General features: G+C 46.8%; 2 protein-coding genes across 3 annotated transcripts; one reads left to right on the forward strand and one right to left on the reverse strand.

The window, feature by feature from the left end:
* Nucleotides 1–387: 387 nt before the first annotated feature.
* On the reverse strand, nt 388–18,735 carry LOC133353407 (syntaxin-12-like). Of its 2 annotated transcripts, XM_061569660.1 has the most exons (11): nt 18,612–18,735; nt 16,515–16,666; nt 13,519–13,682; nt 12,599–12,668; nt 12,214–12,313; nt 11,595–11,732; nt 11,341–11,393; nt 10,671–10,770; nt 10,036–10,108; nt 4,186–4,268; nt 388–3,881 (listed from the first exon to the last, which is right to left on the reverse strand). In XM_061569660.1, exons 3-11 carry the CDS (start codon nt 13,655–13,657, stop codon nt 3,789–3,791), a joined length of 849 nt encoding a protein of 282 aa, XP_061425644.1. In that variant the 5' UTR covers nt 13,658–13,682; nt 16,515–16,666; nt 18,612–18,735; the 3' UTR covers nt 388–3,788. The 2 variants fall into 2 exon arrangements, with proteins under 2 accessions (XP_061425644.1, XP_061425647.1); XM_061569663.1 differs by lacking the exon at nt 16,515–16,666 and having other exon boundaries at nt 18,612–18,734.
* Nucleotides 18,736–22,568: 3,833 nt separating this feature from the next.
* LOC133353256 (transcription factor E2F3-like) lies at nt 22,569–48,130 on the forward strand. Its single transcript, XM_061569356.1, has 7 exons — nt 22,569–23,159; nt 33,485–33,593; nt 35,784–36,003; nt 36,520–36,669; nt 37,185–37,299; nt 39,205–39,397; nt 40,710–48,130. The coding sequence occupies exons 1-7, from the start codon at nt 23,025–23,027 to the stop codon at nt 41,048–41,050; spliced, it is 1,263 nt and encodes a 420-aa protein (XP_061425340.1). The 5' UTR covers nt 22,569–23,024; the 3' UTR covers nt 41,051–48,130.
* The last annotated feature ends 4,018 nt before the right edge of the window (nt 48,131–52,148 follow it).

The following is a 52,148-nucleotide window of genomic DNA, read 5'->3' on the forward strand; positions in this document are numbered from 1 at the left end:
GGAAACAAGAAAAGGATAAACCAATTGATGAAACTATATTTCTTTCACAAGCTATGCATTTTATGGTCTGTGCGAGAATAACGGTGAATGCAAATGACGTACAGTATATGCAAATGTGACACTAATTTTAACTTGTAAGGTCACGGGAGTGAAAAAGCGGTACGAATGTGACAAAATATGAGGAACGGGAGGCAACGGCAAAATAAAAACACCTTACTGAACTGAATCACATCCATGAGACGTGAATATTCAACACGTTGCTGGGTGTGTGGATTGGTCGGTGCCGACAGGTCTGATCCCGTCTGTCAAGTACTCGTGGAAACCAGCACTTTATCAGGGCACTCTGCTCAAACGCACAAGCAAAAACCACAAGGCACCAACCCCCACTTCTACAGCATTCACATTTTATTTTTAAAGGTTAGTGTTGATGAACATGTCCTTCGTACACTCAAGCATTAATGCATAATAACTTAACGGGGTAACGCAGTGTTAAAATCTAACTGTAACGTTACACTAACACAAGCGTACACAACTTAAATGTGCAGTTAAATGTCTTACAGCGTTTGCGTAGTGCTACGGCATTATAGTGTCAGCAAAAAAAAATCAAAACACATTACACACGAATGTGCCCTTACGAGCCCTTTTTCCACTGGCACATCCGAGCCAAGCCAGCACAGGGCCATCACAGCACGGCTAGTTTTCCACTGGATATTTTCTGAGCAAAGCCAGAACCAAACAGTGAAACTCTGGTCTCTAAATTTTTTTTAAATCTGGCCCGGAGCCAAGCAGGGTTCAATGGACGGGTTATTAATATTTTATGAGTGTGGTTGGCTACGTACAGGGTGCGGAAGAAGTTCAGCATACATGACATGTACATTTTTTTCGCGGTAAAAAAAAATACTAATGCATCATGTGTGACAGGAGTGGCACGACTCAGATTCTGCAGAGGAAAATCAACCTGGTGTTTCCTAAACTATGACGGGACAGGCTTAGCATGGCTCCAGCATGGCTTGGTTATGCAGTGGAAAAAGAGATAGTTTAGACATTCACAACTCCATCTCCACTGCTAGTTGAAAACCGTAATTTCTTTCTGTAATAAGAGCTTCCCAAATAACGGACCACACACACATCACCAACGCGGAATCCAGCTCTCACCTGCGATCGCGTTCACCTGTCGCACGCTATGAGGTAAGCTGGCTAAGTTAATGCGCAAACACAGGACAGAGCTGCTGACGTGCATTATGGTAATCTCAGGTCTAAGTTCAGGACCAAGTAGGGTCGCAACCTCTTAGCTACAATAAAACTGGGACACACTTATGGGGAGAATATCTCACAATACCAGAACAGAGAACTACATGTCAATGCGTTGTCTTGAGAGAGTGGTGACAAAAAACCAGCACAATTAATTCCCAGGAAGACTTTCAGATTTCCCAGGACAGCTACACAAACAAGAGAGGATGAACATAGAAAAACCAGGAGAGGTGACAACGCTAGCTCCACATCTTTGGCTACCTCCATCTCATGACCGTTCAGGCTGACTGGACAATGTGAATATGGCCCAGGCATCATCAAGTCCTGCAAAGAGGAAGCCTTCGAGCAGTACTGCATGTCCTTTGGATTAAAAGGCCCCTGCCATAGAAATATGGAATTTCTACTTCTGGCTCAGAGGCGCCAATTGAGATGAGCACCACCCAATGTTACTTGAGCAGGGACAAGGTTTTGATTTGTTTCAACCATACAAAAACAGAACAAAGAAACCACTGACAAACCTAAAGTAACAAAACATCATACATGGCCTTGATGTTGCAATTAGTGTAATGCCTCCTGTGCCGAGGTCACTCTTGCAGTACAAAGACAAAGGTCTCCCTATAAATTCACAGACTGCTGCGGCAATTGCTGTTAGCGAGCAATTATCAAGGCCGCCGCAATGTGCAATGGGGTGGGGGGTGGGCAAGCGCCACGCCTGGCCGTCTTTGTCTTCCCCAGTGCTGATGTTTATACATCGGTTCCGGTTCGAATATCACTCGTCACCGATACCAGCCGTGGCCGAGAATCCAAGTCCGGTCTACCGAGTTCCCTTCACTGCGTCTCTTGCAGGACACAAGCACACAAACAGGTGCACAGGCAAACCGACTCAAGGACACGTTCAGGGGAACGGGACCACGGAGTGTTTAGGAACCGCTCAAAGAAGCAACTGAAAAATAAAAAAACGGCTATCTCGTAGCTACGAGGTTTGCCGCGTTGTCTTTTTTCACGATAAGATATTTATTTTCATGATACGATGATTATCGCGATACCAGTTTTTCCACAGCTTTGTAACTGCATTTCACAATTGTATTGTTTTGTGTGTTGTGCTTTACTGTGCCACCAGTACCAATAGGTATTTACTTTGAACGTTCAACTGCAGTCCACTCAACCGTAATCCTACCATAGCCCTTCTCTTGTCATTGCATCGTTAGAATCTGCAACCCTTATAATGCACACGCTGTCGGTAACACGGCAAATAAATACCTGGAGTGCGAACGTGACATCGTATAACCGACATGCTGTCAGTTACTCCGAAAAAACGTGTTGCTATATATTTAGCAATAGCTATTTATTTAGACAACCAGTGACAGTACGTGGATATTTTGCAGAAAGGGGCGACGATGCGACTATCGTGGGCCTTGTACCGACCGGTCTATCGTGGCATTGCCAGGTCGCGACAACCCCAGCAGCCACACAGCTGCGCCGTGCGTCCCGGGCTGTCCTACGCGGTCCTGCGCGATTTAAAAAACATGTGTATCATGAGAAAAAAGGACTTTTAAGAGACTTTCGGGCACACACAAACCTTATTCGACTTACCGCTTTGTTTGGCTTTCTCATGGAACATCCCATACCGTAAAACACCATGGTACAGAACTGAACATTCTGCCGTGTTCCAGGACTGATGGCGACGTTCACAATCGGGAGGAGACTCGCTTGCAAACATAAAGGATGGTTACTCGGCGAAGTTAGCAGGGAACCTGAACGGATTTGAATGTCATTCAGCAGACATCAAAGCTAAGCGAGAACGTACGTATGTACGCATGTTGAACTTCTTTCACACCATACGTAGCCAACCGTGCTCAGTCGAAGGTGCGAGAAGTCAACAGTGAGCGGTGTAAAGTCGACACAATCGCATCCACGCACTCCCTTACGGAGCACATTAGCACTGCCTCACCGAAGTGAGTTGCAAATCTCAGTTTCTAAGCATCGTCGCTTGTAACCATTGCTGGGTATGCGCGCACTTGCGCACGCACAGTACCGAGAGTATGCACGTGTCAGCAAACCGGGTCACGTGGATCTTCGACGTGTTGTCAGGTTTTAGCGCGCGTTGTTCGGCACGAGGTCGGACGTTCCGCCCCACGTGCCAGGAGCTTGTTCAGGAACTGAAGTCAGAAGCTACCAGCGCATAGAGCGACGCACGAAAATTAAAACGTCGGAGGGGCTGTCCGGCATGACCGAAACTGAATTCACTTCCCGAAGACGCTCCCAGCATGTGGAGTGAAACGTTGGACGTTATGCCGAACAAGAACTAGCGATACAAGTCGAAAACAAGACCGAAAAAAAAACCCACATCGTCGTTAACCAAGTCATGTATGTACAGTGAACCAGTTTGCTCAAATCAGTTCTTAAATAATTCGGCTCTGTGCAGCCAACGCCTGCGTACGACCCACGAATAATTGAGCACGGGTACTGGAAGGGGGATCTGGGTCCCACTCTCTCCGCCTCGGCGCGAGTGGCGTTGGCGCGCGAATGCCGGCGTTTCACTTGGTCGACTGCCAGATGATGATGGCGATGATGGTGGCGATGACGACCAGGATCACCAGCAGGATGCACATCTTCTTGCGGGAGGCTCTCTGCGTCGTGGCAATCGGGCAACGGGGGGGAAAATGCGACCCAAAATAAGTTGGGAAAAAAATCACGAACAGGCATGGATCACGCAAACGTTTGCAAAACACGCATTTGCCCTCGGAAGAATTACATTAGCGGCACCGGAAATCGACGGGCAGCTGTCAGGGCAAAACATAAAATACCGGTTCATATTTGCAAAAAGTCCTTCCTGGCTCAGGATGGCCTCTGGATTGGAACCGCGAGCCGATGCAACAAGCGGCTTCGGCTGGGCCGCGACGCTGCCCTGACGATGGCCGTGCGTGTCCTCACCTGGTACTGGGCGGCACGACGCAGCTGCTGCTCCGCGTGGTCCACGTGTACCTCCGCACTTTCCACGTTCGCCTCGATGCTGTCTAATTGGGCAGACGGGGGGGGGGGTGTTGTATACTAACCCTTCTTCCAAAATTGAGATTAATAATATTTGATGATATTTTTATATATTATCTTTTTACTTGTTTTTTTAATGAATGAAACACACCAAAGCGCAGCAAACTGCAAAACACCAGAGGTTGTTAAGTAATGAACTGGAGGAGGGCTAGGATGGCAGAATTTGCAACCTTGCTTCAAGGAAAGATAAGGCCTGATGAACGGGCACATGTCACCCGTGCAGGCGGCAGAGACAGTGGGAGTGTCAGCCAGACATAGTTAAGGCAAAAAGCCCAACCATCCTGCATGGTTTTAAAGTAACGTCAAAATTCGAAATTCAACAACAGAGTAGGCTAAATTATCGATCCTCGCGCTCGCTCAAATTGGAGACCAGGCTGCGAGCTACATCAATGAACCATTGCCCATTTGCTAATCCAATACTGAATGTTAATATTACTGAAGTCAAAACGAATTCTATGACCTCAGCACATGGGCAAATAATAGGGCAGTGTCGACTCAAAGGCAATGGAAGAAATCAGAGGCGCCTTTGTCTAAATCACAACCACAGAAAGCCAGGAATCATCACTGATTGTGTGTTTAGGGATTCCGAGCTAGTTGGAACACGTGCACACAGGGGGGAGGTAGAAGTACGCCTTGTCCTCCTGCAGCTGAGGGAGCAAAGATAAACCCAAAAAGGCCAAGGAATTAAATTATTAAATCCAGGGTGAGTGGTCAAATGAAGTGGGTCAGCTCAAGGCTGTGTCCACAGGGGAGGGAGCTGATTTAAACAACCCTGCACGTCTGAACGTGAGGGGGCCTTTGACCTGAAATTAGGAATAACACTCCCAGAGCAGAAGGTTGGATGGCCACAGTGAGACGAGAATAAGAGTGTTGTATATCTCTCAAGGATGCAGACCCAGCTGAACAACAAGGCTGCGGGGGTCACCAGAAGTTCGCGTTCGCCTAGTTAAGACAAAAAGCTCAATTATTCTGTATTGCTGTTAAAGTAACGTTAAAGTCGGAATTTAACAACAGGGTAGGCTAAAGTTATTGATATTCACACCCACTCCAATTAAACCAGGCCACAAGTTACGCCTACTGAACCATCACCATCATTAAGTCAATATGAAATGTTATTTCCATACTTTAATACTTTCTATACAACTCGACCCGAAGCATATGACAATCAGAACCTTCCTAAGTCAAAATTGAATCGCACCCAGACAGGAGCGAATAGTCGATATAAGGTTGAAGAGGGAAGGAAATTAAGAGCACGGCGAACTGCAAACGTAAGCAAAAAGCCGGGAACGACACCAGCCCAGCAACAGCGAGTCGGGCTTCGACAGGCCATAAAAGTAGAAATAATAACTCCCGGGGTCAGGGGACACAAGAAGAAGCAGGCAGACAAAAACCAGAACTGACTCCAAGGTTCAACCGCCCTCACCTACAAGGAGTGACGGAAATTAATGAGGCCTTGAGTTAACGGCGTCAGCTGGACAGCAACAACAACGGCGAGCAGAGATAGGGTGGGGCAAAGACTGCGGGGCTATGGAATGCAACCTCGTGTCAGTAAAGCCCTGACAAACAAGTTAAGTTAAAGACATCACAATACATAATATCGTACATAACATCAATGTTAACGCTATTCACCGTAAACTATATTCCGCTTATATAACCATGCAGACACCAAGGAATACGAATTCCTAGGATCAAGAAACTTACCCCTTAACCTAAGATATCGGAAATAAATTAATAATAATAAGCATATGCATGAAAAGACAAAAGTAAAACTTATGGAAAAGCCAGGATAACGGGATGAATCACCACCAGGTCGAATATAAATACATAATAAAAAAAAACGATGTTAAACCCAGGGTCGGAGAGAAAGGGAGATCCCGGCCGTCTTTGTATCCCCGCAGCGCGGGATAGGAGTGTGTATACGCTCGGGGAAACACCTCCACTTGAGTCAAGCACCACGATGGGAAACGACAGACCTTAGGTTACATACAGAATCATAACTGTGAAATAGTAAGGGACAAATGTTAACTTAAAACTTTTTAACCATTTCTTTGTGCGCCGGGTCGGAGAGAGTGTTGCCCCTCCCTCCAGGTTGTGCAACACGAACAAAGACGCCTATGAGACGATTTGTAACGTCTGTGTTTTGGGTTCATGAAGAAGGCCAGACAAGAGATAATATTGCACCCAGACAGAGAGACGACTTCGAGGCAATTTGTAACATCTGATTGTTTGCTCGTGGGTTTTATGGAGGGAGTGTGACAACGGAATATACCGTGGGTGATGCACACAAGGACATACGGACGTACGGACACACACATGGACACACCTGCCTACGGACAGATCCTGACACAGCAAAAATCGAAAGAAGCCCCGCCTTGTGGGCGGGATCCAGGGGGATTTTTCGGCATAAAGGAAAGGATCCTGAGCATTGGAAACTAGTGCGACCAGCGGGTCGACTCAGGAGCGAGCTCGACCGGGAGGGTCGGCTCAGGAGCGAGCTGCGACCAGCGGGTCGGCTCGACTCATCTTCAGCTCGTCTGGGACTCAGCCGAGTTCGATCGGCTTACCAAAGCCGGCTCTCGGGGCTCGACTCAAGCGGCTCCCCATCTCCTCTGCAGGCGGGCAAGACCCGCTTGACAGCTCAACTCGGCCTGCGTGGGTCAACCTCTGCCGAGTCGGAGGTCTCTGCTGCCGCCGGAGTGGTGAGGGTCGCGGTTTGGCGACGAGGCTCCGTGCACACCCTGGTCGACGACCCAACACTGCACGCTGCGAGCGAGTTGTGGGCGCCACCTACCGACCGGGTTCCGAACTGCGACAGCGTATCAACGGGCATCCGAACCAGTTCACCACGGTGACAGGGGAGCGACTGATACGTATGACACGCACCGCCCCCTCACCACACGACCACCAGGCGTCTGTTTGACATAAAGAATCGACTCCGAACACTGACTATTCAAGACAACTCTTACCACTCAAACACACTCGAACCCATAAGCCATCCGTGGCTGGGAAGGCATCACAACGAGACCGAGTGATGGCCATCCGTCGTTTATAAGAGTATTCGTAATTTTTATCTTTAATATTTAGTGGGCTGTACTCTTAATCGCATAAATTCCCAACAGATCCATCAATACGAACTGATTCTTGGCACCTCCTTCCGCCGAGCCACGCTCACGTGGGGAGTGGTGGCCCACCGGATCCTTATCAGGTGATCTGGTCCCCAATTAGTAAACTTGGTATAAGATAACGATCTTCGGAAAAGGAGCACCGTCGCAGGCCCTTACTCCGAGCCGTTCTGTTGTCAGATAACCTGCCGATGTATCTGTTGAGATTGATGCCTTTAAGAATAATAACTGTTTTTGATTGTGTTTTTTTTATCGCCGTATAATCTTTCAAGTATCTTTCAGTCATAATCGCCGCACGTACTCGCATCCTCTACAGAATATTCAACTGTCCCGTGACCCAAGGTGCTAACAACGTGATAAGGGTTGCGTATGATCAATAAGGAGTGCGGTACTGCGTGAACAATATTGAGTATAATCATTCATTAACGTTAAGGTTTTCTTAGCATAGTATTTGCATATTTTAACGACTCTCTCTCTCACTAACAACCATCGCGTTATGCGGGATCCATGTGCCGTTGTCAAAGTGAAATCAGACAATCGTTGATGATACTGTATTGATGCCGTGTTGACGTTCCGGGATTGAGAGTTCGCATACTATATCATAGTTAAGGTTGAATTAGTAATAAATTGATCAATACAGAAGTGGTTGTGTGATTCTTTCCTGAAATCTATGCATAAGATCTGCTTCTGCGTTGAGATCTGAACTTGGTGACCTTAATAAACACACTAACACATACTCAGTAAATGTTAAAGCGATAACGGGGTGAACCGGGGACCTAAAATATAACCACGAATACACACTCTGGGAATGTTAAAGCGAGAATGAGACGAACCTAGACAACGATGCCGAGTTAATCTAAGTTAATCTTGCATACTTACACCACACCTGCATAACTGCATACGATTAATTGCCTTATTCCGATCGATAACCCACCCTCGTCACCGAGGCGGGGTCTGGTTATCATAACGACTTGCATTATCATAATTACACCCACTCGCATAATTAATACGATTACCTCTCGAATTGGCATAATTAAAATGTGCATAATTACATAAATTAACATATTTCCGGATAATTACACATTTGGCCAAATTTCATTTAATTATTATTATTTTCACTGAATATTCATAACCCACATATACAACATAATAATTTCACCCACGCACGTATACAACATAACAAATTTTGATAACCAACATATACAACAGGGGGGGCAGCTGTCAGTCTATAGTTTTATTTGTATTGTTTGTGATTTGTTTAACTTTCCTATACTTTGCACTGCCATCGCGTTTTTTGTATCGTTCGTCATTGTAATGTCCTGACCTGACCCTACTGTAATCATCAGATTCCTCCAGTGTAAATATTCTGATTTCGATTCTGTGGCAGCTTTGTGCAATGGAGCCTGTTAATTCAGAACGTTTGTGAAATACTCTTCGCTTACAACTAGGGCTGCATTCATCGATTTGCTCGATGCAAATGTGAAGGGGATGTGGTCATAAGCATGCCCGCATGCCTTTCTGTCTTGAGTACTGTAGGTTACCGGGTGTTAAACTAAAGCCGAGTTGCCTTTGAAGCCCAAGATAAGGCAAATAAGGCGCAAAAATAGAGAGCAAACCTTGACTCACTCAAAAGGGCCACGTACACTCATGAGCCACACACTCGAAACAACTCGCGTAACAATTCATGCTTACCTACACACCCTTCCGTAAACGTCGCTAAACCGCTATGAAAACTCATCATATTCGTACACATTTCACATTCATGCAACAGCTCAGTCAACAGGACAGTCCATACATACTCAACACTGAGCCCGAGCTATTCATGAACAGACAAGGTCACACTCACGTACATATTAAACCACAAATACTCACACAACAACAACAGCTGCCATTTGTCGTTAAGTGGTGGTAAATAAGCAGGCGTGGCTATGTAAAAGTGGGTGAGGCCTATGGGAGGAGGGAGGGGCTGCCAACTCGGCATGTGTCCAGGTTGAGCCTCCTGGAAACCAGGTGGCTACACACAAGCCCAACTCACTCACAGATGCCCCACCAACACCAAAGAGCATTGGACTCGGGGCAAAAAAAACAACTCACATGCTTCTCACTCATTCTCATGTGATGCCCCAAACACCTGGAATTCCATCGCCTCAACAATGCCCTTGGCTCCTCTCCCATCTACATCACAATTTAATGCCGAGCTGTCGATTATTTATGAGAACGTCAATTGCAATCGTATTTGACTCAAATTCTTGTTTGTATGTATGCTGAACTTCTTTCGCACTATGCGTAGCCAATCGTGCTAACCCGATGTGCAATAAATATCAACCTAAATCTACTTTAATGTTTCTATAACTTAACCTTTCGATGCAGTTTCGATTTTCTTCTGTAACGTGGTTATTTCTGCTCCGATTTCTATTCGCATCACCGTTGCACTGGCTTTCACGCGATTGCTTTTGTCATTTTGGTGACCCAAAGTCACTCTTGCACATGTGACTCATCCTGGTCTCTCGAGTTCTCACCTAGTTAAACCAATAAACGTAGAACTTTAAATTAGAACTGGCCCATCAGCTCGCACTCCAGGGCGTGCATATGCCACCGCCGCTGCACTCACCGACCATATCTCCCTGCTCGTGGATCATGGTGCCCAGGTCCTTGAAGATCTGGTTGACGTCCATGATGTCGGCCTATTGTCATCATCAATCATCGGACAAACGAAGGTGGTTTGAGAATTAGACAACAGAGCAGACGCTAGGGCCACTGTTAAAGCCGTAACTATGTGCACTCATGTGCACATCTACAGGACTCTTTGCCAATCCCCTACTGGATATTTCTTCCCCACACTCTGATATTCTACCATACTTCACCACGTCAGTCAGTGCAGGTTGGTGGAGGCGGGGAGTTTAGACTTGAGGGCATAGAGCCAAAGAAGTATAGTACAACAGCATTGTGAATTTTGCTCTACTGCCCTCTGCTGCCCACCACATAGCCCCAGAGTCTGGAGGAACTAGTTCATCATGTAAGATGATTGCCCATGCAAGCATTGTCCAGGATTCATGCTGCCTAGCTTCCGAGATCTACCTCTGACCAAATCAGTATCCATGTATATTGTAACCGAGTACTTCTACAACACGTGGTGAACGCGCTACCACTGGGCCCCGTCACAGCCCAATGCTACATTAATTAGCAGACAACGAGATTCTCCCTCCCAAGACCCCGGGCGTTGTGCGTTGTGCGCCGTCAGTGCACCTCGAGCTGGCGAATCGCCGTCTCCCTCTCCTTGATGTCCTCCAGGTCCTCCTCCGTGATGGCGGGCTCCTCCGACTGCAGCTGCCTCTCATCCTCCTCCCTGCAGCCAGCAGGTGCCGCAGTGGCGAGATGTTAACTACCTCGCCTAGTACGCAGGAGGTCGTGTGTTCGATCCTGACCCTGACGCCTGCTGTATATTTTGACTTTGCATGTTCTCCCTGTGGTCGAGTGGATTTTTCTCCAGGTCCTCCGGTATTTTCTCTTCACATTCCACATTTAGAATTAACATCATGCTCTGATAATATATGCATTGTCTTTGAAACTGTTTCATAGACAATGCTGTTTCAAAGACAATGCATATATTATCAGAGTATGCTTTTCTTTGCATTTTGACCACAAGTATTGTGGTTAATGCAGACATGATTCCTTGTAAAAGATTTCAGTTTGGTGTATTAACAACTTAACACCTGTTTTGTTGCCAGATAAAAGGGGAAAAACCTATTCTCATGAAGGCTTTATGTTAACCATAGCCGGAAATTGAACTTGGGATGTCAGGTTCACTGTGTCCCTGCTTTTCTGTAACCGCCATGAAGGTTCGTCGTTAAATAACTAAATCCTGCACAACTCAAGGGGATGCGCTGCTCGTGTCTCAAACGACGACGCCACGTACCCGTCAAGATTCACCAACGTGCCTTCCCTCGGCCCCTCGTCAAAGAAATTCTCCTGCAGAAATATCACACACACAATGCGGTCACGTTAATAGTTTTCATCATCACCATCCTATCCTTATCATCGCCAGCCATTGTCTACCCACTGCTCTAGGCCTCCCCACACTGTTACCATCCCAGACCAAATCGGCCAATCATCGGTAGACGCATTTCAGTGCGACGGCAGAAACCACGGTTTGCGAGCGGACGGCCTCACTGTGACGCGCGACTGTGCCCGGGCCCGCGCCACGTTCTCCCGCTCCTTGTCGGCGGCGCGCCGCTGCGTGGCCTGGAAGTTGTTGAGGGCAGCTGAGAACTCGTTCATCAGCCGCTCGCGCTGCATCTTCCGCTGCCGCTGCACACGCGAGAGTTTTCAGAACAGCGTTATCAAATGTACGTACGTATGTTAAACATCTTCCGCACCGTACATCGCCAACCGTGCTAATCAGATGCACGAGGGAAGAACAACAAACTAAACACAAAAAGCAGTTCTAAACAAATTACATTTTCAATTTAGATGTAAAAGTGCATATCTCCCAGTGGCTTCCGAACATCGGAAGGAACAGCATTTCAAACGGCTGCAGCACATTTGAAAGCGCGGGATGATGTGACCGTCTTTGTTTGATGATTAGCCAAAAACAAGCTCGTCTTTGGTTTATTAAATCACAGTTGCTGTGACCAACACAAAAGGCCACAACGACCACAAAAGCCAAGTCAAGTGGTCAGCAACAAACAGCACGACTGATGGCGTAATAGAATTGAGTAAGTTTGGAACAGCTTTGTAGAAGAGACTATGGGACGGAGTTCCAAAGTTGAGCAGTGCATGAGAAGATCACCTGCTCAGCCTGGCTGGACATGGGTGGCAAGGAACCCAGCTCCTTCAGCTGCTGGTTGGTCTCCTTGGCCAGCTGGTTTGTGTAGTGCTGCAGATTCTGCCTGCGGGAGCACGGCAACACGGGAGAGTTCTCGAGGCGTACAGGATTAACACGCGAAACACAAATCACACTTGTGTACAGTCTTTTTGACAACCACTGTAGGGATGAGGGCCTCTCTTTTGTCGTGGGGGGATACATGACCGTACTTGACCACGCTGGTCAGTGCGGGGTCCTTGAGGGCAGGGGGCACAGATGTGGAAGTACAGAAGAACCACAGTTGGAATGTAATTGTTGGGGGGGGGAATAAAGCGAGAGGCAGCATTCGCGTGAGGTGCAATCGGCTTACAGGCGCTCCAGCATCTCGGTCGTGTCCTCCACCGTACCCAGCTGTGCCACCATCCTCTGGATCTGTGATGCTGCGGGACAAGGCAGAGCGTTAGGGGGAAAACACTGTGCACGCAAAACCAAAGGCAGTAAAGACTTCTCGAGCAAAAAATATCGCGTGACAATCAAGGAATGATAAGCCAATCGCCAGGCATGTGCCCGATATTGGCACATTTCGGAAGCTCAGCGGGTTTTAGACGGGATGCTGGTTGGATGGGTGATAATCGTGCATTAATACGTTGCTATTGCCTGCGGGGCTACGTGGTGGGCAGCAGAGGGCAGTTCAGCAAAAGCCAAATGTCCTGTACGTCTATGCCCCTATGTCTATGCACCCTGCCATCAAAACCCGCCCCCTACCGATCAGCGAGGTGAAGTATGGTCTCAGTCGGCAACAAACGAATGCTTTACATAGGCATGGTACAATTCATTACTGCTTCCACGATTCGAAGAATTGTCGTGATTCTCGGTCACAATCCGATTTAATAATAGATTTTTCTTGTCTCATTTGTACCATCTCATTTCTGGTGTCTATCGCATTGATAGCATTTGTCTCATTTGGAGCCGACACGGGCATCAACCCAGGATCTCATTGGTGCTGGCTCAGTGAGCAAGTACATAGATTTGGTATTCGCACTATTCCTATCGCAAAGGCGATGTTTTCATGCTCGAATCACTGAACTTCCTGGCCAGCCAGCCACTTCCACATGCCTAGTTGTTAAAACGCAAGTAAAACGCCAGACAGTGCACGCGTGTGTATGTGTACGGGCATTCGACACTTCACGTGGACCTAAAGTGCACGTAGCCTGACACAAGCCCCATGGTGACGTCACCGCCACTTAGTGGCGAATGACGTTTATTATTGTTGTTGTACGGGATGCTCACTATTCTGCGAGATCTTCTGGATGTTGGTGCCGACGGTGTGCGCGAGCCGACCGAACTCTGCTGCGGATCCGCTCTCCCGTGGCACCTGGCGGTACGCGCCGTAGCTCCCATCGGAGCCGGAGGGTCGCCCGTACGACATCGCTGCTCCTGTGTCTCCGCTGGGTCTGCCGGGGAAAAGAAAACACGCGGCGGCACTCTGGAATGCCGCGTCCCTCTCCTCGGCAAAGAGTAAAAGGCGGGCGGCCATTTGAGGACAGAGAATTTTAAAATAGATTCGCGCAACGTGGTCGCGCAAATAGGAAAGCAAACGTTCAGAATAATGCGGAACCGTTTCATCGACATTATCATTGTCAGCCACGCTCAATCCATTGCTGGATTAAGGTTCCTGAAACTGTCAATCTCTCACAGCCCTGCCATGTAGCAATGAAGTTCAACTCTTGCAAAAGATGCAATGTTTCTCAGGTGCCCTATGGGTTTATGTAATCTCCTGGTAAAACAAAGGATAATGCCTGACATAGCATGTGCACACGAGCCGATTTCACAGCTCCATCTCTGCACGTTCCCTCTTCCCTTCCAGCGATGTTAACTACCCCAAACCACTTATCTTTCTTTCGAGTAAATATTATGTTTATAAAGCACAAAATTAAGCTGTCTAGAATATGACTTATAGTATATACATATTCAACGGTGGAATAACCTTTTTTTTTATCCAGCTTGTTCACGTAGTTAGCTGGCCTCTACATTGTCCATTATTATTCTCCTTGTGATCTATGTGAACAATTTATACGAGTGGATTGGAGGCTAATGTGTCTGTCGTTCTTCAAAATCGGTTTTCCCTAACCCTTTCAAGACGATGATTGTGGCTTAAACCACGGTCGAGGCGTTTCGATTACGTATAAAAATATATCTCCTCGTTGTGTTACAACATCAGGTCCTGTTTCGTTAATGATGTCTGCAGTTATTTCATCGTATTCGAAAGCAATCCTTGTTTTCATTTTGCAAAGGCCACTGGTTACTTCTTCAACTGTGACATCGGGAATTTACTCATCTTCCTTTGAAAAAGTATTACTGTAATTCCCTGGGATATGATAGTTTTGCAATGTGATATGTTGTGAACGTAGTGGACCTCTTGGTTGCAGGGGTGACGTGAACTATTTATATACATGTAACGTGTTTCATACTATAGGCCACTTCGTTGAGCTATCATTTGTGGCCAGGTTGCTCCTGAAAAAGAAGCTAATAGCTTATTGGGCTTTACCTGGTAAGATAAAAACAAAGTTAAGTTGTATTTGTATACTTTTTAAGTGATTTCTTTAACGTTCCTATACGTTGTACTCCTATCGTGTTCTCAAATTGTTTGTTGTTGTAACGTTCTGACCCTATACGAACTGAAAACCAGTGATTCTTACATAAACGATTCAATGGATGTATCATGAGCTTAAGACTGTTATCCATAAGAGGTTTTTTGGGTTAGATCGCGTAAATGTGTCGTTAAAACCCGCCACCACCCTACACAGCCAACTAGTAAGGGTTGTCACGTAAACAGAACGTGACCAATTCGTCACAAGTGCAGCACACCGGTGTGTTGGAGAGCCAAGCCACAACATTTACAATCTGAGTACGACGTTTTGCCAGTAACTGCAACTAGCTTCATCAGGCGACAGCCAGATTTGTGGAGAAGTCCACCTGTTTCGTTCCTTATATCTATATAAGGAACCAAATAAATTCTATTATGGATGATATTGGTCGCGAAAGCCTCCGTGTTAAACTTAAGACTGTTAATTGATAAATCAATGCATCATTCTACTCCTAATACTTTTACTTTGAGATCCAATCAATCAATCGCATTTGTAGGCCTTTGTAAATCCACTGCTGGATGATGGCCTCCCCATACCACGTGGGTCATGGGGGTTTTTTGACCATACTTCACCCCATGTTGTACAGTGATTGTAGGAGACCCGTATCACTTGTCACTGATGTCAGCCATGGCAGAGGCCACGGGGTCGTAGCCCAGTGCTCACGTCACCGAGCCAGCGCACCACTCCCACCTTACAGATATGCTTCTCAAATGTGCTAGTCATTAAGTTATCAGTCATTGACAAATACAAATAAAAAACACCACTGTTAATAAGCAATTAAATGTGTTTTGTTGCAACAGATTTTTGTTTATTATGATTCAGTAAGTGCCAAGAATCAGTGACCGACAGTCACAATATAAGACATTAAGTGTGTTTATATAACGGTTCAGGAATCATCCAGATTCATGCTAAAGGTCACAAGTGTCTCTATATAGGCTGGGCCACTGTGCAGCTCGAAGGCATGCGCTCCTCATTTGGTGAGCAAATGCGCCAAAAAACAACCAACAGCTGTAATTATCGCGTCCGGGGCACATGATTCGTGCCAAGGAGCATGTGACTTGATTTTCAGACTGAGTCCCTGGTGAGTAGCAAGACATTAGCTGCATCTGCGCAGAGTTGAACATTTACACAGGGCAGTATAGCAGTAATCATTTCCGTTCCAGCTTCTCCAAGGGCATACATAAGCATTTTAAAGAAAAAGGCAGCAATGTAAACATCAGGGTCTTCATTTATGTTACAAGCATCAAGTCAGCCGGTGACCAAAATAACCCAGAATGCACTCGATCTTGCCAGATCTCAGGAGCTAAGCAGAGAGTGCTGGGATGGGCAAGAACCTTGCATGGCAGGTGTTAAAGGCTGCTCAGTAACAACGAGAGTGCATGGGTGTAATGGCTCGGTCTTGGAGAGCAAAGGAAATTTCAGTTAACTCCCCATATCTAAGCTCCCTACCATCGTGTTGAAGTCTGGTCAAATCAAACCCATGACTAGTACAGCATGGTATAAGGCCTTCATACAGCAGTAATTTGACAAGAAGGGTTACACATGTACACGTAAACAAGTGAAAATATGGTGACATTCACCCACCCTGTCGATTCGTAGCAACCACTCCGACCATTAGGGGCAATTAAAAAGCATTACCTGCTCTGTGCGAGAAAAGTACTCTCCACAGACTCGGATGAGATCACGTGCGTTATTCACGCGATTGCTCAACGCGGGAGTTTGTCGCTGGGCTTGCTTCAGCCAATTTCAGCATAGAGAATTGAGTAATCTTTTACTCGTTCAATTCGAATCTGTTGAAAGACGGACAGCAAGCATACTACCAGCTGTTTTGTTTAACACATTACAACTAAGGTTGAAAGTGATCATAAATTAGCGCTGTCCACCATCTGTGTCTCCGTCTAAATATCTGTAATGGGGGGGGGGGGGGCACTATAAATGTCGTAAAGATGGTCCAATAAGATCCGACATAGCGTAAAGTTGTGTTTATATTAGGGAATTGCCGTGGAGAAAACCGGCTAAATTGATGAAAGGGTTGCCTAAAACTTGGGAGAAAACACTCAATAAAAATTACGACAGCATTTTCAAATGCATAAACACATTTTGCTCCGATGTATAGTTAACCGTCGCCTTCTGTACAAATAAAGACTTCTGTAGTCAAATGCATGTATGTTGGATAGCGTTACATAGGCCACGCGTAACGACTGGTTTTAAGATGTATTTCCTAGGAACAAGTTCGGCCATAATATAGGTTTTTTGGGTTATATCACGTAAATATAAATGTTGTTGTTGTTGTTAAACCCGCCACCACCCGACACAGCCAATTAGTAGTGTTTTGTCACGCAAACAGCACATGCCAAATCCTCACTAGTTCAGCACACCGGTGCGTTGGAGAGCAAATCCACAACATTTACAAACCGAGTACGACGTCTCGCCAGTAATTACAACTAGCATCATCAGGCGGGCAGCCAGATTTGTGGAGAAATCCTCCTGTTTCATTCCTTAAATAGACGGATAGATGTGATGACGCCGACGTGTTCATCTATATTAAGTTCGGCTATTTAGAACTCAATAAAAAACGTGGTTTCACGTGCCTCCCGCGTGACGTGCCATCGATCACCAGCGGCAAAGACGTGCAAAACTGGCTTTCAGGGGACGGTCAATTCTTCTTACAGGCCAATGGGGAAATCTTGGGGTAAGTGATTTCAACGAGTGCAGGAGGAATGGCTTTAAAAGCAATGCTCATGTTTGTGCAAATCAGAAGTCCCTCAGAAATGTGCATATATACTCTATATATAAAACTGTGTGAACAATTTTAAACAGTGATGGATAAAAAAAAACAAGGCTGCTGAAATATCATAGGAGTTAATATGTTCGACAATTAACGATCCTGCAGAGGTAATGGTTTCAGGTATTTCCAAAGCAAACTCTGTGCTGCAAAATATATCTCAAAGACGCTGTGATATGAAAATTCACAAAGAGTTTACAATTGCATATCAGTGTCACTGTTCAAATTCTAGTATGAATTTACCACATCAACTATTGCCAATAAGGTCGGCTTACAAGAGCGTAGCTTCCACAACAAACAGAACGTATTTACTATCTGCACACATTACAGTCCTCAAGTCACGGCAAGGTTAATGTTAAATTTCACGCTGCTGTTCCATGTAAACAAAGCCACAGATATAACGAGAACACATCCTCTTGCCACACCTCAATACAGCTTTAAAGCAATAAGCGTCAAAAATTGTGAAACACCGTGACTGAAAGGACGTATAGGTGGGTGTTGTGGTAATAATACAAATTCTGTATTTGAAACTACTAAGAGGGAACACAGACACAAAGAGACACGGACCCATAGAATAGATCCCAAGACACAGATACATAGACACTGTGACACAGACAGAAATAAAGACAGGACATTGACATACATAAATACACAGGTAGAGACACGGAAACTCTGACATGTATACCGTCAGTCATTTCAAATTTCGCTGTTCAATTCGCTGAGATCATCTTCCTCGGGCCTACCCGGTCACCCCCCCCCTACCCCGGCTCGACTTGCTCGCCCCGCCGGGCTCAGCGCGCCCTACTCAGGGAAGACTATCCGAGCGCCGGTGACTCGGTTAGGCCCAGGCGAGCTCCGCCAACGAGAGCGAACAACATCAACCCTACAGCTCAATAAACTCTCAAGGCGAGCGCGACTTGACGAGCGCGGGCCGATGAAAGCAAACGTACCTTTAATCGGAAGGAAGATTTGTTTAATTCTGTAATAGTTTAATTATCTCAACGTTTCCAATGGCTCTGAACAAGAAGCGCTGTCAGCTGACGGCGGTGACGTCACGTCCCCAGCCAAGCCCCGCCCCTCGCAACGTTACGCCCCCCGTTTGGGCCACGCCCTCTCAGCTTAGGCCACGCCTTCTCCTACGTCACTAATTTCCCATTGGACACGAGTTCGGGCTGTTGTTGTTCCTGGTTGGGCTCCATTGGCTGCGGGTGCGGTGACGTCGACATTGGTGGGCGGGATTAAAGTCGTATTTACGGAAGTCGCGCGGCTCTGAGTGGAACCACGTGCAGCCCATGTGCCAGAGGAGGTCATTGGTGCCACCTCTAAATAACAAAAATCCTTAGCAAGTACAGATTTTTTTGTACAGACAAAAAAAGTACAGATTTATTTACAACGCTAATAAGAGTCAATTATTAGATAGCCCGGCTAATTTATAATTGTTACCGCGTAATTCACTGATTTTTTTTGGCCCAAAAGATATTGGAATCAATAATGTCATGCCACCTCATGTGGCACCGATGTGAAATTTTCGGTCTGGCCTCGTGGCATGTTTTGCAACAGTTGAGAGTTGCAGAGCTGTGTGTGCGTTTCTCGCGGTGACATCCTCACGCATCTCATGTGCACGACTGTCGTAATATAGTAATGCTGTTTCGTGTTGCATATTTATTTGTTAACGCACCTCACACGCGTGATATATATGTTTTGTAATACTATTTAGCATTCAAAATAACACGTTTGAGTTGTATTGCAGGAATGTACAGTTATGAATAGTTCTTGTAATTATTCCGAATTAGCAATGGCAACCAAAGCTCAAAGGAAATGTAATAATGAATGGCAGCCAAAGGGGGCATTTATATGCCATTACAAATTCTGCAAAATAACAGGATACTTGGAGACAATGAGACTCATGGAACTGGTATGTCGATGTTCATAACTTGGGCATTTCTATAATACACAGATTAATAAATGTTAAACATAAAAAATATCCAGCCCAAGATGAGTTGGTTAGGCTTATTTGTGGGATTCATTTCTCAGGTAAGCTCTCAATTTCCGAGTCGCTGGTAGCCTGGAGTCGGCACGTGACCAGTAGCCGCGGGCCCAGTGAGAGGCCGAATGGATGTGTGCCAGGTGCGAATCGATTGTCCGGTTCACTTATCGAGATGACCCTCGTCGGGCAAGTATTTGGTAGCTAGTTTGGGTCGTACTATGGTGTTTGTTTTCCATTTGGCTAGTTTTGGGCCACTTTTTGTTTCTGCTGCTTGCAGCACAAACTCGGAAACTAAATTGTCGCTCTAATTATAACCTTAACTCGTCGACAAGACACCAGTAACGTACCAGCCGTCTGATTGAATTCTAACAATTGCCCCGAACACATCCTATGCCATTTTGTTCCCGTTTGTTTTGGTGTTTACAAAACATTTAAAATTTGAAAAGCGAATATGTTAAAATGGCTCTTGTTGAATCAGATGGTTATGGGTTAGAATAATAACTTTTCTCTTTTCATTTTTAATAGTTTTCTCAGTACAGTACTTCATACATTTATTATCATGTGTAGCTGGTCAGTCCTCTGTCCTGCCGTGATCGTAATGAGAGAATATGCCGGCTAACAAAAATGCATTCGGGAACGATAGATGTTATTTTGTTATGCACTCACCTCGCGGCTGGTTGAGATGACTGGACACATTCACAAAGAGGGAACGCGAGTGGGTCTTGTAACGGCAACACTTTATTAGAAAGCGCTATTCTGAGTGGCTTTCGTATCTCTGCAAGTGACAAAAAGACCAACCACACGTCACAAACACACCAACCACCCTCTACTCATTCTCTCTGTAGGCGGAATTTAAGTGTTTATTCCTGTAAACCGCCGCCCAGATTGTCATAAAAATAAACTATAACATTCAATGCAACTTAATAGTTTGTTTTTATTATCACTATCCAATCGATCAGCAAGCAATAATGTAACGATTTTAATTTGTAGTTAACTTTAAACAGCTATGCTGGCTTACCAGTGTCCTGCTGAGCCAGCACTGAATAGAGAGCCCCTGAACATCTCATAGCTGCAATATGCCCCAGGTGTCATTATGGTTGTGGCTTAGGGTCCAATCGCCAAGTCACCTAAAGTAGGTATTTCACCCTAACATGCAGTATGGAATGGCAAGATGCAGTACAGTACAGAACTGCTACTTGGCCCCTCTGGGCTGCAAAATACTGATTCCTGCACAATTATAGGTGCGATTCATCACGGGTAAGCCCACACAGGCTATACATATTAGCCTGTCTAAAGACTTATTTTGATGAAAATAACACCGTTTCTAAACCAATCATCAATAAAAACTGACCACAGCTTACACATAGGAACACATCTGTATAGCTTTTGGACAAGTTTAGCAACTACATACTTACAAAAAGTATTCTAAAACATACTTCATGAAACATTTTACATGTGTGCTTGTAATGGGCTTGCTCACTTTTATTCGCATTTTGTGTTTCCATGCACACGTTTCAGGGTTAAGTTTGGAGAAGGCGAATGCGTGTTTGCCTATGAGCGTGACAGGATGTGCAAGCGTATGTGCGTGTGAGCATAGGGAGTGGGTGTGGGCCTGGAGCTATGGCCCATTTTTTGTGACACTTGTTTGTGTGTGACACGCAATGTGACGTGGGGCCAAAGTACTAGTGCTTTGTCGCTTCAGTTTGGGGAACCTAGTAAACAGAAACTGCATCTGATTTCCCAGTCTTATGTGACATGCATAGATCGGTGAATTGGTGCTTGGAAAGCAAAAGAATCGAAACTATTCCCAACCAGACAGGAGCATGGATTCTATCCATGCAGCTTCTCATCAGCACATATCACCTGAGAATAGAAAACCTAAGAGAGAGTTGGTAGCTTTCTGGAGCCATAATTTGCAATTGGTGAGATAGTGGCCAAACTATGCCAGTAAAAATATCAGTGAGTTCTTGTACCTGTGTGGGGCTTTTAATGTGGACCCCACGTATCTGCCGGGGTACTCTGACTAATATGGGTATTCTGGCTGGTTCCCATATTCCAAACATTAATGGAACTGGCCAAACATCCCAATGCAGAATCCTCCTGAAAGAGTCTTCAGACTCAGTCATGCCCGAGTCATTGGGATTGTTTTGACCATACTTCACCACACTGGTCGGCGTGGATTGGTGGCGGAGGGTCACGTACTGGTTCAGATGTATCTTGTCACTCATTAACCGCGTGGCAGAAAACCAAATAAAAAAACACTTGAATCCACTAGGCTAAGAGAACGGCAAATTAAGACGTGACGACAAAACACCCACAGGTTATCGTTCGCGGGGAGCAGGAGAGGGTGGAAGCCTATAACATAAAACCTTTTTTCAAATTTTCTTGCTGTGGATTTCACACCTGATGACGATTGCTTGTGTTGCAGTCGAAACGTCGTGATAATTTTTCTTTTTAATATTTTTATTATTTTATTATTTCCCTTCTACGTCACTTTACCGAAAGAACCAAGAAATATGAATCCCTGCAGTCACGAAAGCTTTAAATTAAAAAAATATATTTTTAAATATTTTTATTATTTCCCTTCTACGTGACTTTACCGAAAGAACCAAGAAACATGAATCCCTGCAGTCACGAAATTTTTCAATAAACAAAAATAAAACTTTGCTCAATAAATTACAACAGTGGCCCACAACGCCCTCGCCTCGTCTCGCAACAAACGAATCCGCGCGGGCAGAGACGTCGTGGAGGCTCGCGGAGTGGGCGGAGTGGGCGGGTGGACACGGCGGCAGCAGCAGCAGCAGCAACAACACAATGGAGGCGTGGTCCTTGCCGAGCTTCGAGGGAGGGGAGAACGAAGGGGCGAGGCTTCCATTGCGCGGGAAATGCGAATTTCGCGCGTTCGGGCTTTGGCGCTCAAATGCAGCAGCGCCGCTCTCTCCCTTCATTCATTGTCCGCTTCCTGGAGCCATCTTAGGCAGAAAAGCGGCTAACGCTCGTCGAGCGCACCCGACCGTAATCCGAGGCATCCTCGGCGCAGCGACCGCACAGCTTCACGAAACCGACTCCTTTCGAAAGCCGACAACCAAGTTCGACTCTAGGCTGCGATATTTGGCGTCGGGAGCTACTCGCCGAGTGCGAAATTAGCGCCGCAAGTTGGACGCGCGACCTTGGCAACAAAAGAAGAAGAAGCCATTGCTTCATTTTTCGGGGTTCCCTCCCCGTCTCTTCGTCAGCCCCCGGTCGGGTCGGGAGTCGCGCCTTCGGACCGGGTTCTCGAGGCCCATCACCTCGGAGATCAACCATCAAGAAGAACTCGCGCTCCGGTGTTGCTGGTGGTTGTTTTTCTTTAACAAACAACCAAGAGATTGTGATAATGTCTGCTGACAGAAAGCTGTTCGCCGCCGCGAGTTACCAGCTGAGTCAACTGGACGGTGTCGGGGCCAGTGCCTACGCGACCCCGCAAGGCCCTCACGGCAGGACGACACGGCCACGTCTTGGACGACCACCGGTAAAAAAACAACAATGTGGGGGTGCAACTACCCCCCCCCCCCCACACACACAACAACAAGCCTTGTGAGAGACGTGTCCGTGGATGTTGCTGAGGAGTGCGAGGAAGTTGTGTGTGTGTGTGACTGCCGTGGCGACTTTGGAGAAACTTTTGCGCGCAAACTTTTGTCACAAAGCCATCGTCGCTAACATCACCACCACCACCATCATCATCATCGCCATCACCACCACCACCATTCCGCTACCCACCCACCCCCCCACGTCTTTCTCTTGTCTCGTCGCGAAATGGCTGCTCGTTTTCCGTACAGTAGCGGGCAGGGGGAGACTGAGAGAGACGGAACGAGGCTCGTCTGGCCGCAGAGCTTTGATGTTCAGTTCGAGTCCGGACCCAGGTCCATTATCGATAAGGCGAGATGGGGGCGCGCGGAGGATCGATTATATCGGACTATCGCCCCCCTTTCCTCTCTTGTTTTCAGCTGCGACAGCTCTCCCTCACCCCCCCCCCTTCTTGAAATGTCAAAAGTGTTAAAATATATATGATGTGCAACATTTTGTAGGGCTGCTAAAGTTTGGTGGGGGGTACTATCCCGTGTCGTGGCGTCTAAACGGGTTGTGGTGGACGTGGATTGTTGATCTGAGTGGGGGGTGATGGGGGGCACCTTTTAATCGTTACCACCCCCCCCCCAAAAAAAAATAAGTTATTTGTGTATAAGATGTTGCTTGTGTTGCTAATATTGGTGGGGGGGGGGGGGGGCACGCTGGTTCGCTTCGTAATAATTGTGGTATTGGGGGAGCGGGGTGGGTGGAGGGTCAACTTGCCCCCCCACAACCTTAAATGTTTGTAGTGTTTACACGGCTCTGTATTATTGTGGAGTTCTAAAAGTTTCTGAGTGTGCGGTTGCGGGGTTGCTGTTTGAGCCCCGGCCTCGCTGTCTGCTTTTGTTCGTGATGGAGGCCCTAGGCCGCTCCCGAAGCCAGCTTAAACACACAGCACCACACGCACACTCGGGCTGCGTGGTGCTCAACATTTGTTCTTATTGTTTGTCGTGGGTTATAATCTCAGTTGATTCGCGATGTACATTTTTTTGTACATCTTTAATAAATCCAGGATTATTAATGACACTTGGAAGTTTAGGCAGTTAGGGCTGGGTTTGAATGGAGACCTCTCTTTTTGATGTGTCCCCCACGGCCTTTTGGGTCGTTTTGTGTGAGATGGTTTCACGCCGTTCATTGGAATACAAAATACACACGTGTTGACAACCTAACCTACTGTTGTCGTTTTGTGAATCCACTGAGACTTTGTGTGGGGACAGATGCACGTCAGAAGTCAAGCACTTGCCTACACAAACTAGAATGTTGAGTGGCTGCTTTAGCGTTGGATATTTTATGATCGTCTTATCTGCACATCCACTTTTGTCAAACCACTGCTGGATGAGGGCCCCTCCCCACGCCGTGTCATTGGTTTGGGTTGTTTGACCATACTTCACCACGCTGATCCTGCTTGGGTGGGCAACCTATGACCTGTAGTGGACGGATGGATTGTTATTCATCCGTGCACTATCCAGACTCAGACCTGCTTGGTTTCTGAGATCCGACTGGATCGGGCACATTCCTTGTGATTTGGTCAATGTATTGTATGGTATATATATTTAGTGTTGTTTTCTTGGATGTGGCTGTCAAGTGCCCTTTTGGCTTTCCAGGAATGTTGACCGGGACCGAGTCCAAGTAGAATCTTCGTCCCCTGGCAGGGCAAGCTGGTGGGCTTACTCACAAAGGGGGGGTAGCCCACCCCATTGCCCACGTGTAAGTGGGCCCCACCAGAGTCTGCCGTCACTTTTGGCCACAAGCTTTCAATGTAGCTTTCGATTAAGCTTGTGCGAATATCTTCCCGTCGACGGCTCCCCCAGCCAGCCAGCCCATCCACCCAACCCACTCGCCTGCCAGTTGATGAGCCTAGGCCTCCAGAAGAATGGAGAACAGGGCTCTGTGGGGGTGGGGATGGGATGGAGAGGAATGCTTATGGCTTCACTCGTCAAGAGTAAGGTTGCAGGCGCATTTTGCGTGGTTGTGGAGCTGCCGCTCGCTTCGGGCCGTGGTGTGAGCTTGTACTTGACAGTAGTACAATGCACACTCAATTTTGCGTATTCACATCACAGTTTTGAGCAGTTTCCGAGCCGGGTCTAGCTCATAAAATCCACAGGAGGTTGATGCATTTGTGTGTAGTAATTGGCCTGGGTGTAAAATGGTCTTTTAACAACAGCACAATACGATATTGTATAACAGGGATTTCATACAGCAGGGTCTAAAAGCGACCACATCTCAAAATTCTGTACAAAAACTGAGCATATTTTCTAGAGCCAAGGCAGTCTGTCATAAGTTTATATGCAAGTCTGAGTCCCCATGCGAGTCTATTGGTCTCTGTGCGAGTCCATACAATAGAGCTTGTATTTATGGCATCTAAATGCGACCGCATCTTGAGGCGCTGTACAGAAACAGTGAGCGCATTTATTTTCTAAACAGAGGCAGTCAGTGATCGACATTGGTAAAAAGGAAGCTTTGGAGCTTGGACTTGAACAACAGCAGGGAGTTGATAGCATGAGTGGCTGGGAGAAGCGAGTTATAGGCAGTGGACTCAGAAGAGGAGAATGAGTGACCTACTGAGTGCTTGGGTCTTTAGGTTCCTTGTGTTCAGTGTCTGTCACTGGAAACGTAGGGTCAACCGGCTGTGATGCCCCGTGCTGATGTATTGATGGACAAGCCTTTTGTCAATCTACTGCTGGATGAAGTCCTCCCAGTGTGTCGGCCATGGAGATTGTTTGACCATACTTGGCCACGCTGGTCAGTGTGGGGTGGAGAAAGGGGGGGGGGGGGGTCGTGTGTAGGGTGGCAGTGCCAGTTCTGATATGACTCGCCACTGATGTTAGCCGTTGCCATTAATTGAATTTGGGTCACTGGGCTCAGTGCGATAGCCATTGTGCCACCCGTTCCAGCCCAGTTCCTTGGTGGGAGCAGTAATAAACTCATTAGTGGAATGTCCTCTCCCGCCACATGATTAGCTCAACTTCAAAGAGGGCCGTGACAAGATGCGTGGGCTTTTGTCTGCTGTGTTGGCAATGAGCTGAGGGTTCCCTTGGGCTAGGCCATGCTGATGAGCATCCATTACAATGAAACCACACGGCTTGCCGGTGCTCAGAAGGTGGCGCCTGTTGGACGTGGTCATCATGCCCTAGCGTGATGGTCTTGGTCCCATAGAGACAGTGAATGTATGCACCATTGAGCCATTCCAAGTTTCATCACAGGGAGATGATCTGTAGATATGAAGCAAACAATTCCCGGTGCGGGAGCTATTCAGTGGTTGTTGATTTTTCAAAAGAACCAAACAAAAATTATCTTGCATTTCCAAAATTCCTTGAGATAGGGGCTTACATTGCACTCCATTCATGCTAGGAGAAGGTCTTTAGAAAATACAATTCTTAAAAAAGTAAAATACTAAAATATTAAAATGTTATTGTATGTGGCCATGCCCTGGTGTTTTGGCAACCTGCAACCATGTAATGCGTATACACTTATTGTCTTGTGTTGTTTGACAAATGCAATTATAGATAATTGTGCACTTTGTCCACAATTTCTGATTTAATTCTAAGTGCAAGTTATTTAGGGATTGACGACAGTCATCGTCCATGGCATTTGAAAGTTCAGTTTGTAAAATGCTGCATTGAACTTTTTCTCTGTGGCTCATTATCATGAGCCCACAGGCTTTTCAGGTGAACTCTTGACACATAAAACATAACCTATCCAATCAAATTTTGACAAACGATTTAAACAGACGCGCTTAGGTGGATTTTGGCTACGGGGGAATATTGTTTTCAACTGGTTTGCGTTTACAGTGCGTTTTGGGAGGGGCTCGGAAGAGTGCGTTATGTGTGACCTGTGGCCACAGGCAGCGTTGCATAAAATGGCGTCACCAAAAGAGAAGTAAAATTAACCGCACGTGGGAATTAAATTATGAGGTGTGGGCATCGTGCCGCCGCATTTCAGAAGTTATGGAAATACTTTAAAAGGTCCTTTGCCTAAGACGATGCTGCGCACCCTTATTCGTGGTATTGTATCGCTTTAATCCGAATGCAGTGTGATTTTTGGGGTGGAGGCATATTAAAAAGGGAAGTGTGAGTGAGAGACTGGGAGGGGGAGTTGTGGCTTTTAACAAATTTAGTTTTGTCATTTGGCTGTCACTTGGATGGCCATCCAAGTAACAAACCGAACATTTGGTTGGACATATTTAGGTTGGAGTAAGCCAATTGAATTTCAAACTTTTATTTCGACTTAAATTTGTCTCCAAGCTATTACACGACAGGTGGCAATCTGACGGTTTGATTCCATGGATGTTAGTGCTTGGCATGTCATGATTTGCCTCCCTTGTGATTTGATGAATTGTCACGATTTACAGTTCTGTTTGACTTCAGGAACATATCCTTTTCTTTTGCCATTGTGCATGTAGCACTGTTACATGGGTTACCTGAACCAATCGCATGCAAAATATAATGATAAATTATAGACCTTTGTCCATCCATTGCTGGATGAAGACCTCATGCTGTATCTGTCATGGGAGTTGTTTGGTCATAATTCATGCAGGTCAGTGCTAGTTGGTAAAGGAGAGCCACTCAGGACTTCTTCATATAGCACTGGCCACTGATGTTAGCCGTGACCCGAAATTGAACTGACAATGCCAAGATCATGATCGCATAGTGGGCTAACCACCATATAACATCTACTGATCTAAACATTTTTTTAATTGATTTCAATCTATAAATTGGTGGGTCATTACTTTCCTAATGACCTGTAATGATTATGGACTGAATGGGATGATGCCTCGCATTCAAATAACCCCCATTGTCTCTCTATATCGTGGGGGTCATATGAGCATACTTCACCACACTTGGTTATGGTGAGGAGCATAGACGGGAGAAAAGTACAGTACAACAATGTATTTTGCCTCTGCTGATAATGTAGCCCACCAGCAGCCTACCACACCTGTTTTATGCGTGTTGGTTGCTCACCCAAGCACTATGCAGGCTCAAGCAGGCTCAAGCCTCTACATAGTTTCTGAGATGTCACGATATCAGGCTATGTCCCGAGTGAAATAGTTGTAACCTAAAGTACTAACTGAATAATCGACACTTGGCATTCATATTCAATATTTCGTAATTTTTCCTGCAAGCATCCTTCTGCGAGTTGTTTCAAAACCTTCATCGGTCATGTTGGGGTAGGCACGTGTATCCTGGAGTTAATTTCCTGTACAGAAAAACAAGGCTACCCATGTATATGGAACTTGCCTTAATGTTTACTTCTTACTTTTGCAGAATTTTTTGGGCATTAGTAAAAAATATCAACACCCGGATTTAACATGGTAGGGTAAAAAAAAAGCATTTGGAGCCTGCCACCCATCTTTATGAAAGGCCTTTTTATCTCCACCAGATTTTTGGTGTTGGAGAGTGGCCCTTGACAAAATGCAAAGTGCCACTTTTAAAAAGGCAAAATCGGTCGAAAGACGCCTTTTTTGCCGAAATGCGAAAGCCTGCTCCTCAACTTAAGAGTTGGAGTGATACAAAAATAGCAGCCATGCCGTTATCGCTCTTGTTTAAAATCGTTCATGTGTGGCTTTGGTGTCACCAGCCCTTACAGCGTCGCCCGGTAAAATGCGGCGTTCGGACGCTTCTTAACCCGGGCAGCTGCGATCGAACGAGCGTCCCAAGCACGCCTGTGTGTGCACGCGCTTGTTGAGTGCGCGCTTCCCCATCCCATCGAGTGAGAACCAGTGGTTGAATCTCCCTGGGTGAGTTTGACTGTCGCCACTCGATGGAATCTGACCGCGGGTGCCCAAGCAGGTGTTGTGCTGTCACTCGAGGGGGGTCGGAGTTGATGCTAGCAGGTGTTGCCCTGTCAAGACAAGAGTCAATGGGCCACTGTGCTTGCCCCCCCACAGCTGCTGACAGTGAGGGTGTAGTTTGCCTGTCGACATTTCTCCCGAGGGTCTGGACTATGGAATAAAGAGTCTTAGCCATTGTTTCGTGCAGGGGTGAGTGAATTCATTTCATCCGTGATTTAACTTGTTATGAGGCCTACCAATACTGTGGAAAGTCAAAACCGGTTGTCCCTTTTATAGCAACTTTTTCCTGCCGTAGAAATGTGGATTTTCCACTGCCAATGGTGAGTGATACCTAAAACTGCTCCTGCCCCCCCCCCTCTTCACCAGCCTGTACTAACCAATATGGGTGAAGTATGGTCAAACAAGACCGATACGGTCTTGAGAAGCCATGAGCAGTGGAGTAACGTTAGGATGGAAAATTATTTTCTTCCAATTGTGCCATGACAAATATTTAGTTTTGCTTGAATTAAATTGAAACCGTTTGTATTCAAGCCTGGTATATTATTTATTTGTATGGGTTTTTAGATATTTTTATCTTGCAGTATACAATTTTCATTTTACCAGTGTTTCAAGGTTGTTTCAACTGTCCACGGACATTTAAGTTGTGCCCTTCAGTTGGATTGGAATGCAGGGGTAGTCATTGTTTTGAAAACTGGCTAATTTGCAGGTAATTATACTGGAAAAGTATTAGCAAGGAAAAATACCTTAATCATCCTGGTCGTGTAAAACCAGAAAAGAAAACGGTGGAAGAAAACAATCTCAAGTGCTCACATTCTAAAATGACATGTTTTGGAACAAATTAATAGAACAAGATGTATGGATGGAATCCTTAAAATAAATTGTACTGGTAGGAACCTCTGGTTACACTAGCCCACAGGGGATTATTGTGTCCGTCCATCGTGCAGGGAGGGGCTGGGTGGGGAGGGGCTGGGTGGGGAGGGGCTGGGTGGGGAGGGGCTGGGTGGGGAGGGGCTGGGAGGGGAGGGGCTGGTCACCCCGTGGTGCCCTTATAAAACTCAACGTTTAACCTACTCACGCCGGCTTGTGCCCGCCCTCAGTCGGGCATATTTGCGGAATACACCACGCCGCCGTTGACCTTGGCCATTGACCGAGCAACCCAACGTTCCTACCAGCTCCCTCCGCAGGAATGTGTTTATTTGTCGATGAAGCTTTAAGCTATATTTAATGGTCTTCAGTTTTTTTTTATTTCAAATGAAAACAGCAAACGGTTGCTGGACTCACAGTTATTTGGTTCCATGGAATCAGATAAAACAATAAATATTTACATAAATAAATATTTGCTCACTTTCACTTGTAAAAGAAGGAGTGCTCACCTGCGGAATTGCTTTGGACTTGGCAATCATTTGCGGCTGGCAGGATTGGGCAAGTGGCTTTTTTTTCCCACTGACATTGAACCACGTTTTCTAAAAATCCGCCTGAATTGTATCGTCATCATCACATTCGCTGTACGATGTGCTGAACGTTGCTATTGTTATCTCAATGTAGTCGCCCAAAATTATTGCTCAATTGCTTCTCGCCTCTGACAACACCACTCCGTTTGTAAGCATCGGAGACGTCTACCAACTCAGAAGCGCGTGACGAGCGTGCACCGCACTTTGAACCGAGAGACCCGAGTTGAATCTCACTCGCTTCCAACATCAGGGGAGTAATATATGCATCGTTGTTTGACCTCCCCGAGGTCTACTCAGGCTTAAAATGAGTACAGTACCTCGTGTATTTTTAAAAGAACATCAGGGCTGGGGAGACAAAGGTGGCCAGGCGTGATTCTCACCACACAGTCTGAAGGCTTTACGGGGGATTTGTCTTTTTTTTACATGTAATTACATATAGTGGGAGTCGTGGTCCAATTGTTAGTGCACTGCATGCATCGTGATCCCAAGGGCCAAGGTTAGATTCTCAAACATTTAACTTTCAACATCAGTCGGAATTGGCATTTGAGCCCGTCTTGGGCCTACCTACGAGTACCTAGTATGGTGTGTACACATCAGCACTCGTACGAAAACAAAAGTGACCAGTCCTAGTGCTGTCCACACCATTCTGTGGTAGTCTTAATATGCGCTCGCTAGCAGCAATTTGCCCTAAGTCTCCTCTACTAAGCCAAATGTCCCATGATTGCTTGGGGATGGCTCACTTGCATAAACAAGTCTGGAAGGAAAACATTTAATTGATCCTTGTCATGGGTATCAGTATAAAAATAAAGCTGAATTGCAAAGTAGTCCACCAGCAGGGCCATTCCCAAAGGCAATATCTGATAAGGAAAAAACGAGGAACGTTTTCTCGCGCGATTGTATTTTCGCGAGCTTATTAATAAACTTGATTGCTTGCACTGCAGAAACGAACTTGCGCCAGCATCGCGAACCGTTTTTTCTCCTGCTTATCTAGCGTCGACTGGTGCTGTTCGGCGCGAGCGAGAGCTGGTCGACCCTGATGGTCAATCGTGCGCTCGCATGCTCACGCAGGCACCATCTGTTTCCTGTCTGGTCCCTCAGACGCTGAGGAGTTCCTGCATGGAGTTTGGGCCGCCCGCCTTCTCACTCGCGAGCTGGTGCCGTTGCTCGCTCACTTTTGTCAGGCGTTGCCCCCCGTTGATTTAAGTTATGCGTGCATGTTTCCGACCGAGGTTAATGAAGGTTGTAAATTTTTGTTATTGGTGGCGATGGTGCTGCAGCTTTTGTTTTGAATGTGTCATTGAAAGTTTCAGTTGTGGTTACGATTTGCGTTAGATTTTTTTTTTTTCCTGGCTTGCGATGCCTGTGCGGTTACTTCATCCATAAATTGAACCATTTCCTGAACGCTCCACATGGCTGTGCACGGAGGAATTTCTCTGGTGCGCCATTCTGAAGGAAGGCAATACGTGGAACTTTGAGGATGATGATGCCAACGGTGACGATGATTATGCCGGTGGTGATAATAAGAAATATACCAAACTTCTATCGCCATTATTATATTAAGTGTGAGGGATAGGATTAGCGGTAGCGTAATGTTTAGTGCGTCGTGCATTGAACCCGAAAACCTGAGTTTGATATCTGCTCGTGGTTCACTTAAGTGCCGAATTATATCTGAATTGGTTTGCCCCCCCCCCCCACTTACCAACCCTGCACAGACCAGCATTGGTGAAGTATGGTCAAACAACCCCCACAACTCACATGGCATGCAAAGGCTAGCGGCCATCATCTAACAGTGCTTTGACAAAGGGCCATGGAGTAAAATATTCAGGAGCGCCAACAAAATGAGCAACGGCGACTTCATCAACAATTTCCATTCGACGTCGACTCATTTTATATATTTTTTGCAAGCCAACCAGAGTACAATCCTCGGCAATGTTACATCTCGTGCGCGTCTGTAATGGGTAAAAGATGTGCAGCAGTCGAGGCACCAGCGAAAAGCCAGCGGGTTGACACTGCCCTAAAGCCGCTGTGTGACTCGTCCGTTGCGTAATTGAAGAACCCCCCCCCCCCCCCACCGGGGTGGTCGGCCGCTGCATTTTCCTTCCCATGCCGAGTGCCCCCCCCCAAACCCACAGCAAACCTTGAAAACCTGCCCCCCTTTATAGTAATAATAGTAATTTAGCACGTTTGGTATTCGCACCATTCTTATAGCGCGAGGAGGCTATCACAAAGGCGCTGTTTGTCCGACGGGTTTCGTCTGCTAGTATGGGCGACGTCGGTATGCAGTTTTTACCCGTGATGCTGGCATTCGTGGCCTACTTTTTTTTATAACGGCACAGGATCTTTAACGTCAACTGTGAAGATGACGGCGTGTGTATATATTTTTATTAATGCATCGTTCAGTATTAACCAGGATGGCCACAGGGCTTGAACCACAAAACTCTGCAGAAATCTTGTCGCTGCGCTACCACACCGTGATGCCACCTTTGGCTTTCTCCACCCTCCTTGTTTCATTCCTTACTTCTTCCTCACCCCCTCTTATGTGTGCGTATCTTCATTTTGTATAAAGAGGGCACCTAGCTTGGCGCAAACACTGGTGATGTCACTTGGTGGCAAATGGCTTGTTGTGCAGTTGCATGCGTGTGCACGTATGTTTGTACTTTTTGTATGTGCTTGAATATATGTAAAAGATGCTTTATCCATAATAGAGTTTTTTTTGGGTTATATCGCGTAAATAAAAATGTTGTTGTTAAACCCGCCACCACCTGACACAGCCAACTAGTAAGGGTTGTCACGTCAACAGAACGTGGCCAATTCGTCACTAGTACAGCACACCGGTGTGTTGGAGAGCCAAGCCACAACATTTATAATCTTGAGTACGATGCTTTATATTGGAGCACTTGCCCCAGTAGTCTGAGCTATGAATGTGGAAGGTTTGTCTTAATTGACGCATGTTTGTGTATTTGTCTTTGCGTGTGAATTGTGATGCAGGCGAAGAGAAAGTTGGAGTTGGAAGTTCCTGACCACCAGTACCTGAGCGGGGAGTTCCACACGCCCAGGGGGAAGGGACGCACGCCTTATCGCCCGCACAGCCCCCGCAGTGAGTGCACGGGGATACCACGCGACCTGTGTGTGCGCGCGCGTGTGGCACTGTGTAGGGAGCAGTAGTTAGCGCATTGCTACAAAACCAAAGACCCAACTTCAATTTCCACTCGGTCAACAATCTCCAACCAACATCTGAATCAGTCCAAGGCCTCCCTGGGTCGGCTTTGCCTTAAATGAGTTCCTTGTCCAGAGTGTGAACATCGCTGGGTAGACAAAGGCGGCCGGGCAAGGTGCTAGCCTAGCCACCACCCCCCTCGCGTGCCGTGCCGGCCTTCATAGGTGCTCGCGAAGGGCACTTGCCCCAAAAGCCTGTAAAGACTACGGAGATACTTTCTTGTCTCTCTTTCGGGTGGCATGGGTAGTGATTGGAACTCTACTGGACCCGTCGACATGAGTTTGACTCGTGTCCCTTGCCAACATCAGTGGTGATTATATAGTGAGCATTCTTTATTGGCCAATTCCATTATTGAGTAGCACATGGGAGGAAACTGGCGCACGTGGATTTTATATGGGATGGATATGCAACCACATCTAGATGCTGTATGCAATATAGCATTTAACAGATAGTATAGAGCTTCCTCCGAGATTCCTTTAAGTGACCTCTGGTCGACACAGTAGAGGGCAGCACTTTCCCACTCACTCTGTAAATGAGAGCAATTTTAGGTGCATGCTGCCAGATCATTTAATTCTCCGGGCTGGAATTTATCCCAATGTCGTCATTGGTGACGGGGTTGATATGATCAACTTGCTACGCATTAAAACCCAGTTTAATCACAAACGGCTGCCTGGGATCCACCCTAGAATTTTAGCGGTGCCAGCTAAGTTCTCTGACCTCTCTGCCAGTCAATCTTCTTACACCAGCAGAGACCTGCTGGTTCTCCTAGCCGGCATGTGCCTGCTCTTGTGTCAGAATTGGTAACCTATGCAAGGTTGTGCCTGCATAGTGCTCGGATGGGCGACTGGCATGCACAAGCAGGTTGCCATAGGGCCACTCCTCCGCTCCCTCACTTGGTCGCTGGCAATGCTGCCCCGTGCGTCCCGAGTAGATTTATCGCGGAGGAGAGCAACTCCGAGGTGGCGCGTGGCGGAGACGGCCTCGGTCCATGGCCTCCACGCTACGTGCGCACGACCCTCGGCACAAAGTACAACACACGGGTGGGGGAAACCTTACGGCCCATGGGCTGGATACCGGTGTTAGAAGGTGCTGCCTGTGGGGCTATGCGGTGGGCAGAAGCGGGCAGTTCAACCAATTCCATCGTCGTATTCTACATCTATGCCCCTACATTTATGCCACCTTATCCACTTCAACCCGCACTGACCATTGTCTGAAGTATGCTCAAATAACACCCCCCCCCCCCCGCGGCTCGCACGGCGACCTGAGTTCGACTCCTGGCCTCTCCCCAGCAGTGGATTGCTGAGCGCCGGTAATTCTCAAGCTCTGCCGAGAGCAAGTCGTGCGCAATGTTTAGCAGTAGCAGGAATGAGAAAGTTGCGGGAAGATATTGACCCCTTGGGCATATTAGTGACATTTTCATGGCAAACGTTCAACAAAGCGGTTGCAACCACCCAGCGTGTTTTGGCTCGGTGCTCGTACAAACATGAAAACAAAGGAAATAAGCAGGAGATGGCTGCTTTTTATACACACACACATACACGCCCACGTGTGTATACACAGGCACACACAAACAGAAAGGGAAGTACCCTGATTGTGCCCTGTTCAGGGGAAAATTAAGAAGTGAAACGCAGGGCATTGATCATCTTCATCAGCCATGGTCTATCCACTGCTTGATAAAAGCCTCCACGAATTGTCGTCAACCCTCGCGGTTCCACAACGCAAAGCCTCCAAGCTTCTACGTATTAGCAAATCTCATTGCTTCATCTCCATGGTGGTCATCCTCTTAGGGGTGCTTCTTCTTCGTGTTTGTAGGTCACAGAGTAAGTGGGAGACAAAGTAGATTTTTTTTTTTAAATCCCAAACCCAAGCGGCTATGAAATAGCCAAGAAGATGAACAACAGATAGGTGGGGACCATTGAGTATCGTCTCCTCCTATGTGAAGGTTTTCTCTGGTTACTCCAGTTTCCTCCCAAATGCCGTTCATGTTTTTTTGGGATGAAGAGGATGATTGCTGATGTCGAGGTGGTGTATGTGTGCGTGTGTGTGCGCGTGCGTGTTTCATCACGGAAGCTCCCAAGTCGCCGTCGGAGCGTTCCCGCTACGACACCTCGCTCGGGCTCCTCACCAAGAAGTTCCTGGGACTCATGAACCAATCATCGGACGGCGTCGTTGACCTGAACCGCGCCGCCGAGACGCTGGCCGTGCAGAAGCGGCGCATCTACGACATCACCAATGTCCTGGAGGGCATTCACCTCATCCGCAAGAAGTCCAAGAACCACATTCAGTGGGTGTAAGTAGTCCCATCCGGGCTGCTGAATCGGAGATCAGATGGGGGGGTGATCCGGTCGGAGTGAGGGCTTCTGCTTGTTTGTTTTTGTTCCTTTGTGATGGTGTGTGCATATGTTTTTCGTGTGTCTTGTGCGTGAGTTTGCGTATGCGTGCTTGGGTCCGTGTGTATATGTGCCTGACCACACGCGTGTGTGAGGGTGCGGTAGTGGAGTGGTTAGGGGCACTGCACTACTAACGCAATGACCTAATTTCGATTCCGGCTCACGGCCAACATCGGTGATGAATAACTGAACCGGTACAGGGCCTCCCGTAAGTCGATTCAGCCTTAAATGTGTAAACATTTAGTGCCGCGTGTAGTTATCAGCATTGGAGAGACAAAGCTTGCCGAGGGTGGTGCTGACCCCCCACCCTCTTGTGTGCCTGCCGGCCTCAACAGTTGCTTCCTAACAGCACTTTCTCCCAACAATGTTGTCACGGCTCCATTGGGGACCTTTTTTTGTGTCTTGTTACTACTCAGCGGGCAGTCGCCCCTGGACACTGGCACCCAGGCCCGAGGGCTGCCCCAGGAGGTGTCCGAGCTGAGTCGCAAGGAGCGCGCCCTCGACGACCTCATCGGGAGCTGCACGGCCACTCTCAAGCAACTGACAGAGGACTCGCACAACCAGAGATATCCTTCCCTGCACTCTGCCGCCACTCTCTTGTGTGCCCACATTGCCCCACATTTTGGCCTCGGAGCGCTGTGGCACCTCCACGAGGTGGGGATGGTGGGGGGGGGGAGCTCCGTGCCGTCAGAATGGCAGAATGGAGATTACTTTAGAATACTTTGCAAGTAGGGTTGAAAGTGATGCCTTTGAAAGTGATGCCGTTCGTGTTTGTTTTTTAACAAGTTAGGGAAGGGGCTGGGGAAGTGGTGGGCGAGGTTAGGTACGGTGACTCTCAATGATGATCCACTATGATCAATGCTCGGAACAACTCTCAGACTGACCTACATATGGAGTCACGCTCACTCCGACTAACCGACTAGGAGATGGCTGATCGTCTGTTTTAGCGTTGACGTTTTTTGCGGTCGGCATTCAATTGGGATGGGTTTGCGTAAGTGATAGGGGATTACTGCGATTGATTGTGAGCGTTACATAATCGCTGTTACCCTTGACACTGCCCCCCTCCGTGCCGGGGCCTCACGCTGGCGTACGTGACGTACCACGACATCCGCGGCGTGAGCAGCCTGCGCGAGCAGACGGTCATTGCCGTCAAGGCGCCACCGGAGACGCGCTTGGAAGTGCAGGATCCCGCAGAGGTAGCCAAAGGGGACGGGTTGTGGGTGTAGGGCAGTGGAGGCGAGATGTTAACTTCCTCGCCTGGTATGCAGTAGGTTAGTCGTGGGTTTGATTCCCCCCGACGCCTGCTGTATATTTGGAGTTGGCATTTGTGTCTCCCTGTCGTCGCCTGGATTTTTTACCCGAATCCTCCCGGCTATCCCTCCACAGTTATAAACATGCGTTTATAGTATTCATCTGCTATACATTTCCACATGATAAGCCACTTTGTTGAGCTTTCATTTGTGGCATGATCGCTTCTGAAAAAAGAGCTGTATAGCTCAGTGGGTCTTACCTGGTAAAGTCAAATTCGTTTAGTCATGTAGTTTCGACACGCAGACGACAAACGTTCCGGCCCGAGCCTAGACTGTTTGCACCGTGGTTCTGTGATGAAGCGGCCCTTCTACATTTCGTTGTCTCTTTCCACTTATCTGTGTTGTAGCGTTTCTTTCGGAAAATGTTCACACTTTCCACCAAATGTTGAAAGGGTTAATGCGTTATTACCTCCGTCTGTAACTGGGGAGGCACATGAAACTTTTTCCATGAATTTTGTTGCTGTTAAGTTGAGTTAATTTGTCTACAAGGGAGAAAGAGCAAAAATTACTTGGCAAATATGACACCAATGTGCATTGACAAGCCGTGATGCTGTTTGGTCAGATAACCCCCCATGAACCTCTAATCCAGCAGTGCATAGCAAAAGGGCTGGACTTGTACTGATGATAGACGCTTGTGTTGCGCCCGAAACGTCGTGATTTATTTTATTTCTACCTACGTGACTTTACCGAAAGAACCAAAGAGTATGGATTCCTGCAGTCACGAAAGCTTCAAATCAAGATTACTTGCTGGCTGTTGAGTGGTGGCCAACATTAACCCGCCCACCCTCTCCCCTTCAGCCCTCTCCTCCGCTCCCTCACTCGGTCGCTGGCATTGCTGCCCCGTGCATCCCGAGTAGATTTTTTCGCGGAGGAAAGTCACTCCGAGGTGGCACGTGGCGGAGCTGGCCACGGTCTCAGCCTCCCCCGCCATGTGTGCATGAACCCTCGGCACACGGAGTATTGCAGCAGGGAGTTTTTTTGTTGTTGTAAAAATAAAATAAATAAAATAGTCACCGATTAACATTTTAATGCAGTGCTGTACTGTAGTCCTTGTTTAAGTCTTTTGTAATTTTTAGATCTCTTCATGTAATCTCAGTTTACAAATCTTACATTTTTATATATATATAAGAGAGGCTTCTGTTTGTGAAAGCTTGGATGGCCATCAATTTCCTTTTCGTAGTCTACAAATGCCCGGCACAATAGCACTTGAAATTAATGACTTTTGCATCGTAGAGCCGTGAGAATCCACTGCCTTCATCGAGCAGTGGTTTGATGGTGATGTTTTATTAATTTTTTCAGACAATTGATCCATGGCTGTTTCCTTTTGAAAAAATTGCAGTATTTTTGTTTCACCGACGAGACATCTGCACGTAATGCAACTTTTATGCAACAAAAAATATTTAACTTTTCTTGCCAATCTTAATAGTTTGTCTCACTTGATTATTTTGTACCCTCAGTTGTGCGTCTCAACGGGCAATCTCAGCTACACTGAGAATGCCCAAAGGAAGTAACAAAATACTCGCCAGAAGGGGAGTCGAGCGTGGAGACGTGCTCTCTCACCATCGTTATTTCTAGCAACAGAAGCCATTCCCAATCTCAGCTTTGTCGATTTCGATCATTTAAACCACCAACGGATTTGGGACGGAAACAATTCTCACGTGACCGATGTATGTTGACGTTCCTTCGCACCGTACGTATCCAACCATGCAAATCGTAGGCGCAGGAAACAATTCGCCCATGTCCAATCGTTGAAGTTTATCCGTGTCTCGCGTTCTGCCTCCGCTTCCGCAGAACCTGCGGATGCACCTCCTGAGCAAGCGGGGCCCCATCGAGGTGTACCTGTGCCCCGACGAGGCGCCCGACAGCCCCATGAGTGGCACGAGCGGCGGTGGCGGCGCCAGCTCTGAGCTAACGCCGTGCACTCCGGATCAGCAGGGAACCTCCGGCGAGGCGCGGGGAAGGTCGCCGGACGCCACCAGCAGAGGTGGGGGTCTTCACCTTTATCCACGTGTGCCTAATGACTGCAAAGATGGCATCAACCAATAATCACTAGTACATGCTGCGCAGATTTGGCCGAAGTTGAAAAGCTGTCGTCATATCTGGGGCGGAACACCCGATTTCTCCATCGCTATACTTAAACATATTTCAACATAAATCACTCAAAAACCACGTGCTCACCAGTGGTCAGCTGCCTCCTTATCATTTATCTGTCGCTACTACCAACCTGTGAACTTGACTTGTTGATTCCTCTGCCTATGTTGAGGATTCATTCTGCTGGACCGATTGTTTTGTCTTATCCACACTGTTCAACCACAACAACTCTGCAGGTCACATTCTCACCAACCCACTCACCACACTGCAGCTCATACTTTCACCAAACTCACTCATCCACTCGCCATGCTGCAGCTCATACTCTCACCAACCAACCCACTCACCACACTGCAGCTCATACTTTGACCAACCAATTCGCTCATCCACTCGCCACGCTGCAGGTCACACTTAAAAATCAACTCACTCATCCACTCACCATAGTGCGGGTCATATTCTCACCAACCAACTCACTCACCCACTCGCCACACTGCAGATCATACTCTCACCAACCAACTCACCGCACTGCAGGTCACACCAACCAACTCACTCGCCCACTCACCACCCTACAGGTCATACTCTCACCAACCAACCCACTCGCCACACTGCAGGTCCTACTCTCACCAACCAACCCACTCACCACACTGCAGGTCATACTCTCACCAACCAACCCACTCACCACATTGCAGGTCATACTCTGACCAACTCGCTCATCCACTCGCCACGCTGCAGATCACAACACTTTTGTCTGTTTCTTCCTTCGCACCGCTAAACTTTAGAATCCCCTCCTCCCATCGTCTCTCTTTCCAAGATTTTATAATAACCTAGCTTCACTTCAAGAAACGTGTTTTAACTCTTATCAATTACAACTTTGATAGTGCTGTTTGCTGCTGGTCGCTTGGCATTTTGGATGTTTTATTAACTATATATACACATGTATCAACCATGGCTATGTCTATTGCTCTAAATCTAGCTACATTATACAAATATAACATGCCCCTAAATGTAACTTACTTTACCTATAACTCTCCATGGGTAGCAAAAACTGATGCTAACCTTTAACTTACTCTGAACATAACACATCTTAACACGTGCCCCTGAAAGTGACTGTAAACTTAACGATTGCCCATAGCCGTAGCAGTCGACTCTAACCTATAGCTATAATGAATGTACCTCCTAAGTGTTCCGCGTGGTGCCTGGTTCTACAGACTCGGTGAGGAGAGACCTGGCATTGGCCCTCATGGCGTGCGGCAGCAACGACGTTTTAAGCCTCGACGGCGCATCGGTCAACTGCTTGGCCGTGCCGGTGAACGTCGAAGAGAACGGAGCGACGCCTGGCGGCCCGTCTCCGCTCGGCACGCCGCGACGCAGCCTGCTCATGCAGACTGAGGACCAGCTGCCCTGGGAGACGGAGACCAATGGGGAGCTGCCCTTGGTCGCCCTGTCACCGCCGCTCGGTCCCGACGACTACCTGTGGAGCCTGGCGGAGAGCGAGGGCATCAGTGACCTCTTCGACATTGGCACCGACCTCGGCTCGCTGCTTGTGTAGGAAGGTGGGGGGAGAGGGAGCGGCGGCGGCGGCCCTGGTTTGGTCGCGAGGTGCTGCCCCCCCCACGCCAGACGGCAGAAGGAAACCCCCCCCCCCGACGGCTCGTGCCGCCGGCAGTGGCAAAGAGTGTTGGGAGCTCGTGAGCCGAGTGTGTGCCAGCGGAGACGTTGAGAAACTTTTTGCTAAAGCTGCGCCCCCGATGTCATCGCCCGGCCTCGACTTGCACGCAAAATCTCGTGATCGTCTCCAGAGCAGACGATCGTGTTGTCATCTGTCAACCGTCATATCCGTCGTCGAACGGGTTAAAGGTTTCAACACATGAAATTTCGTGTTTATATCCTTTTATAACCGGTTGCCGCGCTGGTGTTGGTTGATGCGGAGTCTGCGGAGAGTTTGGGTGGTGTGCGAAGTTGGTGGCTGGTGTTGCTTGGGCTGCTGCCGTTGTGTTCTGCCCGACTTGCTATCGAACTTGGCAGCAGCTAGTCATGTCCAACCGTACCCGGAGCCTATTTTCTGGGTCGCTGCTAGACTGTAGTAGACACGTGACGAGTAACCACAGCCATAGCGAGACGTTTACTGGACTTGGTAGTGCTGGGTGCCAGGAATATTTTCCGGGTCACCTACCTGGATGGACCCAGCTGAATTCAAGCCCTGACTGTACACTTATCCTTTCGACCAATTTTTGTTATTTTCCCACTTCGTAAGAGATGCATTTTAAATGTTATGTGTGAGCAATTATTTTAAAAGCATGTTGTTTAAAAATGAAATTATTTAATGATTTCGGTTTAAGCTCGTTTGGTGGGCATTACTTGCACCACGGCACGTAGTTTACGTGAATATTAATAATGTGTGCTCTTTTACACTTGTGTTTACAGCGAGGGTGGGGGTTTAGTGCTGAATGCTTAAAGGTGGGATACTCTAAATGCCTCGGTATGCATGGAAAGGCGATGTTTGGCCATCGTAAGATCTTAAATTGTCATGTATAGCATTTGTCTATATTTGGGGGGTCTGATTTATTCGTGTTTTGCTGGGAATGGGGCAGGTGATTGGTCAGGATGCACTGAGGGCACCCTTATACGTGTCCTCGTTGATTTGTACACTTTTTGAGACAAAACATATTCAAGATATTTGAAAATAACAAACGCCACTGCCCGTTTTTGCTTTTAGAATTATCGACCACGAGTCTCGTTGCCACGAACTCAAATTTGATGAATATTGACTGGTGCTCCGAGTAGAGTGGTACGACTGATCATTTGTTCAGCGAGCGCCAATTATTAGAGGTTTTTGTGGGCGGGGAGGGGGGGGGGCTATGGTCACGTGTATAAACGTGAGCTCGGCTCACGAGCGATAAATTAACTTTTGTGTCAACGCATGCTGTTGTCCGGTTTCCGATTGTGCTGTAACGCGTGACAGCCCCGGTACGTTCCACCTCGGCCGTGGTCACATCGATCGTGCTGGATGACAAAAAAAATAAAGTTTATGGACGCAGATGACGTGAACGCACGCTCAAGTCGTCTCTTTGAGAGGCGCAGCAGAGGAACACGCGCATCGCCGAACGGGCACGGGATTTTGGGTCCAGTACTCGCCGACGAGGGGGAAATAAAGTGCACTCGCGCCTTGACGGCCACGAGAATGGGCGAATGAAATGGATCAAGGGAGAGGAAACCCGAGGATAAGAATTGCTCTCGATGTGGAGGGGGGGTGTGCGGCGGGGAGACGGGAGTGACATTCTGCAAGTGACTGGGAAGAAAATCAATCCGATGCCTCGGTCTGTGGGCTGTGCACACAGACGTGGCTGTCGGAGGTGGTGAAGGGGAGGGCTTTGGTCAGCCGCTAGAGTTTAGCGTTCGATGGCCGTGGTTCCCTGGCGCCTTGGGAGCGGGGCGGCCACAATTGCAACCCCCACCGCCGCAAACGTACGGCCACGTTCACCAATTCACACGCAATAATAATAATTGTTGTTGATGTCGACACTGCCGTGCAGGTGTCCATCACGAGGAAATGAACAATCGCTTTTTTGACGGTGCAGGGGAGGGGGGGCCCAAGGATTTCTTCAATAACGTTTGGCGTGTGGTGGTTGAAATGGGACGTGGCATTATCAGCTGCTTTGTAAATTAATTTGCGAAGAGTTAGTATAACAATAATAAGACTTGTGTTTTTCTGCCGTTTGATATTTTTGGGAAATATACACAATGCATATATAATTTACAATAAGCAATATGAAAGTGTATAATTTTGTCGTTGCAATGTAAATTGTTTGTACAGTTTGCTGTGATTTAATAATTCCACGAACAGTATTTCACTTGCATTGGACCAGACTTGTGGAGGAATGCGTGCTGAGTCGTCCAAGCTGCTAATTATCGACACCTCTCAGGATAATTGGCACAGCACCTCGGAATTTGTACGGTGACAAAATGGAATATCAAGGTGCTAAATTGGTGCTGGGGAATGTCCTGTATTAGAGGCTCTCACATGAAAATATCAACATTTGCTCGGATTCACAACTTTGAACATAGCTTCTTTAACAGAGGTGATATGCCAGTGTATAACAATTGTAAACTGTACATTCATTGTCTTAATTGAAAACGACATCGCTTCTCAATGCAACTTGCTCACTGCAGTGAATGGGAAATGGGGAGTGATCATGATTGAAAAGAATCGCTTGTCAGAAGTTATTAAATTACTGATACGCAAGCTGTCCATTGGCCATTGGTCGCCTGCCTGAGAGCCAATTCCGTTTCCAGTACGGCTTATACTCCCAGGTGCTGTTCCCTTTTCTGCCTACACCTCGAATGGAATTCCTCGCCGTGTACAGCGTTGGTTTCCGAATGTCACTCGTGGAGGATGGTGCATCGCTCGCTCGCATTCGGCCTAAACAAGGGTGGTCGGAGTGACGCTCGGCTCGTCCGCGACACTTACAGATGGGCCCTCGACCGCACAATGGTTCTACCACTTCAAAAGGGCCCGCAGATATTTCTCTCTTCTCTTCCGCTGCACACTTCCAGTCTGGCAACCGGCGTGTTTCTAATTTAAGTGTAACTTCTGTCGCCGCAAAGGGCCTGTTTGCGGTGACAGAAGAGACTTGCGCTTCGTGTGTGTCTGTTTAACGTGACCTGCCAAAGGTATTTGAAACTCCTATTTGGCCCTCGGTAAGGAAAAAGTCCCCCCCTCCCACACACACACACCCCTTGTCATACAGTGCATTGTTGTAAATAGTCAGTGTTATAGAAGTCCCCCCACTGGCCACTACCGATGTGTGGGGGGCGGGGGGCAGCGCTCGCCACATACCTTTCAACTCGCGTTTCACGTGAGACCTGCCTATAACCCAATCACCTGCAATGCCCCGAATTCTTATCGGGTCTGAATAAGCCAAGCCGAGTCGTTTTCCTCGATGGCACTTGAATAAGTGATCATTGTGCACCGCTGGTCGACGAGGGGGGGCATTGCAGCAACATCTGTTGCTGTCTCGTACTTGTATTCTTTAATGTCTAGTCTTCGCCAACCCGAATTGACCAGCATGACGACGTATGGTCAAACAACCTCCATGACCGATCGGGCTTGGGAGCCCCCTCCCCAGGATTGATGCAAAATAGTCTTGTCTCCCTGAGCCTCAAATTTATAGAGTATCAACAGTCCCACCCCTGACCTGCAATGCGTGAGTTGGCCCTCATCCAGCAGTGGATTGTACAATGTGTCCCGAAGGGGAGTCATCGCCACACCCACTGCCTTTCCGCCCCCCCTCCATCCAAAAGCTTCAGGCTCTCACCAATGCTGGAGCATGCCCTGTTTATATAACATCCTCGTAATCTGTTTTACACTTAGCCTCGTTCTTAACCAAGCCGGATCACCTCGCCGAGCGAGACGCCCGATTGCACAGTGGTGCTGGGAAATATTTGGGCGAGGGGAGAGCGGTGATGAGAGCTTAAGGTGTGACCAGGGGGTGGATCGGAAAACACGCTATGGGGACGCTTCCAAAATTGATAACTCCACCGTGCTTGCCAGATATAGCCGTCGGTCTAAAAAAGAGAACAGTATCGCAGTACAGAATGTAAATAAGATTAGTTTTACACTGCGTGGTGGAGACCTGAAATAAGTCGTCGTGAGCTGGAGGGACCATAATGCAACACTAGAGAAACAGGAGAACGATAGTGGACACGCCACATTGCAGCGGGTTTTCGTGGCTGTGCCGTGTATAGGTCAGGTCTTCGATGTTGTTTTTGGGTTCTTTGACGATGTCCGACGTTTCGCTGCACATGATATTCAGTTCTTAAAAGCAGTTCCCAGAACTTGCATTGAAACATTGGGCATCTTGCCGAACAACACGCAGTGAAACCCGAAAACCTATCGGGAGTGGTAATAATTGCATTGCCCTAAAGTTTCATTGAACAAGCATGAATTGATGGTAAACCTTTACCATGAGCTCGTGTTTTTTTCCCTCCATGAGTTTATTTATTAACAGTTGCTGTGCTGTGGATTTGCATTCCCCCCCTCCCGTTGTATTGCCCAGTACTGTGCATGTGGTGCATTGTGGTTTTATCGTGGTCGGTCACGTGTCAACAAAAAAAAATGTGCTCGCCTCTTCAGAAGAAAAGCAAAAAATATATTAGCAGATTTGCCTTCACCGTGTTTGCATTTCTAAGCCCCGCGTTTTAATGAGACGTTTTGCTCAATTTCATTTAGGATTCGTACTTCATGCAGTACGCGCATATGGAGCTTTTGGGAAAAATATATTTGAGAACGTGTTTGTAAATACGGTGTTTCAAGCCATCCTGTTGGGCTCTCTTCAGAAGCCCGCCCCGTCTTCGTGTGCTAATCGACGTAATTAAACAAGTGCATTACTGGTAGGGCTTTCTGCATTAAGGAATAATGGCATTGGTGTGTGTAATGAGTACCTTATCCCACCCTCTGTCATTCTCCACCCATTCTCTAAAATACATCATGCACTGAGGGTTTCTCAACGTTATCTTTCATTTATAGTTATCGAAAATTCTAAATTGAATTCAAGAATTTCTGCCGTTACAAATACCCCTTTTGTCCATTCCGTTGTTGCGATGCCAGAGATTTAAGATCGTTTCTGGCACGTATGCAGCCCTTTTCAAGACGACTGCTTTCAGTTCCTCACCACTTGTTGACCGACTTTTGCACTTCCAAACTTTTAGCACCACTAAAGCACACGTGTGTGTGTGTGTGATACACGCATTACGGAACTTTAACCTGTACATTTAGACCGCCGTGATATTGTACATCAGCAGCACTTCCCATCGTACAGCAATTGGCACATTTGCCACCGCATTGGAAATGCTAAATTTCACACGTGACTTTCTAGACGATACCACTAACGCTCCACACAACCTCCTGCAGCGGTATGTTATTCTTTTAGGAATATCTTGATCAAAAAGTGCAGGTTAACCTTGAAACACGCTCGTATATTATCACGTGACATGTTGGGTTTTTATTTGCTTTTCAAGATAAAGCCCATTCCGCTGTTTACTATTTTTCAAAGGTGACTTAGCCGCACATGACAGCTCTTTGAAGTCACATCATCATCATATGTGGGAGTTCAAGTTTTGGACAATTTTGTGAATCCCAGTTCATTGTTAATGGTGGTTTAGCTGAGTCCATGTGGAACATTTTAATCATATTGGTGCTTTTCTTAAAATGTTCCCATGATGTTTGCAAATAATCACTCGTTCTCACAACGCCGCAAATATATATTTATATATATATATACAACATGTGCACAAAAACAGGTCCACGCAGCGCATCTTTGAAGGATTTTGTAAGGAAAACGCCAAGCAGTTGGACATAGGTTTAAATACAGTGGACCAGCACTAGTGGTTAAACACGAATCGGTTACGTTATAAATGTAATACAACCAATGTAATCTCGTGCTACCAATCCAACAACTGTCAGTGTGCCGCCTCTGATACGGTTACTATTTTACACAGGTATTTGCGCGTGTCATGTTAAGTTAAAACTCGTGTTTAAAACCGTCCACCTTTACTACAGCAGGGGCTTCACAAAGACGACTACTTATGCCTTATGTGGGTCAACCATTCCATGCAGACTGATGAACAGGTCCTCAGTGTGTGGAATGTTTGAATGGAATCGTAGGTGATGTTTGGAAACGCCTCCGCATTGCTGCATGATGTTCACAGAATGCTTTTGATAACCACCTCATTATTTTTTTCCAACCAAAGGCAACATAATATATTAAATAGCAGGGATGCTACCCTGGTGTAGAGAACTTGCAATTCAGAGTTGGCCGGTTCTCCCAGCACAGCAGTTGTTACGATACGCGAGCTTCTTAACACCCACCCGTCCACCACGTCTCTTTCCACCCTGAAGCATGCATGGATACACCGCAGTCGATCAAAAAGATCGTGTTTGGTTGGGTAAAGTTTGGCCGGTGTGGAAGAGTAGGCCAATCACCCTATAAAGGGGAGGGGCTCTCCAGAGTGCTTAGTGGAGGACCTTCCGTCCGGCATCTGCAAGGCTGTGCCACCGCGTGGAGTAAATCGTGAGTCGCTTTGTCGCACTTTGTTTTGCTCGAAACTCCGCCTCGCCTTCGACGCATTCTAAAAACGAATTTTCCTCCCAAGAGCATTGAGGGAAGTTGCTTCATGACCGAGGGAGGGTCGCCACCCGAATTGTCCTCTCAAGGCTTCGTTTGGTTGTTTTCATTTTTGACCACAGGTTTATTTTGGGTGTATATATCAATACCAGGTCGTCGTCATCTGGCGAGGCTAGAACAATCCAACGTTTGATTCTACGTCTTGTACTTTACACGTGCCTTGTACGCCAATGGCAGAGGTGTTTGACCTGAGCCAAGAAAATCGTGACCCAGTGTCACCACCACCACATACAGCAAAGAACTAAAAGGACCGAGGTGACAGAAAAGCAGCAGAACTTCCAATGTGTAACACAACGTAAAGACTAAATAGTAAAACAATTACAGAGTTAATATTTATGGAAGGGAATATGTACAGATTGCTTTGTGTGGTGTGTTTAGCAATTATATTAATATTGAAAAAAATATGTTCCTCTTAAAACATTTTTGCAAAATGCGTGGTTTTAATAAATTTGATCTGACAGACACAACTTGTACGGGTCATGATTTCATTCCCAGTACAAGCTTGACCTCGAATCCTTGTGTGGGTTTGAGTGCGACTCCAGTGTGACATGGCATGCTCGTGTGGACAGCTACTAAGAGGCAAAGCCACACAGTACTGCGCTAACAATATTACAGTACAACAATGGGTTCTTGAGTTCATCTGTGCAGAGATGTTTGTGTGTTACCCACTCGTATGCGTGTTGTATTTTCTCCGGGTATTCCAGTATCTGGAGTAGCTTGAGTGGTCGCTATAGTGGTTAGCGGACTGCACTGTGAACTCTGACCTCAGTTTTATTCCAAGCCTTGGCCGTTCCCTTCAAACTACTGACCAGTATGGTGAAGTATGGCCAAACGAAGCCCATGCCATTCCATGGGAATGCCGTCAGCAGAGGGCTGACTGAGGGTTGTATTTAAATTGTATTATTTACTTACTGTATAATTTGGCCAAATTACTCAGCATGTGCCCGATCTCGTCAGATCTCAAGTCTAGCAGGCTTGAGCCTGGATGTTGTTTGGATGGACTATTAGAGGGCATGTCTTGAGCTGCTGCCAGTAGAGGGTGGCAAAAACGACTTGTACTCTACATCTATGTTTCCTGGCATCACCAACCCGTACTGACCAGGGTACAAGTACTGTATGGTCAAACAACCAGTGATCCAGCAGTGGATTGACACAGGGCCTAGATTGTAATGATTATTGTTGATGTAGTTTTGCACGTGTTTACACCATGGGGCCTGATGAGATGTTTGTTATGTTTCCTGATGGCCGGTGTTTAAATTGGCACGTTCATCGTTACACTAATAGTCGCTGCAGTACTGAGTAACCAGAAAACCCCGTAATAATTACGTTCTACTACTAAACACATTTATATGAATAGATATTAAAATGTATAAATCTTGACTTAATGTTTTCGTGATTGCAGGAATTCATATTTTTGGGTCTTTCGGTAAAGCCATCTACGTGGCTTTACCGAAAGACCCAAATAATATAAATAAAATGAAGACGGACGCTTGTGTTGCGACCGAAACGTCGTGTTTTATTTCTTTATTATTATTTTTTTCTACGTGACTTTACCGAAAGAACCAGAGCGTATGGATTCCTGCAGTCACGAAAGCTTCAAATCACAACTGAATATCAATAAAATGTATGTTGGGCTGTTCGTCAGTAGATGGCGCGCCTGAAGAACGGATTGCCCAAGACTCGACTCACACGTGCGTGCGCCACGGCTGCGTGTTCGTGTGCCACGTGCGGGGAGCGGTGGCGTAGCGGTTAGCGCGCTGCGCTACGAACCCGGCCACCCGAGTTCGATTCCCGCTCAGGCCAACAGCAGTGGCGATTATCTGAACCGGTCCTGGGCCTCCCTTCGGTCCAGAGTACCTGGTGTCGTGTGTAAACATCGTCACTGGGGAGACAAAGGCGACCGGGCGTGGTGCTGGGCACCCACCCCCTCGTGTGCCGTGCTGATTTTCGTAGGTGCTCGCTAACACCACTTGCCCCCAAACAGTCTGTTAAGGCTATACGGGGGAGTTTTGTCTTTGTGTGAAATGCTCACGTGTGTCTTTTTAAGGACGTGGTCCAAGAGCGGTCCACCGTAGCCATAAAGCTTAGCGGGTTTATCATTTGCTTACTGGATACGCCTAATTTGTTATTTCATATTGTGTAGATGTTTCATATCACGTTCGATGTTACCCCCAAAACGATAATCTCCGTCAAACTCTCTGGAGTTTCTCATACAAAGCTACAACGGCGACCTTGCTGTCAAACACATTTGAGACCTGGATATACATTTGTTTGGACCATTGGTTCAAGGAACGTGAAGTGTGCATTGCAGCATATGAATTTAATAACCTTAGTGCCAAGCCTCCCGTTATAATGGAGTGAATCAGGATGCCGTGTAGTTCAGAGGGCCCATCCCACGTGAGGGCACTGAGCCGGCATTGTTGAGTTCCTCAGTGCGAATCCGGATTGCAGCTGGCCGTTATTAAACTTGGTTCCCACGTCGAGCGCGTTTATGACTTCAATTTACCAAGTTGGCTTCCGCAAGCAACGCTAATATTCACACATTCATAATAGTTTGTTTTCCTAGTCAGATCGCCGCTTCACTAAAACGTGTGTTGTAAACCCTCCACCACCCGACACAGCCATTTAATAAAGTTGCCCCGTAAACAATCGTTCTAATTTACTGTTTCAGCACACCGGTGTGTTGGAAAGCATTTCACAACGTTTAACCGTTAAGTACCGGTGTGCTGAAGCAATTGAATTACCAGGATTGTTCATGTGACAACTCTATTATCAAATAAATACGTGCATTTTCCACTATTAAAAGCTGCCTGATGGCACTGGTGGTAACTACCAGCAAAACGTCCGTTCCCAAATGTAGTAGCCATGCCCTGGCTCGCCAGGAGAAGGCGGTACAGCAAGAATGTGGACTCCACATGTTTCGTCCGTGTGCGATAGAGCGTTGCACCCTTGCACGTCTGTGTTTTCTTCGGGTGCTCCAGTTTCCATACTATTTGGTTCTTTCGGTAAAGTCACGTAGGTGAAAAAAAATAAACAATAAAAAAATTAACTCACCACGTTTCGGGCGCAACACAAGCGCCCGTCATCAGGTGGGACACAACAGTTAGAAACAACTGCTGAACTACGTGACTTTGCCGAAAGAACCAAAGAGTATGGATTCTTGCAGTCACGAAAACTTCAAATCTAGAATGCTCCAGTTTCCTCACACATTCATTGGTTGAACAGATCTTAATATGTAGAGGACCGCAGAGCTATGGGCAATTGTTGGCGCCGGCTGCTTTCCTGCTCATCCTTATAAGCTGGCTGGCAGCTGTCAGGGCAAAACACGTTTGCATATTTGCTCGTAGTTCTAGATTTGAAGCTTTCGTGACTGCAAGGATTCATATTCTTAGATTTTTTCGGTAAAGTCACGTAGGTAAAAAAAAACAGCTATCATGCTGTGACGGTTCCACCTGAAGATAGAAGCTTGTGTTGCCTCCGAAACGTCGTGATTTTTATTTTATTTTTATTTTACTTTTATTAATTTTTATTTTTATTTTTTGCTCGTAGTTGTTTTCTCTCTGGATTGTCTCCAAGTTTTGGGAAACCGTTCGATCACTTTGGGCAGTTTTCAAGGATGATGACTGTGAAGTCCCGAATAGCAACACAACTTCATACCACAGTTTCGTTCATACTGGATCAGCTTTAAGAAGGTTATAGTGCCTGCTCGTTACAGATGGTCGGACAGACAAGGCTCGTACATAAATGCTCTGCTGCTGTTGATTATCCAGACAATGATGCTACTTATGATGCATTATACTGCTGATGATGGTGGTGGCAATGACAAGCATGTTGCTCATGATGCTGTGGTGCTGGTGATGTCAATCATGATGTTGTTGCCTCTGCTGCTCCTGATGATGTAAGTTATGGTAATGAAAATTAACGTAAAGTTGCTGATAATGATAATGCAAATGATTCTGCTGCTGCGGATTCTGCCATTGATAACGATGGCGCTGAAGCCAATAATGCTGCTGCCGATGAAGATAATGATACTGCTACTGCAGCGAATAATAATAATGATGATGCTGATGATGGTGCTGCTAATGATGATCATGGTGCTGCTGGTGAAGATAATAATGATGGTGCTGCTGATGATCCTGGTGCTGATGAACATCATGGCAATGATGATGATGATCATAGTGCTGATGATGACCATAGTGCTGATGATCATAGTGCTGATGATGATCATGGTGCTGATGATGATCATAGTGCTGATGATGATCATAGTGCTGATGATCATAGTGCTGATGATGATCATGCTGATGATGATCATGGTGCTGATGATGATCATGGTGCTGATGATGATCATGGTGCTGATGATGATCATAGTGCTGATGATGATCATAGTGCTGATGATGATCATGGTGCTGATGATGATCATGGTGCTGATGATGATCATAGTGCTGATGATCATGGTGCTGATGA

The sequence above is a fragment of the Lethenteron reissneri genome, chromosome 43, assembly GCF_015708825.2.
Source record: "Lethenteron reissneri isolate LAM-NWPU_2019-01 chromosome 43, ASM1570882v1, whole genome shotgun sequence".
NCBI lineage: Eukaryota > Metazoa > Chordata > Hyperoartia > Petromyzontiformes > Petromyzontidae > Lethenteron > Lethenteron reissneri.

What these genes read in the sequence shown, in the direction of transcription:
- LOC133353256 (XM_061569356.1), top strand. Translation starts at nt 23,025, where the DNA reads ATGTCTGCTGACAGAAAGCTGTTCGCCGCCGCGAGTTACCAGCTGAGT. An exon ending in GAGGACTCGCACAACCAGAG is followed by an intron (nt 36,670 to 37,184) that starts ATATCCTTCCCT and finishes CCGGGGCCTCAC; the next exon opens with GCTGGCGTACGTGACGTACC. An exon ending in AAGTGCAGGATCCCGCAGAG is followed by an intron (nt 37,300 to 39,204) that starts GTAGCCAAAGGG and finishes CCGCTTCCGCAG; the next exon opens with AACCTGCGGATGCACCTCCT.
- LOC133353407 (XM_061569660.1), bottom strand. Translation starts at nt 13,657, where the DNA reads ATGTCGTACGGGCGACCCTCCGGCTCCGATGGGAGCTACGGCGCGTAC. An exon ending in CGAGCAGGGAGATATGGTCG is followed by an intron (nt 4,269 to 10,035) that starts GTGAGTGCAGCG and finishes CTGCCCAATTAG; the next exon opens with ACAGCATCGAGGCGAACGTG. An exon ending in GTCGTGCCGCCCAGTACCAG is followed by an intron (nt 3,882 to 4,185) that starts GTGAGGACACGC and finishes GCCACGACGCAG; the next exon opens with AGAGCCTCCCGCAAGAAGAT.